Source organism: Zingiber officinale, chromosome 9B (genome assembly GCF_018446385.1).
Source record: "Zingiber officinale cultivar Zhangliang chromosome 9B, Zo_v1.1, whole genome shotgun sequence".
NCBI classification, from domain to species: Eukaryota; Viridiplantae; Streptophyta; class Magnoliopsida; order Zingiberales; family Zingiberaceae; genus Zingiber; species Zingiber officinale.
The window spans coordinates 49,606,710-49,678,798 of record NC_056003.1 but is presented as its reverse complement, the minus strand read 5'-3'; the positions used below and the strand labels follow the sequence as shown (position 1 = coordinate 49,678,798).

At 37.9% G+C, this 72,089-nt stretch overlaps 2 protein-coding genes across 4 annotated transcripts; one reads left to right on the top strand and one right to left on the bottom strand.

The window, feature by feature from the left end:
- The first annotated feature begins 47,610 nt into the window (after positions 1-47,610).
- Positions 47,611-58,645, top strand: LOC122025173 (peptidyl-prolyl cis-trans isomerase CYP95-like). Of its 2 annotated transcripts, XM_042583947.1 has the most exons (15): positions 47,686-47,737; positions 48,558-48,660; positions 48,797-48,851; positions 50,093-50,181; positions 50,313-50,368; positions 50,486-50,510; positions 52,206-52,244; positions 53,091-53,208; positions 53,792-53,943; positions 54,089-54,455; positions 54,566-54,666; positions 55,580-55,778; positions 55,856-56,611; positions 56,713-56,790; positions 58,069-58,645. In XM_042583947.1, the coding sequence occupies exons 8-15, from the start codon at positions 53,102-53,104 to the stop codon at positions 58,415-58,417; spliced, it is 2,109 nt and encodes a 702-aa protein (XP_042439881.1). In that variant the 5' UTR covers positions 47,686-47,737; positions 48,558-48,660; positions 48,797-48,851; positions 50,093-50,181; positions 50,313-50,368; positions 50,486-50,510; positions 52,206-52,244; positions 53,091-53,101; the 3' UTR covers positions 58,418-58,645. The 2 variants fall into 2 exon arrangements, with proteins under 2 accessions (XP_042439880.1, XP_042439881.1); XM_042583946.1 differs by lacking the exon at positions 50,313-50,368 and having other exon boundaries at positions 47,611-47,737.
- A 2,924-nt stretch (positions 58,646-61,569) lies between these two features.
- Positions 61,570-65,794, bottom strand: LOC122023696 (malate dehydrogenase, glyoxysomal-like). Of its 2 annotated transcripts, none has more exons than XM_042581964.1 (9): positions 65,445-65,794; positions 64,860-65,075; positions 64,132-64,446; positions 63,879-63,968; positions 63,681-63,764; positions 63,272-63,307; positions 63,085-63,174; positions 62,921-63,015; positions 61,570-61,770 (listed from the first exon to the last, which is right to left on the bottom strand). In XM_042581964.1, the coding sequence occupies exons 1-9, from the start codon at positions 65,514-65,516 to the stop codon at positions 61,698-61,700; spliced, it is 1,071 nt and encodes a 356-aa protein (XP_042437898.1). In that variant the 5' UTR covers positions 65,517-65,794; the 3' UTR covers positions 61,570-61,697. The 2 variants fall into 2 exon arrangements, with proteins under 2 accessions (XP_042437898.1, XP_042437899.1); XM_042581965.1 differs by having other exon boundaries at positions 64,860-65,069.
- Positions 65,795-72,089: the final 6,295 nt, after the last annotated feature.

Sequence of the window (72,089 nt, the reverse complement as noted above, 5' to 3'; positions counted from 1 at the left end):
AACCTAATGTTGTTTGGTTTAACCTAGATAATATAATAAAAATTTATTTATTTAAAAATTTTAATATATAACATAATTTAATATTTTACTATATTATTACCCTTCGTTACAAAATCAAATATATTATTTTTTTTAACTTTACGTTTTTTTCTCTTTTTAACATTACTTTACGTTTTTTTTAACATTACATTTTTTTTCTCCTTTTTTTATTTAACTTTACGTTTTTTCTATTTTTTTACTTTACGTTTTTTCTTTTTTTATGTATTACATTTTTTTTATTTTTAAAACCTTTTTACGTTTTTTAGTATTTTTTTACTTTTGTAATATATATATATCTTACAAATTTATTTTTTATTTAGTTTTTATAATTTAAAATGAAAATTTTGTTATACAAATTTTAGGAATATTTTTGTCCCAAAGTATAAATATCAAAGGATATTTTTAGTTGAAAATTTTCGTTAACCCTAAAATCAAGAAAAACTTCACTTTTTGGAGATTTTTCAATTTTGGATTGCATGTCCCTTTTACTGAAGTGTTAGACATGGATCATTACTCGAAAATCATTGATTACCTAAATCAAACAAGGTTTTTATTAATAACCTTGGATGAATAACCAAAATTATCAAGGATAACCCTCAACTAAACGCACCCTAAGAGTCAATTAAGAGTTGAATAACTTAGGACATATTGTATCATATTTATCAATAAAAGTCAATGTTATGATTATCATATTCTTCATATCTGTGTCAGATGGATAAGTATAATAATATCCTAGGACAGTAGGTTCTAGTCTACAACATACCAATTAGTTGAATTGATAGTGGGAAGTTATAGATATATATAGAACATTACTCTTAACTATTCCTAGTCAAGCATTAATATACAAGAGCAATATTAATGCATTGAGACTAGCATGTAGGTCAATTGATGACTTAATCTCACAAGTCATAGATATAAGATATTAAATTGGCACATGGGTACATATTAGAGAATATATACTGAATTGACCCGTCATGAGAATGTTTCATGGATTATTATATGAGTGTCATAAACATTCTCATAGTGAGTATTGGTATAAATAGTCTTTAAACCTGAAGTCACTACGGTTCTCTACATGAAGAGTTGTATACTTTGGTATTGACAAACGTCACCTGTAACAAGGCGGACCATAAAGTTGATCACTGGTATACAATAAGTTATGCAGAGGATATGAGTGATGTAGATGGGATATATCCCTTCCATATGATGAAAGTGATATCTGTGGGCTCCTTGATTAAGTAAGACTACTAAAATATATGATCATGCTCAAATAAGTCAATATGAGATTTTGAGCTCATTTCGTTAAGTAAGTCTCATTGGAGATCAAAAAATATAAAGATTGATAAGAGGATGACATGATCTATATCTCATCTATCAATCTAGATATCGAGGATAGATGAACCAAGTTATACAAGATAATAGACATAGAAATATTATGTTGGATCTCGACATTCTCGACAGTTGGGTAGCAATGATGCATTAATAGATGTCATTCATTGTATATATATCTTAAATGATTTTAGAGACATTGTCAATATTACGAGAACTTATTGGGTTACACACATAGAGAACATGTTGATTTGGAGATATGTTTATTTTAATTTGACTATAATACTATGGGCTTAAGATTAGTGGGTTAATCCAAATAAATCTGGATTAGACTCAAATCAATTCAGATTAGACTCATTAGATTAATGGATTAGATTCATTGACTTATTGGGTTAATGACTTATTAGATTAATGGTTAATCTAATATATTAACATCCAACCCACTAAAAGGTTTATTATCCATTAATAGAGAGAGAGCATTCATGAAAAGGGAGACCAAAAGATAAAAAAAAATCTTTGATATTCATTGGATGAATATAAAAGGATTTTGTAATGCATTTTCATGGATGACTTTTCTTTTTTTCTTCCTCTGGTCTTGGCCAAACACCACTTCTAATTTTGCTAGTACAACATAGTTGGTGCTTCTCTGAATACTGAGTTCATTTGACGAACAAGGGGCTTGTTCGTGTGGATACCGTAGATGTATAAATGTTCTGATCGTGCTGAGATCTACCAAAGTCAAGTTACTGCCGGGATTATTTTGTTCACACGATAAAGGTAACTATTCTATTTGATAGAGTAGAATAACGTGTATACAGTATTTGCATGGATCTTTGGAGGAATCATTTTTCTACTGCATATGTTATTATTTTTTGCAAAAAATTCCTACAGCTGGAACTTGTCATGACCGTGGTAGAGCCCGTGGCAGAATCTATGAAGGGGCTGGAACTCCGCAGTCATGGTGGCTAATAATTTGCTCGTGGTAGAATCTGTGAGGGGTCAAAGTTGTGTACAAGCTACCAAATGGTGGCCACGGCTGTGGCAAAGCTCATGGTAGACCTTGAGTTGCCTTAGATGCTTCATTGAGCTCCATTTTTGCTCCCTTTCGCATTCTATCAAAGAAAATATATGCAAGCAGTTCTTCAAACTAGAAAAGTATCAAAATAAAATATGAATAGATGAAAACATAAGATATATGCATATGAAATGGATTAAGATGTGTGTCAAACTATGACAAAAGCACGATATAGAATGTACACATCAAAATCCTTCAAACTAATCCTTTGCTTGTCCTCAAGCAAACATCAATATAAAAAATACATGTGAATGACATCTCCTAATTCCAACAAGTTCATCCAATCCTATCATGTAGTATTATTATTAAGCGAAGACATTTAATTAGTTTTACTAAGCCTGACAAGAAATTTTATGTGCAAAGTGCAAAGTTTGCTCCTAGAGTTTTCAAGTTCCGTCCTAAGTTAAGTCATCATTTTATTGTTTTTTCGTTTCTAGCGTTAGACACTTACCTTTCACACATGAGGTTTGTCCCCTCTTTCCAACATAAAGTCTCAAAGATATGCTCAGTATTGAGAAAAATTGGCAAATGTTTCCCAATAACTTAACTTGGTTTCAAAAGGGTATCCTATCCTTTCCAACTATGACAACTATTTTCTATCTCATTCTTGACATTCAAAATGTGTTATTGTTTTTCCATTTTCTCTTTTCTCTTTTTTTTTTTTTATTTAGAATTTTGAATTTTTTTTTCAAATAGATTGACACAAATCCGAGCATAATCCAGTAACTAAGATGTTGGGAGAATGTCACCTATGATTTCCAAGATAATAGTCCAATTAGATGAATTATGACTATATCATATTAAATCAACCCTTTGAATACAAATAATAAATGTAAGTGAAACAGTGAAACTAAACAATTAGGCATCTTGATGAATCATCATCAAATCAACTATGCTTCTATAATCCTACTATATGATAAGGAGAATATGAATTATCAAAAACAAGGAAATGCATCCTCATAGTACCATCAATAGTTAATCATTAAAATTTTTATTTAAAAGACATAGTTATGCATATATTCTTCAAATTGAAATCATGATATCAAAACATGATGGTATGCATCCTAACAAAAAACTATAAAAAAAACAAAAACAAGCAAGCACATCTAACAACTCTAATAAACGAAATAGACACTAACTGGTGAGATACTCCTCAAATAGAATGAATCAACGAGGTGGATGAGGAGGAAACTAATAAAGGGGAGGCATCTTGTACCTACCTGGAATTATAGAGCTGAGATATTGATGCCAATCATACATAAGGTCAGTCTGGGAAGCTATGATCTCTGTTATTCCATGATAATCTTCTTCCCTTCCCTATTGTTGCCTCTGTTCTTGCATAAATTGCCTTATCTCACTTTGAAATTGTCTCTGCTCTTGCCTAAAGGATACCTCTTCTTCTCTTCTTTTTTTTCTCGGTGTGAAAATATAACTTGGATTCATCATAGTGTATCTCCGCCCTTTAGAAGTGGCTTGTGAGGCCATCCAACCCATTTCCCCTATATCCCTCTCATTGCTCCATATTTTGCCTTAAAGCAACATGTTCTATATGAATACTATCAAGGCTAGAATGGGAATAAGAAAAATCATATGCCAAGGGTCCTGTTGGATACTCTGGATGAGTGAAAGAAGGTTCAGTTGATTCATTGTTTAGAGTGGGAGGTTCATCCCTAAATTCCAGTGGCTCTTCTTTAACTAAAGGAGATCTCTTCTTATCAGGATGGATTACTAGTGCATGGGGCATTTTAGAGGGAGATAATGTGGCTCTATAGATGGAGGGATTGGTGGAACTCGTTTTAACCTCTAGTTTTGGGGATTAGTGATAGTTGTGTATTCAACATTTGGTAATCTAAATAGTGCTTGATCCTTCATAAAAAGGCATATGAATTTCCACCTCGAATGATCATCTTGGAAGCTGAACACATACCTAAATCAACACTCAATTTCCCCTCTATCATTTCCAACCCACTCAAGTCATATTTGAGGTTTTCAACAATATGGGAGATCAACCCACCAACCATTATGGCCTCGGAAGAGGTTTTTCCGACTTTTAAGAGGTGCCTAGCCAAATGGGATCCAAAGTCGATATCCCTTTCATGTAACATCCACCAAAAGCATAGGAGTTCACTAAGTCTCAACAACCCCCTCACTATCTACTCTCCTAAAAATAGTGGTGGCCATCAATCAATGAAGATATCTAAATATGAGATTTTGAAGTCTAGAAGTCTTTGCTCTCGAAGGGTCATATTTATTAAGTCTAGTTAATTCACTCCACAAATCATTAGCATTAAAATCCTTAGAAATCCCCCCCCCCCTCTCAGCAAGAAATCCAAAATTATAGTTGAATTATTTTAGCAACCACCCTTACTCATCATTGAATAATCTAAAGGAGATCTTCCTTTCCTCAACCCACTTCAGTCAAAATATTGGCTTCGAAAGAACTTAAAAATTCTAGAGTTGTCCTAGCATAAGTGGAACAAAGAATAATCATAAATTCATCCCAACTTACTTCCTTATCCTCTTTATTCTTACTTTCAGTGTTGGATCTCAAAGATGGAGCTTTTTTCATTGATTTAATCACAGGAAAAGGGGATGTGGGAATCTAGGGCAAGAGGATTTTAAGTGGTTTTTTAGTGAGCATGGACAGAGATAACAGTGGAACGCCTAGGGTTTTGATTAGCACATATGTGGCGGTCGAAACGGGTTATATAGCGTTTGTCAGCCATGGGCGTGGTAGAGCCCGTGGTGAAAATTGTGAATTCAAATTTTGCTCTCGAATGTCGACCACAGGCACGGGCACGGGCTGCCCGTGGTAGGCTCTGTAACTTCATGTTTCCCTTTGTGGTTGATAAATGGCCTGCAAAATAAAATAATTTGATCAAAAGCTACAAAATTAAAAATCAATGAAAAGAAGATTCAAAAATCTAAATGACAAAAGTTTGAATTGTCTTCCAAGAAGCACTTATATACGGTCCTTAGCTTGACCCCTTTTATAAACTCAGGTCAGAGAATTGGCTTTGAGGTGATTCCTTTCCCCTCCTCTGAGTGATATAGATTGGCTAAGCTCCTCACTAGTCTTAGCTCTTGCCAGAATTACATACTTATCATGTTTTAACAAGCTTATATCTAGTTCTGTGTTTAGAGGTATTTCAAATGCTCCTCCTTATCAACATTTCCTTCCTTTCTGGAGTCATCTTCATGCACTTCATTTGATAATAATGGGAGATCAAACTCTAATTTCCTCTTCCCCACCATAAATGAGAGCTTGTAGTTTTTGACATCAATAATTACTCCAGCGATAGCCAAGAAAGGTCTCCCAAGTATGACTAGGATTCGAGGGTCTTCTTCCATTTCTAATATAACAAAATTGGTTGGTACCACGAAATCTCCAATCTTCATCAGGACATCCTCAAGGATACCCAAGGGATATCTATACGAGTGATTAACCGACTGTAAAGTCATCATTGTAAGTTTAAGGTCTCCCAGACCTAGCCTTTTACACGTAGAATAAGACATCAAACTTACACTAGAACCCAAATCACAAAAAGCTCTACTTATCTTTTTATCCCGGATAAAATACAGGATAGAGAAGCTTCCTGGATCTTTTAACTTAGGTAGGTGCTCATTTTGGATGATAGCACTACATTCCTAAATAAATGCCAAAATCACTCGACCTTCTGTCTTCTATTTGTGAGAAATGATTTCTTTCATGAATTTTGTAAATTGTGGCATTTGATGTAATGCATCGAGCAATGACACCTCAAGACAAATGGTCTTCATCATTTCAAAAAATTTGTCAAATTCTTAATCTTGCTTTGTCTTTGTAAGGTGTGGAGGGAATGGAATTGACCATTGATAGACTCACACTGGTGGAGTTAGCAAAGTTTCTTCTTTTTGTTCCTGTGACTTGTTATGCTCTTCCTCAACTTCTATAGAAATATAAGGTGCCTCATCTCCCTTTGAAAGGTCTTTTCTAACATCTTTTATGCTTCTAATTGAATCTTGTAATACCCTTCCGCTCCTTTAATTCACAGTATTAATATGTTCAACCAAATTTGTTTCCGGTTGTCCCAGGAATTTCTCTAGTGTTCTCATAGCCGAGCTTGCAACTTGAGCCATTTGAATCTCTAGCATCTTTGTTTGACTCGTAAGAGCATCAACCAAGGTCTTTAGCTCTTTAATCATGGTTTTGTGGTTTGAATGCTGTTGTTAGAAGTTCTCATTCACTTCTGTTTATTTTACAATAAATTGCTCTATAATCTTTTAAAGGTTATCCTTGGGTGGCTACTATTGTGACTCAGATTTTTGGCCATATCCCCCTTGATTCTAGGTTTGTCCTTGATTTGATCTATAAGAGAAATTAGGGTAATTCTACCATCCTGGATTATATGGGTTGGAATAGGGATTATTTGGTCTTGTTGTTGATTGCATCAACATGCTCCACTTGGCCCTCTTGTATGATTGTCATGACTGAGCAGTTTTCTTCGGTATATTCCATGACCCCATATATATTACAAGATACATTTACAGAATTCATTAGATTCATATTCATTGAATCTAATTGCTTGCCCATAACATCTAATCTTGTAACTATCAAATTCATGGAATTTACTGCATGAATCCCCAGAGTGTTCATAGGGACACTTCTCTCTGAATCCCACTAATGATGATTGAACGTCATGCTCTCAGTTATATCCTTAGCTTCATCTAACATTTTGTTTATAATAGGTCCACCAGCGGTTGAATCGAGTGATACTTTAGCAACATAGGAAATCCCGTTATAGAACATGTGAAGGATTAACCATCTCTCAAGTTCATGATGTGAGCATTATTGTAGAAGGCTTTTGTATCGGTCCCAGGACTCAAATAATGATTCTCCATCTTTTTGCATGAAATTTGTTACGAGGTGATGAATGTGAGAAGTCTTGCTTAACGGAAAATACTTACTCAGGAATCTTAATTCCATTTGATCTCAAGTTGTAATGCTATTGTCTGGAAGTCATGAAAGTCATATCTTGGCCTTATCCCTCAATGAGAATGGAAATAACATTAGTCTTATGGCATTTTCTGAAGCTCCGTTTTACTTTAGTGTTGCACGTATTTCAAGAAAATTATCTAAATGCATATTTGGATCTTCTAGAGGTGTCCACTAAACTAGCATTGTTGTACCATTCATATTGGAGTGGGATTAAGTTTGAAATTGTTCACCTCAATGACGAGTCTAATAATGCTTGATCTTAAACCCCTTAAACTTAGAGTACCATACTCTCCTAGAGGTTGGTTGTTACAATTTGTCATAAGAAAATTATGAGGTATCTGATCTTAATCTATTAACCATTGTTTCGTTAGTTTTCTATGAAAGGTGTGATCAATTTCAGGGTCAATGGTAATAATTCCTTTGTGTAAGTACCTCGTATTAGTTTTAATATAGTTAATTAAGTTAAGTCAGACTTTGCATATTTAATGTTTTGTGTCTGAGTGTGCAGGGACTTAGGAACGCAAGAAGTCAAGCGAAAAACATGGTGAATGAGAAGGATGACACGAGAATCGAGTTGACAAGCTTTGTGCATTTGAAGGACAAGAAGCTCGAAAGAGTACATCGATGGAGTGAAAAGGACACGCGTGGTGATTCCAATAGACGAGAAGCCGGAGAGGAAGACTGCTCGAGGAGAAGGCTTGGAGTTGGGTCCGGGTGAGCTCAATTCTGGAAGGCAGGAAGATTACTCATTTGACCGAAGAAGAAGTCGGACTAGTCAGCACGAAGCTAACTCGTTCGGGCGCCTGGACCAAGTCTAGGCACCTTCACAAGTTGTTGCTACGGATCGCCTTTAGGGCCATGTTAGTAGCACTCCGAGTGCTCAGACTTGGTCCAAGCACCTGGACTATGATAAAGTTTTATCACCACACCATTCTATAGCCTTTGCGAGTAGATAAGGTGCATAGCTAGGGGCGCTCAGAGGGGTCCAAGCACCCAGAGCAGGTCTAGGCGCCCGAAGTCGCCACATCAGCAAATGACTATATTTGATCAATGAGCTATAAATAGAGCTCTGATCCTCTTCATTTACAGCAACACTTGTATTCAAATTCTTGATTACTGTTTTCATTTTCTGAGCTATAAATCGTTGTACAAGGCTTCTCTATCTCCAAGAATTTTCTCGAAGAAGGAATTCTGATAGTGTGCATCATTTTTCTTGGGTTATCAACCTTTCCAGTTGCAAACCAAGTAAATATGATAGCCTCGTTTAATTCTTACTCAAATTTCTATTTCACTAGCAAGTGTTTATTAATTATAGTCGAAAGTTTTGAGACGAGTATTTTGTTATTTCAGATAATTCACTCTCCTCTTGCAGACCACTCGGGACCAACAAGTGGTATCAGAGAGAGGGAGCTTTAGAAGGACAAACTGCTGACTAAAGCAAAGAAGAAGATAGTCGGAGCTAGAATTCACCCGCCTAAGTTTAAGGGAAACTTCGCTCACTGGAAGAGAAAAATGGAGGTATTTTTAAAACTGACTTTGATATATTACTAATAATAAAGTATGATTTTGTGGAACCTCACGATAACAATGTGTGGGATCGAAATCGCTAGAGGGGGTGAATAGCACTCCTAGCTTTTTCATATTTTTGGAAATCGATCGCGTAAAGAGTAAGTGTAGCGGAAAGACAATGCTAACACAACCAAGTTTTACTTGGTTTGGAGCCTATGACAACTCTTACTTCAAGGCCGACACTCATTGATTGCTTTCGATGGACAATCACTAATCAATCGGAAAGATTACAAATGCAATATCAATTTAAGTATATGCGATTTGAAATGTAAAGAATACCGATGACTTAGAAGTGGGTCTTAAGCGTAGTTGTTGTCGGAGTAGCTTTTAGGCATCATAGAGACCTTTTCGGAGCAACGCGCAGAAGCGGTAGATGTTTGATATGATGTGCTTGAGATACTATTCGAAGTCTCCTTTTATGGCCCTATTTAGGCACTTGGACCCCCTCTGGACGCGCCCCTATAGGGCTGACGTGGTATGCTCTTGTCAAAACTCGATCCAACAAAACTCATCCATCTCCAAGCGCCCAGACCACCCCTGGGCACCTGGACTGTGACATAGGCCGACCAACCAGAGTGCGCCAGCTCACCACTTGAGGGTGCCTGGTCGATTCGATCCTGAGCGCCCGGATCACTTTTTTTCCATCCTTTGTTTTCCTATAAAAAAAGAGTTAGTCCAGGAAATAGTTTATAAAGTAGAATAATTTTGACAGCCTTCGGATTGTCCAGTCCTAACTTTGAGTTTCGCTGAAATTCTAGGTCGGACCGGCGTATACTGTTCCCTCTATGGGAAATGCATCCTACCTTACTCCTCTCAGGAGAATTTATCTTTTACTAGATCGGTCCTCCAGTCCATCTATACTTTTGCTCAGTATCTGAGACCTTAAGACTTTTCGCTAGACGTCCAAACCCTGACCCGTCCAATCTTCCGCTTGGTGTCCGTTACCCCCAGGACTTCCACCTAGTGTCCATGACTCTAGGATTTCACCCAATATCCTCGACCTGTCAAGACTTTGCCCAATCCCTCAGACCAGGACTTCGTTGTCTAACCACAGCTACGACTTTCCACCTACCTAGTATCTACTAGGACTTTCTTTGCCTAGCTTCAAGTAGGACTTTCTTTGCCTAGCCTCAACTAAGACTTTCACCTTGCCTAAGATCACTTATGACTTTCTTACACACTTAGTCAAACATGTTAGAATAATAAGAAACCTTAACTTTGAACCCTTTTTCATAATCAAAACTTAGGTTCGATCATCTGGTGCTTCTTGCACCAACACAATGGCGACATAAAAGAAGAAGACCATTGGACTAAGAAGGAACAAGTAGAGTTCGTGGCCAATTGAAAAGCTGAGTTCCACCTACTAAGTGTTCTGCCACCTTAAGAGGTCAACTGTGTCGGAAGCTAGACATCAGCGAAAGAACTCTGGAAGAAATTCCTAGAGCTTCATGAAATAACATCCGAAGCGAAGCTTGCACGATGGGACATTCTTCGAAGTTAGCTGATGAATCTCCATTTGGAAAAAGGTGAGACCGTGGCTGAACTACACTCAAAGATCAAGGAGTTGATCACCTAACTGATCAATCTCGGTGAAGTGGTAACCAGCTGGGACTCAATCCTCTATGCATTCAATGTCTTTCCCAGATCTCCATAGTGGACCTTGATCATAGACGCTTATTACATATCAAAAAATCTAGAGGTAAGTACGCTAAAAGATCTCTTTTCTATATTAGAATTACTTGAATCTAGATGTGCAGGTATAAGAAAAGAGTTAAGCCATAACATAGCACTATGAGCCAACAAGAAGGACGAACCTGAGTCAGACTCATCCCTTGACAAAAATCAACAAGCATATATGGTAAGAATTTTTTTTAAAAAAAAGTCTAATAAGTTTAAAGAGATGCAGACTAAGAAAAATCCAAGGAGCAAATGAAATGTTTGATGCTACAATTGCCAGAAAGAAGGACACATCAAGGATGACTGCCTAGAGCTTAAGAAGAAGAAAGACAAAGGGCCAAGGTGAACCAAGCACAAGAATCTCAAGGCTACCAAAATCCAAGATAAAAGCTTACACTGGACTAGCACTGATGGTGAGTCACAAAAAATATAGTAACTAAGAAGCAAACATCAATGATGGGAGAGCCACATCAAAAGACAGCAGTGATCAAGAGGGAGAATCAAGTTTCAGATATGATATGGTAAGTAAGGCATGTCTTCTACCTCCTGATTAATTATATTCAGACATCAAATGCATGTCTAAGCCTCTTTGTAAGCTTAAAAATAAAAAATAAACAATTGAAAAAGGAAAACCTAGAACTAAGAGTAATTTTAGCTAAAGCATGCCCACTAGAAGAATTTGACAAACTGGAAATTAAAAATGCTAAGTTAAAGGAAAAATTAGAACAATTGAAAAATGGTGATGCATGCTCATATGTTCAAACTTTTAGAAATTTTCAAGAACTAAATTAGTACTTTAGATTATAAAAGTATCACAAAAATACATTCCTAGAAAATATTTTTTTAATTTAGTAGGTAGGAACCTATATTGGGTTTCAAAATCATGTCTAGTTTAAACTTTTCATTAAATTTAATTGATTTGCTAGACTAGAATTGCTTTACTTAGAAAAAGATTTTTTGTACAAACTTCTATTAGAATTTTTTTTCCAAAATTTATACAGTGATAAGACAGTAAATCCTCTGTTAGAATAAAATTTTTTGAAATTTTCTGATTGTTAATGGATTTTTTACGAATTTTTGCCAAAAATATTAATTTTTAATATTAAAAATTTTTAAACATTCAATCTTTAAAATTTTATTTTTTTTATATAGAAATACTTTCTATTTTACGTAATAAAAAAATTTTAAATTTTTTGAATTCAAAATCTATTTTTAAATATTTTTTTAAATACATCTCTTTATATAAAATAATTTATTATTACATATATTAATTTTGTTTATTCATGAAAAATTTAAGACTATTTTGGATTATTGTGTTTAACAGTGACAAAACTTTCAGAATTTTTAAAACAATAAAATAATTTTAAAATAATTTTTATAAAAACTAGTGTTTAAATTCTAAATATTCATATTTTCAAAAAATAATTTCAACAAATTCTCCTAAAAATAATCACCATTTCAGTAACCCTTAGAAATTTTTTCCAATTTATTTTCAATGTTTACTCCTATTTTTAATATGATCAAAGGGGGAGAAATAAGATTAAGTCTAGGGGTATAATTTTTTTGTATCAATTATTTAATTATCTGTACTAAATTGCATATTCATTTAGTTTACTATTTTGGTTTAACTCTAACTTAAATTGGATTGATTTTGTCACGCTCTAGAGGAGTTCCTGCCTGACAAACGGATAGCATCTCCCCTGTAACAGTGATAAATGAAACCTGGACATATAGTCATATGGCTATACAATAATAATATCTACAGCCCATACGGTTGGAAGCAAACACGACCATGCACTATACAACCCACATAGCTAGAATTATACACAATCACATAGTATACAGCCCACACGGTTGGAAATAAATAAAATATAGCAGAAGACATAAAGGAAAACTCATAAATAAAAAATGGCAGACTGTCAGCCGGTTAAGCTTTACACAACAAATAATAAATGAATAAAAGTAGCCACAAGGCTAAACACCAAGCCCACGATAAAATTATTACAATGCCAAGTACATATTGTTGGTGTAGGGAGTACCAAATGATCGAACTTAAGTTTTGATTATGGCAAAGGGTTCAAATTTAAGGTTACTTGTTGTCTAACAAGTGTGACTGAGTTTGCAGAAAAGTCCTAGTAGATTCTAGGCAGGTGGAAAATCCTAAGGGGATTTAACCCTAGGTCTTGGGGATGGTAACCCTAGGTTACGGAAAACCCTAGGGGGAGGTAACCCTAGGTCCTAGAAGTGGTAACCCTAGATTATGGAAAACCCTAGGGGGAGACAACCCTATATCCTAAGGGGTGGTAACCCTAGGGCAATGAAGTCCTGGTCTGGAGGACTGGCAAAGTCTTGGCGGGTTGAGTACTTCGGGTGAAATCCTAGAGTCGGGGACTTTAGGTGAAAATCCTAGTGGTCGCGGACTAGGTGGAAGTTTGGATGGGGCATGGAGCAGACGTTCATCATAAAGGCCTGAAGTCTCAGACTCTGAGCAAAAGTCCAAAGGGTCTGGGGATCGGTCTGGCAAAAGGTAAACTCTCCAGAGAGGAGTAGGTGATGATGCGTTCCCCGTTGAGGGAACAGTAGGCGTTGGTTCTACCTAGGATTTCTGGGGAAATCTGAAAGTCAGAACCGGATAATTTGAAAACTATCAAAACTAATTTTACTTCACATGTTATCTGGCTATTTATCTAATTCTGTTTTACAGGAAACTAACATTTTGTAGGTTGAAGATTTAGCCTTGATCGGTCGACTGAACCCTTGGATCAGTCGACCGAACCTTCAAGCAAACAGATCAGATTTTTAGCGAGCAGATCGAGTTCAACCAAGGGATCGGTTGACCAAACCTTGAGTTTAGTGGACCGAATAGAGGATAGGGATCGACATGATTAGACCGGGTTGATCGGATCCAATAAGATAGCGAGGTCAGCGGGATCGGTCGATCGAACAGCAAGATTGATCGACCGAACGAGGACTTATCCAAGCAGCAAAACCTGGACTAGAAGTCGGGTTGATTCAGGTAGGATCGATTGACCGAATAATAAGATCGATTAATCGATCAATGTTGAGTCAAAGACTGATCCCGAGATTAGTGGATCTGGATCAGGTCTAGCTTGGCTATTTAAGGAGGGCTCGATCAGTTGCATCGATAACAATTCCAAGATTAATAGAGAACAACTTAAGCTCCTACACGCACTCCAAAAACGTCTGGACACTACTCCAACGACGATCAAGCCAGAAGATAAATTTCTCCAAGTCATCGATAACCTGTTCCTTTTATACAATACTTGTATGCTACATCTTGTAATCTGTACTTGTAATCTTTTGATATTTTAGTGATTGCCCATTGAAAGTGATCAACGATCGCGGGCCTTGGAGTAGGAGTCATTACAGGCTCAGAACCAAGTAAAAGAAACTGTGTTAACGTTGCTCTTGTTTTCTTTCTTTATTCCACTGCGTTATTCTATTTTTTTCCGAAACGAGTGAAAAAGTTATGAGTGTCATTCACCCCCCCTCTAGCACATATCTGTTGGAACCATAAGGTTGTTTTGGTGTGATCAACAAGTTAAGTTAGGTCTTGTCGTGTTTTTAATCTTGTGTCTAAGTGTGCAGGAGCTTAGGAGCATAGGGAGTCGAGCAAAAGACGCAGCTAGCGAGAAGGATGACACGGTGTGTCTGAGGTATGAGGTGTTGCGAAAGAGTACGCGGGCGGACGAGAAGGAGGCGCGCGACATTTCCAAGGGACGAAAAGTCAGAGCGAAAGGTTGCTCGAGAAGGCCAAAATTGGGTTCGGGTGAGCCTTATTTCGGTTGGCTGAAATCACCCAAGTGAGCGGAGCCGGAGTGGAAGACCCGGACCGAGGCGACAGCACCAGAGCAGTGGGCCCAGACCAAAAGTCAACTTGGTTGACTTTAGTGGTCCAGGCTCTCGGATCCATTTCGAGCGCCCCGGACCGTCCGAGCGCCCGAAGTTGACTTGTAACCAAGATCACGTCAAACGCGATCCGTTGTGAAGGGGATAAAAGTTTATCCCCTCCCAGGCACCCCGACCAAGGTTATAAATACAGCCTTGGTCCAGAAGCTTCAAATCAAGTCAAGAATTCTGTATTCCAACACTTGTGCACTTCCTTGTTAGTTTAGCTTCTATTTTTTGCGCTTTCACTGCTGTAAGAGGCTTCTCCGCCTGAAGGAGATACTAGTACTACACTTTCCTTGGATTAACAACCTCCTCGGTTGTAACCAAGTAAAAACCCTTTGCCTCTTCTTTTATTTTCTGTTTAGTTAATTTATTTATGCAAGTGTTCTGTTGAAAGTTCGAGAAGGGTTACTTTTTTGTTTTGACAGGGCTATTCAACCCCCATTCTAGCTGGTCGTTGTGATCCAACAGCATCGATCTACAATTAGAATCAGAGTAAGACCACTCTGAATTGTTGAAACCACCAATCGAGTAGAGGGTTCTTTTTTGAAAAAGAAAATTGTGTGTCATTTTTGTTTTTAAAATATTCTTACATCTTTCATTTCTTCCCTCCATTTTTTTTTTAAAAATTCACTTTCATTTTTTCATTATTAGTCTAAATTTGTGAAATATTACATTTAACAAAATTTTATCATAATAATTTTTATTATTATTTTAATATTTTCCTCGAAACTCGTGCAATACTACTCGAGTAACTTCTTTATCTCCTGTACTACTAATCCAAGACTAAATCTTTGAAAAAGTTTCATTATTTTTATGTGTGCAAGATTTACTTCTTAAATGGCCCACCAAGAAGGGTATAGCACTGCACGTCCTCCACTATTCTCAGGCGAAGACTTCGGCTACTAGAAGAGTCGAATGGAGTACCACCTCAAGATGCAAGTCAAGATGTAGATGATCATCCAAACATGCCTCGTGCTCCCACTCGACGACACTAGAAAACCAATATCATGCGAGAACTGGAACATAAATCTGATGAAAAAGATCTGAGGCTGACGCCAAAGCAATATGCACTCTACAATGCAGACTAGCCAAAGAAGAGCTGAACCTAGTCAACCCATTTACAAGCGCCAAGGACTTATAGGAGAAGCTAATCGAACTATGTGAAGGGACTTCCGACACCAAGGTAAGTAAGAGTGATTTGATATTAAATAAATTATATAATATAAAAATACAGGAAGGTGAATCGACAAGCCAGCTCCATGCTCATATCCAAGACCTACTCAACGGTCTCCATGCAATAGGTCAGAAGGTGGAAAATCACGATATGATAAGTATGCCCTTAACGTGTTTCCAAGGAATACTTTGTGGGCATCCATGGTAGATGCTTACAAAGTTTCTAAGGATTTGTCTCAGATTAGATTAGATGAATTATTTTCATAATTTGAATTGTATGGACAAACTAATGCACTGCTAATCGAGAAAGATATTGCTTTGATCGCAGGTACAAACAAAATGAGGGAATCAAAATCCAAGCGCCGGATAGAAACTGAGTTCGAAGATGAATGAGACTTAGAAGAAGATGAAATCACCACTGAACTAGTCAAATTAGTTCAGAAAGCACTTAGGAGGAAGAAGGTAACTCAATCAAACACGAAGGTCAAGTCTGGAGTTACCTGCTATGGCTGTAACTAGAAGGGACACTACAAGTCAGAGTGTCCAAATCAGAAGTAAAGAAGAAGGAAGGCTTTAAAAGTAACGTGGTCCAAATTCTCGGAAGATTCCGATAGAGAACATGAGCAAGCAAGCTTCCTTTCCCTACCGGTATAAGCTTACGTTGCCAAAATTGAGTCCGAGTCCAGAACTAGAGCTGAATCAGAAACCATATCTATTTCTGAAGGGCCAAATAATTTTGTAAGCTCTCTGATTGCTGGTACTCAAGTCAATGATTTACAAAATCTAATTTCATATTTAATAAAAAAAAGTTAGCCAAATCCAATATCCTGGTCAAGTCACTCCAAAAGGAGATTGAATCCCTTAAGGAGGAGACTAACCCAAGTCCTTTGACTGAGCCAGTTTAAAGTAGAAATTCAACCCAAGTCCAACAACTTGAGAAAGAAAAATTCAATTTGAAAACTCAAGTCAAAGGACTTAAGGACACGTTGGAACGGTTCACCTTGGGTTCCAATAATCTTGATTTGATTCTTGGAAAACAAAGAGTCGTATACAATTGATCCAGATTTGGGTATAAGGCTAAAACTAAATTTAGATCTTACTTGTCTCTTATAAATCGATCAAATAGAAACTTAGTCCAAGCATGGGTCCCCAAGTCTAATATGATTAATCAAGTTGGACTTGATCAATATTGGATCCCCAAGGAACAAATCCACTACGTTGATAGACCATATTGAGGCTATGATCCAGGGGGAGCCAATAGAAAGACTATTTTTATCATTAGATAGACTTGTTTGATGCCTGCTTTATTACTTTTATTATACATGCTTAGACTATGGTAGATAAGCACTTAGGCTTAATTCACACTTGACTAGTTAGACTTAGGATTCTCAAAAGTAAACTAAATATTTAATTTCTTTAAAAGGTTTTGTCTAGAAGTGGTTGATGATCCAATACCCAAGAAGACCTAGTGTCTCGCCATAGCCTAGAAGCCAATTATTGAAATGAATATTTAATTGACTAACTGTTAAATCTTAGTCTAACTCAAATGTAAATCAATTCTTAGATTTGTATCTAAATTAAAGATTAAATTAATCATCTTACAAAACTCAAAAGGTTCCTGATTGACAATCTAGAAAGGGTGAGATGGATTTAGCCTTAATTTGAGAATTAGTCTAACCTAATTCAAACCAATCAAATTCAAAATTAATTTTAAATCTTAATTAATTTCAAAACTTTAATTAATTTCAATTAATTTTAAAACTTAATTAATCTTCAAACTTAACTATTCATCAAGTTTGATTATTCAAACTTAAATATTTTAAAGTTTAAAATTAAATATTTTTGAAATCCAAACTTAAATATTTTAAAATTTAAAATTAAATATTTTTGAAATCCCAACTTAAATATTTTAAAGTTCAAAATTAAATATTTTTTCAAACTTAAATATCTTTCAAAATCTAAAACTTAAAATATTTTTCAAAATTCAATCTTAAAATCAAATCAAAATTCAAAAGGTAAACTTAAACATTTTCAATTCTCAAACTTAAATCAACATCAAAATTAACCAAACTCAATCTCACATAAACTCATAAACTTAACATGTTTGATAACTTAGAAAGGGTAAGATAAAAAATCAAGAAAATAAAATTTTAAATATGCTCCTTTTTTATGCTTGGACTCTAGGATACCCAAACTTAAATCATTTTGGGAAGGGGAGAAAAGGAAGTTAAGTTAATTGATTTTTAAAAGTCAAAGTATTTTAAGTTTTTTTTATTTTTGAAAATCAACTCTAAATATTTCTATCTGAAAAAATAAATTTTTAAAAAAAGTATTTTTAACTAAGTTTAAATCTTTTCTAAAAACTAAGTACTTAAATAGATTTGTTTAAAATTTCTTCAAAAGTTAAGTACTTGTTAAAGTTTTTTTTTTTTTGCTAAAGTTTTTTATTAAAGTAAAAAGAAAAGATATTTCTCAAAATCTTTAAGTATCCTTTAAAAGTTTTTTTAAAGATTTAAAAAGAAGTTAAATTTTTGGTTTAACTATTTTTAAAAAGTAATCTTAAATATTTGTTGAAAAAGTAAACTTAAATATTTTAAAAAAAAAGTAAGTTTCAATATTTTTTATATCGAGTAAAATAAAAAAAAGATACTTTTTACTGAGTTTGTTTTAAAAACTAACTACTTAACTAAGTTTTTTAAATTTTTTTAAGAAATTAAGTACTTAACCAAGATTTTATAGATTTTTTTAAGCACTTTATAAAGGGTTTTTTAAATCTAAAAAGTTAGCTAAGTTTTTTAAGGATAAAGCTAAGAAAGTGATGATTTCAGGGGAGCTTAAAGTTAAACAGATTAAAAGTTACCATTTTTAAGTATTATCTTTACAAGTTAAACTATTTTCTCTCTACTTGTATTCTTTTTTATTTATATCAAAGGGGGAGAGAAAGGTTAAAGTTAAGTTAAACATAATTTCTTGTAATAAAGGAGAGCATAAGGGGGTAGTTTTGTTTAAACTATGTCAAATTGTTTCTACTTATACTCATGCTTAAACTCCTTATAGTTTATTAGTTATTGTTGTGTTTTACTTAACTTTGAACTAGGTTGCCATAATAAAAAAGGAGGAGATTGTTGGTACATGGAGCATTAGACGATTGAACCTAAGTTTTGATTATGGAAAAGGGTTCAAAGTTAAGGTTACTTGTTGTCTAACAAGTGTGATTGAGCTGGTAGGAAAGTCCTAAGTGTTCTTAGGTAAAAGTCCTCGTGGATTCTAGGCAGGTGGAAAATCCTAGGAGAAGGTAACTCTAGGTCCTAGGGGGTGGTAACCCTAGGTTATGGAAAATCCTAGGGGGAGGTAAACCTAGGTTCTAGGGGTGGTAACCCTAGGTTATGAAAAACCCTAAGGGGAGATAAACCTAGGTCCTAGGGGGTGATAACCCTAGGTTATGAAAAACCCTAGGGGAGGCAACCCTAGGTCCTAGGGGATGGTAACCCTAGGTCAACGAAGTCTTGGTCCGAGGGACTGGGCGAAGTCTTGGCAGGTCGAGTACTTTGGGCGAAATTCTAGAGTTGGGGACTTTAAGTGAAAATCCTAGTAGTCGCGGATCAGGTGGAAGTCTGGACAGGTCATGAAGTGAACGTTCAACATGAAGACCTGAAGTCTTGGATGCTGAGTAAAAGTCCTGACAGTCTGGAGGACTGGTTTGGCAAAAGGTAAACTCTCTTGAGGAAAGTAGGTGAGGATATGTTCCCTGTTGAGGGAATAGTAGGCATCGATTCGACCTAGGATTTTGAGGAAATCCGAAAGTCAGAACTAGACAGTCCGAAGACTATAAAAACTGATTTTACTTCACATGTTATCTACATATTTATCTAACTCTGTTTTGCAGAAAACTAACATTTTGTAAGTTGAAGATTCGGCCTTGATCGATCGACTAAACCCTTGGATCGGTCAATCGAACCTTCAAGCAAACAAATCAGATTTTCAGCGAGTAGATCGAGTTTGACCAAGGGATCAGTGGACCGAATCTTGGGTTCAATCAACCGAACCAATGATAGGGATTGGCGTGATCGGACCAGGTTGATCGGATTAAATAAGCCAACGAGGTCAGCGGGATCGGTCGACCGAACGACGAGATCGGTCGGTCGAACGAGGACTTATCCGAGCAGCAGAACCTGGACTAGAAGCCAGGCCGATTCAGGTAGGATCAGTTTACCGAACAGTAGGATTAGTCAACCAATCAGCGTCAAGTCAAAGACTGATCCAAAAATCAGTGGATCTAGATCAGGTGTAGCTTGGCTATTTAAGGAGGGCTCGATCAGTTGCTTCAATAACAATTCCAAGATCAATAGAGAACAACTTGAGCTCCTACGTGCACTCTAAAAGCGTCTAGACGCTATTCTGACGATGATTAAGCCAGAAGATCAATTTCTCTAAGTTGTCGGTAACTAGTTCCTTTTATACAATACTTGTATACTATATCTTGTAATCTGTACTTGTAATCTTCCAATATTTTAGTGATTACCCATCGAAAGCGATCAACGATTGTAGACCTTGGAGTAAGAGTTATCATAGGCTCCGAACTAAGTAAAAGAAATTGTGTTAGCGTTGCTTTTGTTTTCTTTCTTTATTCCGCAGCGTTATTCTGTTTGTTTTCTGAAACAAGTGAAAAAACCATGAGTGTTATTTACTCCCCCCCCCCCCCCCCCAGTACGTATCGATCCTACACATATAATCCAAAGAAATGCAGAAAAAAAGCATAAAGCAAAGTAAAGACTATTCTCTGATATGACATGAGATTGACAGACAAGATACTCCAAACGACTCTACAATTATCTACCTACTACCTAAGGAAAAAGTCAATATATAAATGGGGTGGTGAGTGCGGGTGACTCAGCGAGTAATAGACAAAATAGTGTATGGTCTATATAAAACATGAAGATCAAAGATACAATCTCAGTAGGGAAATAAAAACATGATCATATATGACATAATCAATGCACATAGCCATAACTGACATAATGACTGTAGATAAGCATAACTGATATAATAAATGTGCATACCCAATCTGGATCTAACACGCACGATATAGTGATTAATAAAATTCACTAAGGATTAGCAGCAAATCTACTCGTAATACCTGAGCAATATAACCAACAGCATATATATATATATATATATATATATATATATATATATATATATATATATATATATATATATATATATATATATATATATATATATATATATATATATATGATAAATGAATATGTATGAAGTATGACAACCATATGCAACAATCATATCTCAAATATGTGCAATAATCATAAGTAAATACAGATATATCTCTGAAAGATACACTGCATATCATATGAAAATGCACGTGCATGCAACATGACCACTCTCGCCCACCCCTCAATACACCACGACTCCTATGTAACCAAGAGGTCAAGACAATGACAACTATACTACCCTCCAGATACCACTATAGAGTGGCTGATGCAGATAGTTCATTAAGTAACTATCTCACTACATAGTATCGGGGTCCCTAACTACCCACAACACCGAATATCACTACCCCTGAGTGACCAGGTGGCACGATAGGACAAGCTACCACTCTCGCTCAATAGTTGAATGAACAGCTAAAAATGACTAACGACTCTCTCACACCACAGGGGAGACAATGGTCATCACCATGCAATGCAATGATGAACTTAATGTAAATAATCATGATACCGACACAGTCATTATCAATGCAACAACCCAATCAACATAGGTACCTCCAGTACATGATCCATCAAATACCTATATCTATAGGTATGAGTAGATCTAACAGGTGTCCACTAAATAACAAATATAGTAAACAACAACACCTATAGTACACACCAAACATGTATACACCCTACAACATAGGTATAATTATTATAATACCTCCAATATCACACTAGACACATATGATCACCAACATAGGTATTATCGACATGATTCCTATGATAGTACACCCCAGACACATGTGCACACACAACATGCAAATGGACGGTCAACTTGGTGACTCCTATAATACATACCAAACATATGTATACTCAACAACATATGCATAATTAGTATGTTAACACAGTCAATAAGATATCTCCTACCATACATACACTACATATGTATACACAACTGAGAATATCCCAAGTTAAGACTGTATATGAAATAACTAAATTATCTCTAAGGTTAAGCAGATAAGTATCAAGCAGGATAACAAACGAATAGATTTAAAGTAAAGCAACCTAATCCATCAATCTGTAAGTACCATGTGATGATTTTGATGTGATCAACCAAGTCAAGTTAGGTGTTGTTGTTATTTTGATGCTTTGTGTCTAAGGGTACAGAAACTCAGGAGCACAGGAAGTCGAGCGAAAGACGCAGCTAGCAAGAAGGATGACATGGAAGAGAGCCGACGGGCTTTGTGCATCCGAGGGATGACGTGCCATGGAAGAGTATGCTGGCGGATGAGAAGGAGGCACACGACGTTTCCGAGAGACGAGAAGCCGGAGCGGAAGACCACTTGACCAAGTATGACAACGCGGCCACACTTCATCAGTACACGGATGGGGTGAAATGCAGAGTCTTCCTTACTACTCTGTTTGGATCAGCGCAATGATGGTTCAAACGGTTGCCGAACAGTTCTATATACAGCTTCAAGAATTTCCTAGCGACATTTCTACACCACTTTGCTAGTAGTCGCCGCCACCAGAAGACTAGTGTAAATCTATTCTCGCTAAAAAAAGGGCCCTGAGACCCTGAGGGCCTATATCCAGTGCTTTAATCAGGTGGTGATGGATATTCCAGCAGTCTCCTCAGGCGTACTGGTGAATGCCTTCACTTAAGGGCTCACTGAGGGAGATTTCTTCCGATCACTTATTCAGCGACCGCCTAAGGACTTTGGGCACCTCTAAAAGAAGGCCAATGAGTACATTAATGTAGAAGAAGACTAAGTGGCAAGGAAGAAAGAGACAGCAGTCGATCCCGCAGCAACATCCGAGTGGTGTCACTCAAGCAGTCATCAACCTCCAAAAGGGCCCCGGGCGGGAGCCCCTTCACACCAGGATCCTTAGCCACATGTCGTACAGCAGGTGGTGGTCGCTCGTCCAGGAGGCAAGAGGTGGGCGCTGATGTTGCACCTTCCACCGGTCAACGATGCATAACACCAGAGATTGCTATGACCTGGCAGATGGCAGGTCGGTTCCACACGGATACCACAGACAATAGCTACTTCTCGATCGACGTCACCGAAGCAGATCTGCAGAACGAAGGAATTCGGGGAGGGTGACCGGATCACGTCATCACCAACCACAAAGGGACAGAATCCCTGCCCGAGCTTCCTCTGAGCGAACCAGACCATTCGCAAGGGAATAAGAGAATCGAAGTAATGCCACTCGGGGGGAGATAGGAATGATCGTTGGTGGGCCGACAGGCGGAGATTCTAACCGAGCAAGGAAGTTGCATGCACGACGGCCCGAGGTCCACACTGTGGGCTGCTACAAGAAAAAAGCTGAGGGACCCAAGATTAGCTTCGGCCCTAAGGATTTAGAGGGTGTGGAGGTCCCCCACGGCGATGCATTTATCATCCGAGCAGTAATCTCTAATTAAACAGTCCATCGTACTTTTATCGATACAAGGAGCTCGGTAAATATCATATACCGGAAGGCATTCGATCAATTACAAATTAACCAGAGTGAACTGCTATCAATGATGACTCTGTTGGTTGCTACTAGGAATATCGTACCAGTTCCCCTGTACAAAAATTTTGTACAAGTCCTGAACCATTCCTAACAACCTATTGTGTTCTTTAGAAATTAAATTTGGAATCGCAAACGGAACTTAACATTATTGATTCCAAATTCAACTTATCTGTTCTTAGTGGTTTAGACTTGGATCGCAAACGATGCTTAACATTATTGATCCAAATCCACCCATATTATAAATTCAATTAAATATTAATTTTAGAGATCGGCTTCCAGGTTAAACATTACGAGGCACTAGGCCTTCTTGGGTATGGGAGCATCCACCACTTCCTAGACAAAGCCTTTCAACGAAATTTAATATTTAATTTCCTTATAGAAACCCTAGGTTTAACCAAACAGAACAATTGAATCACAAGTTCGAAAAACAAAAGAAACACAAAATCAAAAACATAAATTTGATTACCTAGATTCATTAGCCTCTTATGTTTGGTATTTCAAGATCTAAATAAAAGGATGAACTAGTTATGATGCGAAAACTAATAACTAGTTATACCTTTTATAGCTTATAGACCTCACGATCATCTGTCGTATTCCTCTTCTTATCTCGGACGTCGTGTGGGCGGCGATCTACCGAAACGAGAATCCACCCAAGCTTCCTTCTTCTCCAAGCAAGTTTCGGCCACCACAAGAACTCCAAGAGAAGATGAGGTTCGGCCACCACCACCAAGCTCCAAGGGATGCTAGAAACAAAGCCTCCTTTCTCTCCTTCTTCTCCAAGCAAGATTCGGCCACCACAAGAACTCCATGAGAAGATGAGGTTCGACCACCACCACCAAGCTCCAAGGGATGCTAGAAACAAAGCCTCCTTTCTCTCCTTCTTCTCCAAGCAAGATCCGGCCACCACAAGAACTCCAAGAGAAGATGAGGTTCGGCCACAAGAAGAAGAGAAGGGAAGGAAGAGGGCTAGCCACACCAAGGAAGAAAAGAGAGAGGAATAGATGATAGGTTATTATTCTTATAAGGTGAGACACCTCTACCATCTCTTTTATATTCCTTGGTCTTGGCAAATAAGGAAAGTTTAATAAAAACTTCCTTATTTTCCTTGCCATTGAAAAGGAAAATTTAACTAATTAAAAATCCTTTTCTCTATTAATGTGGCCAGCCATATCTAATCTTCCAAGGAAGGAAAGTTTTAGACACAAAATTAAAACTTTCTAATTTATTTTCAGAAATTTTTAAATAAAAATTTCTCTTTTAAAAATTCCCTTCATGGTTAGTCATAAAAGGAAATTTTTATAAATTAAAATCTCTCTATTAAAACATGTGGATGATTTACAAAAAAAAAAATTTTCTCAAAAATTAAAATCTTCCTTTCAATCTACAAATAAGGAAAGATATCAAATCTTTTCTTAATCTTTTGTAGAAACTATAAAAGGAAAGATTTAAATTTTAAAACTCTCTTTTAAATCATGAGGATGGTTACAAAAAAGGAAAGTTTTATCAAAAATTAAAATCTTCCTTTTAACTACAAATAAGGAAAGATATCAAACCTTTCTCTTAATCTTTTGTAGAAAACTATAAAAGGAAAGATTTAAATTTTAAACTCTCTTTTAAAACCATGGTTTCCACATAAGAAAAGATTTTAAAAATAAAATCCTTTTAATTTATTTTGGCCGGCCACACCAAGCTTGGGTTCAAGGTAGGGTCGGCCACCTCTTTAAACCATCTCACCTTGGTTTGGCCGGCCCTAGCTTGGGCTCCAAGCTAGGCTTGGTCAGCCACCTTAAGGTGGGTAAGAAAGTGGGTATAGGTGGATATAACACTTTATAAATAAGAGGCTACGACAAGGACCAAGAGGAGGAATTGGTTTTGGTCTCCCGATAAACTTGAGCTTCCTGTGTTCGCCCCGAACACCCAACTCAAGTTCATCAATAATATCTCATTCCACTAAAGAGTTATTATTGAACTACCGCACCAATCCCATATTACTATATGGGCTCCTTCTTATCATGAGTGTGTTAATCTCCCTGTGTTTAAGATATTGAATGTACACTAATTAAATGAGTTACTGACAACTCACTTTAATTAATATCTAGCTCCAAGAGTAGTACCACTCAACCTTATCGTCATGTCGGACTAATTCCACCTGTAAGGTTTACATGACAATCCTTATGAGCTCCTCTTAGGGACATTATCAACCTAGATTACTAGGACACAGTTTCATTCTATAATCAACAACACACCATATAAATAATATCATTTCCCAACTTATCGAGCCTATTGATTTATCGAACTAAATCGTATCCTTTGATAAATTAAACAAATGAATATTGAGTATATGTGTTTGTTATTATATCATGATTAAGATCACACACTTCCATAATAACAAAGGTCTTGTTCTTTTATGCAGTCAGTATAAAAAGAACTTACATTAAATGGTCCTGCTCAATACACTCAGAGTGTACTAGTATAATTTTATAGTTAAGATAAACTAATATCAAATTACACTACGACTATTCTAATGGTTTGTTCCTTTCCATCTTAGTCGTCAACTACTGTTTATAATTTATAAGGAATTGACAACATGATCTTCTGTATGTGACACAACACACCATGTTATCTACAATATAAATTAATTGAATAACTACACTTAGCATATAAATGTAGACATTTGACCAATGTGATTCTTTATTTCAAAATAAATGTTTACAAAAAGCTAGGCTTTTAGTATACACTCTAACAGACTCCGCTCTATGGCTTCACGGGCAACGAAGTGTTGCCGATCGGCCAGAACAAGTTAGCCATCTCACTCATAGAAGAGCCCCTGAAGCGGACAAGGATCACAAATTTCAGAGTGGTAGATGTGTCCTCGACCTACAATGTCATTTTGGGTCGACTGGTACTCAATGAGTTCTGAGCGGTGGTGTCCGCCGTCTACCAAAAGATCAAATTTCCGGTGAATGGTAAGGTAGGGGAAGTCAAAGGAGATCAGTTAGTCGCTCGGCATTGTTACGTCGAGATGGTCAGAACAGAAGCATGAGCCGCTCGGAAGACCCCACGCTTGGAGGTGAATGTCATCGCCGAAACCCCCCCCCCCCCCCACTAGTGTATGAAGACAAAGAAGAAGTTCAGATCCACCCTGACCGCTCGGAAGCAACCACCTTCATTACTGTCGATCTGAAGACTGAGAAAAAGGTGAAACTGGTATCTTGCCTCAGATAGAACCATGATGTGTTTGCTTGGTCGACACACGAGCTTCCCAGTATCTCATCGAGTGTGGCCTAGCATGAACTACACGTCCGATCGGATGCTTGGCCTGTTGAACAAAAGAAAAGGGACTTCATCACGGAGTAGAACTTGGTCATTCGAGCGAGATAGAGAAATTGTTGGAGGTCGACCACATACGAGAGGTACAATTTCTGAGCTAGCTTTCTAATATTGTACTGGTCTCCAAGCCGGACAACAAATGGAGGGTCTGCATAGACTTTCATGACCTGAATAAAGCATGCCTGAAGGATTTCTATCCACTGCCCTGGATAGACTAGATGGTGGACTCTACAACTGGCTGCGAGCTGATCTACATGCTCGATGCATATCAAGGTTATCACCAAGTGTCGCTCACCCGAGAAGATCAAGAAAAAGTCAGCTTTATCATGGCCGACGGAACATTCTACTACAATATTATGCCATTTGGACTAAAGAACGTCGGTGCCACCTACCAGAGGCTCATGAATAAGGTATTTCGACAGCAGATCGGCCAAAATATAGAGGTATATGTCGACAATATACTAATAAAATCTCCAAGAGCGATTGATCTTTGCGTAGACATCAAGGAGACCTATCAAACTCTGAGGGCTTATGGAATAAGGCTGAACCTAAACAAATGCATGTTCGGTGCCAAGGGAGGCCGATTTCTGGGATACATTGTCACCAAGTGGGGGATCGAGGTGAATCCAAACAAGGTCAAAGCTCTGCAAGATATGCCACCGCCGCACAACTTGAAGGAAATCCAACGGCTGATCGAACATATTACCGCTCTATCAAGATTTATATCCAAATCATCTGATCGGAGCTTACCATTCTTCAAGGTGTTGTGTCGGGCAACAAAATTCCAGTGGGATGCCGAGTGCAACCGGGCATTTGAAGAACTCAAAGACAATCTCAACTCCTTGCCTATACTAGCTAAGCCGAGCGCAGAAGAGCCGCTCTAGATTTTTTTATCGTCCACCGAAAATGCGGTCAGCTCGGCATTAGTTAAGAAGAATGGGCAAGAGCAATAGCCCGTGCATTTTTTAAGCCATATATTAAAAGACGATAAATCCTGCTACACTGGTCTGGAAAAATTAACTTACACGTTGGTACTAGCCGCTTGGAGACTTTGCCCTTATTTCCTCTCCCATCCAATTGTGGTGATGACCAATAGTACCTTGGGAAGAGTCCTCCTCAACTTAGAAGCATCCGATCGGCTGATCAAGTGGACCACTGAACTAAGTGAGTTCGACATCCAATACCAACCCCGAACAGCAATAAAAGCTCAGGCCTTGGCTGATTCCATCACTGAAGTCCAGAGCGACGAGCTAGAGGCAGCATGTAGAATATATAATGATGGCTCTTCCACCTGGCAAGACAGCGGGATCGACATTCTGCTCATTTCTCCAAGAGAAGATCAGATGCAACTGTCTGTTCGGTTAGATTATCGCGCCACCAACAACGAAGTCGAGTATGAAGCCTTGATAGCTGGCTTGCAAGCAGCGCAGCATGTCGGAACCACAAGAGTCCTCATCCACTCGGACTCATAGTTGGCCGCCCAACAGTTGTCAGGAACGTTCGAGATTAACAATCCTCGACTCAAGTTATATGTAGAAGCCTTTGAGAGATTGAAGATAAATTTTCAAGAAGTCACTGTACAGAAGATCCCCCAATTAAACAATCAAGCAGCAGATGAACTAGCTAAATTACCTAGTTCATTATCACCGGTCGTGATAAGTCAGCCGATTGAACAGGTTTCCTTGGTAGCGTATATTGACCGAATGGAGGGAGTTGTCTTTCCGAGCGACTGGAGAACCTCGTTAATCGAATTTCTCTGATCGGGAGGTATGTCGACCAAAGCAACATGTCTATTAAAGAAGAGGGGTGGGTGGCTCACCTTGGTCGGAGATCAGTTGTATAAAAGAGTCTTCTCTAGGCCCTTGCTCAAGTGTGTGGGACCAGAGGACGCAGCATACATCTGCAAGAAGTTCACCAAGGCTCCCGCGGAAGCCATTCGGGCAGTCGATCACTAGCTCGGAAGATTCTCCTGGCCAGGTACTTCTGGCCAACTCTCCAAAAGGATGCTGCTCGGATGACAACCACCTGCCTGCCCTGTAAAAAGTATCATAATCTTTCACACCAACCGATCGAAGAGATGAAGTCATCCACGGTAGCTTGCCCGTTCAACCAATGGGGTATGGACATAGTGGGTCTGTTTCCCATGGCAACAGGTCAGCGAAGGTTTTTGCTCGTTGCTGTGGACTATTTTTCAAAATGGGTGGAGGCTGAGCCCTTGGCCAAGATAAGTGAGCAAATGATCATCAAGTTCATCTGGCAGAAAATCCTCTGTCGATTCAGCATCCCTCGTTGGCTCGTCTCGAATAATGGGAGGCAGTTCACAAGTCAAAAGCTCAGGAAATGGTGCGAAGGCTATGACATCCAACAATCCTTCACCTCAGTCGCCTCCACCAGAGCAACGACCAAGCGAAGGTTGTAAACCGGGAGATCCTCAGAGGTTTACGAACTCGGCTCGGCCACGCAGGGGGTAGCTGGGTCAATCAACTCTCAAGTGTCTTGTGGGCACTCTGCACGATTCCAAAGGAGGCGACCAGCGTAACACCATTCCAGCTGGTGTATGGAGGAGAGAGAAGCTGTGATTCCTATAGAGATAGGAGTGGAATCCGACCGGGTGTGACTCTGCGACAAGGAAAACAGCGAGAGAAGATTAATGGAGCTCGACCTAGTGGATGAGGCGTGGGATAAAGCAGACATTTGGTTAATGGCCTATTGACAGCGGATGAGGCAGAATTACAATAGGAGAGTGACCCCGAGGTTCTTCCAAGTCGGTGATCTGGTGTGGAAGAAAATCAAGCTGGTTTGTGACATCACCAAGCTTGAAGCACCATGGACGGGACCATACAAGGTCGTGCAGAAACTCCGCTCGGGAGCATACTACTTGGAGGATGAAAATAGAAAATGGCTCAATCAGCTATGGAGCGCGATTCATCTCCAATCCTATTGACCCGGATGAGAGGTGTGCAAGCAAACATAAATGTATTTTTTACATATATGTGCCAGTTGCAGGACATATGAGAAATAAAAAAACAAAGTTCTCCGGACGATTTAGCCGATCGACAAAGATAAAAAAAATGAGCAATGACTATAAACCCCTGCCTATGTCAGTGGTTGAGCGGCGACCTTAAACCCTTGTCATCTTCAACGGTCGAGTGACGACCTTAAACCCTTATCGTCTTCAACAGTCGAGCGTCAACCTTAAACCCTTGTTGTCTTCAATGGTCGAGCGGCGACCTTAAACCCTTGTCTTCATCAACGGTCGAGCGGCGACCTTAAAACCTTATCGCCATCAATGGTTGAACGACGACCTTAAACCCTTGCTGTCATCAATGGTCAAGTGGTGACCTTAAACCCTTGTCGTTATCAACGGTCGAGCGCTAACCTTAAACCCTTGTCTTTATCAACGGTCGAGCGGCGACCTTAAAACCTTGTTGTCATCAGCGATTTAGTGGCAACCTTAAACCCTTGTGTTCATCAACGGTCGAGTGACGACTTTAAAACCTTGTTGTCATCAATGGTCAAGCGACGACCTTAAACCCTTATCGACATCAGCAGTCGAGCGGCGACCTTAAACCCTTGTCATTATTAGTGGTCGAGCGGCGATCTTAAACCCTTATCTACGTCAATGGTCGAGCGGTGACCTTAAACTCCAGTCTTCATCAACGATCAAGTGGCGACCTTAAACCCCTATCTACGTCAACGGTCGAGTGACGACCTTAAACCCTAGTCGTCATCAACGATCGAGCGGTGACCTTAAACCCCTATCTACGTCAATGGTCGAGTAGTAACCTTAAACCCTCGTCTATGAAAAGTCTTTTAACCCTATCTACATCAATGGTCGAGTGGCGACCTTAAACCCTCATCTACACGAAGTCTTTTAATCTTGAAAATAGAATAGCCAAGTAGATAAATCGTTACTAATCGGATCGGAAGAAACACAAGATCGAGTGAAATTAAAATGCGAAAAAAATAAAGACTAGCCGGACGGACAAGCATCCATCGACACTTTACAAGAGACAAAACATGATCAAGTGGCTCACTCTAGATAATCTAATACATCGTTAGGCAGTGACACAGTCAACTGGTCCTGATTGATGACCTTGCTTGATAGACCCGCAGGGAGATAATTGTCTTCCTAGAATTGGCCGAACTTTCCTTCGATCGCCAGGTCAAACAGACGAAGAGCTTGATCAATGACCTTGTCGTTAAAAGCATTCGAGAGAATGTAGGCTTGTTTCATAAGATCAAACCTACTCGACTCAACTCCTTGATAAGTCTCTAGGACCGCCCGGGAGGCCGCTAGTTCTTCCTTCAATTTGGTCAACTCCTCATCCTTGACGTCGAGCTGGGCCTTTGTTGCAGTTTGCTTGGTCAGTCGTCCATCTCGCTTGGCCTGCAATGTGGTTTTAGCCTCTTTTAGGTTTTCGGCCAACACCTTGAACTCCTTGTTTGTAATCGCCAAGTCCTCGATGGCCCGGAGCTTCCTAGTGTTAGCCAAACTCAACTTCGTCTCATAAGAGCTAACCTGTTTCTCTAGTCGAGCCAGTTGGGTATCCTGCTCAAAGTTTTTCTTTTTCTCAGCCTTTAGCCTCTCGGAGCTTGTACCTAGATTGACTCTTAATTGAGCCAGTTCGACATTCAATTGTTCCAACTGCACCTAGGAAGCCGCTGCCTGGCCGCTCGGAACGCACAGCTTTTTAACTTCCTCCTCCAAAAAGGTGAGCCGCTGGCACATGGCTAGGCTCTTTACCTAGTACTGCAAGAAAGTGAAGGCATTTATTAAGAGTCGAGCGGTGATAATAATAAATACAAAGTACTTACTCCAGTAGACATCTGGGTATGACTATCAGCGAGCGCCCCCAAGGGCATGACCGCCGCACGGGCACGAGCGTCAGCCCAGATTTGTGCAATTGGCCCCTGGATGATTATTTGATGCTCTGGAGCTCGGGACTCAACGCTTGCAGTGTCACGCCACTCATCTGTGGGCAGGTGGATGACTACAGTTATGTGGCGTTGGCCACTCAGAACAATTGGGATTGAGGTTGCCCTACCAGTTTACTGGGATGTTTGTGTCGGCCAGATGAAAGATTTCTGAATCTTCGGTGGTATAAAGGACACGGGCGGTGTAGCGATTGTCCCTTGGAGCAACCCGGATAAGGATGGCGTGCGATCGGACGAAGGCGACATATGTGTAGCGGTCATCGCTTGCTCGGGCACTGGTGTGGAGGTTGCACCCTAATCGGATGTAGGACACGGACTGGTCCTGGACGGAGTCTATGAAGTTGACGCAGTAGAGCGGGAAGTCATCTCCGCTCGGCGTTTCTTTCATCTTATTAATGGCTCCCCAAAAGAAGCCGATTCTGAGCCCTCAACTATGACAATTACCGGAGGACGCTCGGGTGGAGGACTCACTACAACCGTTGACTCACCACCAATCGTATGGTTGGCCACTCCGCTTCCTTGGGCAGCGGCCTCCACGTTCTCCCTGAGCGGGTCTTCTTGTGAGCCGATCGGCGGCAGACCACGGCTCTCCAACTCGGCTACGGTCACCACGTTGATCTCAGCGTCCACGAGCTTGGCTTTGCCAGCCAGACGAGCACGCAACATGACTTCGGCTGTGAAAGAAAGGAAGAAATCAGTTAGATTCAAAAATTAAGCCAAGAAAGAGCGTACCTAGGCTGCACGGGAGCCTTGTACGGATCAGGCTCAGACCGAACACTTATAGGACACCCTCCAACAACAACTTGTGTATATGATATTTCTGACTGACCAAACAGGAAGCTGCGTGAAGGTAGTCCGAGCAGTTCTTGTATTTCTTGAGCTCTCGAGGATTCGGTGCCTCTATTTGCCATCTGGTCGGGAAATCCGATCGCTTGGGAAAGCGAACAAAAAAGTAATATTTCTTCCAATGTTTATTGGAGGATGACATCTTATCAAAGAAAACAAGGCCCACTCAGGCTTGGAAGAGAAAAGTCTTTGTCTCGGACAACTTGGGATAGTAGAAATAATGGAAGAGCCGAGGAGTAAGGGGAATGTCGTGTAGACAGAATAGAACAACGACCCCGCACAACAGTCGAAAGGAGTTCAACACCAATTAATGTAAGGAAATATGAAAATATTTACAAACTACCAAGAAAAAATAGTGGATTGGGAACCGCAAACCGACGGTAAATTGGTCCCAGAAGAAACAAATGAAGCTCGGAGGTGGTTCATTTGGACGATCAAAAGTTGAAGGAAGGCCAATTTGGTTGCCAGAGGGAATTTCAAAAACATCTCTTAAACTCTCAGCATCGCCTCCACCAAACCTGGACTCAATGGATGCATACCAGAGTCCAGGGACGGAGGCGGTAAGCTGGGAAGAGCTTGCCATCAAAGCAGTGGCGGGAAATCAAGGAGTTCGATTGAAAGAAATAACAAATATCATAAACACTGGATAGATTCGATAGAGGGGCGGTGAAGGCTTACTAGGAAGGTTGCTAGGATCGTCGGAGAAAACACAAGGGGCGGTGGCGCTGATGCTCCTTCGCGAAGATGAAACTGCAATGAAGAAGAAAATGCCAAGTGCGAAAAACGGAAAAACAAGCGCACTTATAAGCCCTGCGACCGATCGACCTCGATCGTCTGATCTAGCTTCATGAAAACCTAGATGAAGATCTGATCATTGATTTTGAAATGATGCACGTCTCGAGATAGACAAATATTCACCTGTCACATCAACTGTGCGGTGGAAGTAGTCAACACGTGACGTTCAGTCATCGGACACATTAAATGAGCTTAATTGCAAAAGGTATGGTCTCGTGCTCGACCATAATCATCAAGGATTTACACGGTCTTCAAGATATTTGGATGACATTATCCTCCTCCACGCTCTCTTGAGGAAAAGAATTTTTTCAAGTGTTCGTACTTATCCTCCCGATCGGCGTAAGGAACGAGCCACAGGATTGAACCCTGCATCGGCATAGTGAAGTCGAGCGATGTCGGCTATTGGTCTATCCATGATTGTAGATCGAGCATAGTCCGATCAGACAATGGAGAGTTCGGGCCGAGCGGACCTCAAATTCACTAAAAACACATTGTCCCGTCAGTCGGACTTGCAGCCTCCTTCGACTAGACTTAAAGGAGAGGCTTGTGATATGGCGATAAGAAGAGCCTACCTGGCATAAGTCAATTTCCATGTTAAAGGAAAGCCAAAGAGGTCAACGCGTAAGGATAAGCAAGGTACAATCAGTGTGGGTGCCTCGGCTAATCGGAGGGATTACTGTTCGGTCAGCCAGACGATCGGCAACCGATACTCTAATTAATCGACCTGCCTAATAGGCCAGGAGCCCACGCTTAACAGGCTTGTAATACAGGCCAATCAGGGAGTCTGATCAGCTCTGGGTGTCAGCTCTGGGTACGACGCAAGGAATAATACTACGCAGGAGGAAAAGATAATTAATAAGGGGAAGAAAAAGTAAAGGGGAATACGACATCTGTTAATAAATGTGTAGAAGACAAGACAAAGATACCTTCAGTTTGTCATTAAACCATACCATTAAATAAGAAAAGACGAAAGGTCTTCCAGAAAGGTATAAAAAGGGTCTACAGGTATGAGGAAGGAGGAGGAAGATATTTCTGAGTTCTATGATTCTCTACTTTCTTACTCTCTTCTCCTATCCTAACTTGAGCGTCGGAGGGCCAACGCCAGGGACCCCTTCCCTGGTCTTAGTTTTGTTTTACAGGATCATTGAAGTCTTCTTCCTGTCAGTGGCCACCCCATTCCCGATTTTCCAGCTTCCTTCATTCAGACAGGATCAGGCAGCTTACTATACTTAACTGCAAGTAGACCTGACGTATTATTTGCAGTAAATATGTGTACTCGTTATCAAACATACTCAAATGAGTCTCATCTATCTTATGTTAAAAGAATAATTAACCCGTACTCGTTGAGTACTTTCGTTGGGCAATCACTAATAATTCGAAAGAATGTTTACAAAAATTGACGTACAGGAATTAATTAGTAAAACAGAATAATACCGACAAGAAAAGAAACTAAAGGAATGGCGCGTTGTCGGAGATTCGCAGCGTCGCAGGAGCACAAGTGAGCAAATCATTTGTTCTGAGTTTTGTTTGAAGCTCCACCCCCGACCCTTCTTTTATATGATGCTCGGGGCACCCGCAGTCCTTCGGGACACCTTGGTGTGACGTAGTAGGTCCAACCAGCGAGCTCCACGTGTCGACGTCGTGTTAGGGGATAAAACTTGCCTCAGGGCGCCCGGATCCCCTCCGGGCGCCCGGACCACCTTTCTCCAGAAAACTCCTTCTCCTGCAAGACAAGGTTAGTCCGAGGAAAATATATAATGTATATCCTGTAAAATAAAGTATTAGCACAGTTTATAATTTTAACATAAAGAGTATGACTTAGATTCCGTCTCTCTGAGATCGGAATCTAGTCAAGATCTTGACTTAGAGTTCCGAGATGGTTCTAAGTCGGATCAGCGCCTAAGTTCCCTTCCCGGGATGCGTCCTCACAGTCACTCCCCTCCAGTGACTTACCTCCACTTACCTGCCAGACGTCCGGTTAGCCCTTCGACCCGTTTGGACTTCGTGCCAGCTATCCGGTCAGCTCGTCGACCTAGCTGGACTTCGTGCCAAACGTCTGGTCAGCCCGTCGACCCATTTGGACTTCGTGCCAGCTATCCGATCGGCCCGTCGACCTAGCTGGGCTTCATGCCAGACATCCGTCAGTCCGTCAACTTGTTTGGACTTCTCCTGCACACTCGGTCAGAGTGTTAGATCAACAACAAACCTAACTTAACTTAATTTATCATTCATCAAAACATGCGTTAGACCGTTAGTGCTAACCGTACCAATAGGTTCGACACTTGTACAAAAATTTTGTATAGTGGAACCGGTACGATCTTCCTAGGACCAACCAACACATTCTTTCCCACATATTCCTCGGGATTACTCTCCATCCTACTATCCAAGTCAAATACTTCATTTTCCTAATTGTTAAACATTTATAGTGCTAAATTATTCCTAAATGCAGTCCACTTATTAGTTGGGGCAATTGTACGTAGGTACTCCGTTTCAGTCCCGCGATCACTATCATCATCTTCACTTTGTCCATCTTCATCAGGAATACACTCCTGAGGATTATGGCTCATGAATTTATGGATCAAGTTATGAAGTAAACAATAGGCAATGATAATACGAACTTAGGTTTGCATTGGAAAAAATAAAGGGGAAGCTAAAATTTTCCAACGGCTCTTCAATAATCCAAAACACCTCTCAATAACATTCCTACTTCTAGAGTGCTTCATGTTAAAATATTCTTCGACTGTCTCGGGATGACGACCTTTCCATCAGGGACGGATCTAGAAATTCAAGATGGACTAGGCTGAGCCTGAGTTATTGAATCCGCCAAGTATATCATAGAAAAGGTTTGAGTTAATTTCACGTGAGCATATTATCATCTTATTGTATAAGAAAATTGAATTATCGAACATGAAGTGGGAGTGTTATATTTAAAATCTAAATCCATCGATAGACACTGAAATAAAAATTATATTGATTTAAACTAGAGTTGATTTAGATATGATTTAGTTAAATTATAATCAGACTAAATACATGGATTGATTAAAAATGACTTAGGTTATTTTTTTGATACTTTTTTTCGCCTTTTGCTCTCCACGTACATAGCAGCCACAACCATCCTCACCGCCTCACAATGTTGACTTCTTCTCTTCTTTTTCTTCCCTTCTTTTCTTCCTTCTCTTTTCTTTTCTCTGGTTTTCCCAAGTGTAGCCTTTGCTCTGTTCTTCTTCGATGACCACAGCAATCTTGCTATTTCTTTTTCTTCTTCCAGCCATCCTTTCCCTCTCCAACTCTCCTCTTCTCAACCATAGCAACCCTAGCTACTTTATCATCCTTCATCTCGAATAGCAGTCGTTGTTGCCCTTTCTCAACAACAAAAGCATCAACTTATTGCCCTCTTTTAACCATAGCAGCAGCCATCTTCCAGTAGGGTGGCCAACAACTCAAGAGCAAGTTTCTTCCAAGTTTCCTTCAAGCCTTAAGCAACATGTTTCACTTGCCATTTTGTTTAACAAGAGTAACAACAATAGTGTTCTTCTCTTCTTCCATTTAGTTTCTTTTTTTTTCTCCCAATCCACAATAGCTGACTCTAATTCTCTTCCTTTATTTTTTTGGATGAGCATAGTGTTAGATTATATATTTATTTGTTTATAACTTTTAAGGTAATTTGGACTTTTTTCCTTTTTTTTTTATAGAGTTTAGGTTTTCTTAACTTAACTATATAATACCTTATACTCTATATTTCTAAGTATTAATTTTAGATTTAATAACATGGTTAGTTTTTTCCTTCTCTTAATTTCTACATGGTATCAAAGTGGCTCTGTTGGTGCAGGTTGCACCAAAATTAAACCTAAGTTTTGATATTGTCAAAGGTTCAAGTTAAGTCTTGTTGTGATCTAACAAGTTGACTAAGTGTGCAGGTTGTTTACTCAACCGAAAAAGACCTAGTTGGAGGCTAGGCAGAAAAATTCTTAGAAGATCATGGAACCCAGGTGAAAAGATCAAGTGGATCGAGAGGACTTGACACTTGGTAGTGAGATCGAGAGGTCTGAAGGACCAAAGATCGAGAGAAAGTCCTGGCGAGCCGATCAAGGCTAAGTGAAAAGTCTAAACAGATTTGGAGGATCAAAGTTTGGCAGGTAGGTTGAGGTAAACAACTGGAGGAGCGATAGTGAGGTCGTGTTCCTGAAAGAAATAACCTAAGGTTGCTGATCTAACTGAAGAAACCGAAAAGGTTTTCAAGTTGAGATCAAGACAGTTAATCTATCTATTATTATTACTCATGCATTTTATATATTGTTGTGTTAATCTCTGTTTTACAGGAATGTATTGTTTAACTCTGTTTTGCAGGTTCAGCCTGATCAGTTGATCGAATAGGAGGATCGGTCGACCGAACAAGGCTAATTCAGAACAGACACCAGTTCAGATCAAAGCAAAGTGAAATTCGAGCAAATCTCAATTGGTCGACCTAACCAAAGGATCGGTCGATCGAACCCTGACAATGTAGCACAGATCAGTTCGGTCAGAAGTAAAGAAGGAAACTAAGCTGATCGGTCGACCGAACCAGCAGATCGGTTGACCGAACGATCACCTCATCAATACAGCATTAAGTGTGAATCTCGGCGAACTGGGAAATTCTCTATTTGGTCGACCAAACACTTTAATGTCATTAAATGTTGAAGATTAAATTAGCATAAGAGCTCAGTGAAGATGGAAGGGAGCTGATTCGGTCGACCAAACATAGGGATCGGTCGATCGAACGTCGACGACTCTTTAAAAGTGAGCTCGAGGCCCGTGGTTGGGTAACGAAATATGGTGGGTTCGAAGTTCATCTCAGTGCTAGCTGCTACTGTTCATACTACTGCTCTACAACTCATCTTCACGCAAGCAACTACTTCGTTCAAGCGCTGACCGAGCATCGTCTTCCATATAAGTGTCAATATATTTTTATTTTAAGAAGCTTGCATTGTACTTAAACTCACATAAGATAGTAGGTTGTTACTATCTTATATTCTTGCATATTGTACGTGCTGCTTCTTTTCGAAGTTTTTAGAAAGAATAATTTTAGTGGATTGCCCAACGGTGCAATCAAGGATCGCGGGCCTTGGAGTAGAAGTCGACCTAGGCTCCGAACCAAGTAACCGAACATGTTCTTTATTTTCCGCTGTATGACTTTGATTTAAATGATTAAAAGAAAAATTTTAAAAGCGCAATATTCCCCCCCCCCCCCCCTCTATCGCACTCTTTCAATCCTACAGGTTCTCCTTCTCTGACCTAATTTTTTCTACAGCCCCCTGTTATTGCTTCCTGTTACCACTGTCATCTCCTACTGTTGCTATTGATTTTAGTGCCGACATCTATTTTTTTTCTTGCTACTGTTGATTTTGGTGTCAACATTTATTTTCTGTCGATTTCGATGTCGACATCTTGCCCTACCAAGTTTGACGCCGACGTTATTTTCTACCGATTTCGACGCCAGCACTATTTTCTGTCGATTTTGGCATCGATATCTTGTGTTGCCAATTTTGGCGCTGGCACTCTTTTCTTCTGATTTTGATACCGAAGCCCTATGTTGCCGATCTTGGCACTGACGTCCTTTTCTACTGATTTTGACACTGACATCATGTGCTACTGATTTCTACATTTGACATCCTTTTCTGCCTCAGATTCTTTGTGTGACCATGGGTCGTCCTGACATCAGTTTTTTACAGATCATACAAATGTGTATTCTTATAGTTTGGTTATTCTGAGAATTATTCGTTCTGTCATCATGCTTGGTCATGCAGATGCTTCATGAAAATCTGATTCATATATGTTTGAGCAGTTTCAACAGTTTCTTGCTTCGCAACCCTCTGCCATGCCAGCTTCCTCTCATATAGGTTTGTCATCGTCTAGTATTTCAGGTATATCTTCATCCTTATGGATTTTGGACTCTGGTGTCTCTCATCTTATATCATCCAATTTGTCATCTTTTGTTTCTTTTTCTCCCAATTCATCTATATCTATTATGACTACTGATGACACTCCTATGTCATTAGTTGGTTCAATTGTTACATCTTCTTTATCTCTTACCAATGTTTATTATATTCTGAGTCTTACTTTAAATCTTATTTTTGTTAGTCAATTATGTGAGTCTGGATACCTAGTCTCTTTTTCTTCATCCAATTGTTATGTTCAAGACCTGCAATCTCAGAGGTTGATTGGGACCGGTCATAGGCAAGGAGGACTCTATGTTTTAGATCAACTTAAAGTACTAGAAGTTGTAGTTTCAAGTGTGGATTTATCATCTTTTCATTTGAGTCATTCATTTTTTTTTATTTATGGTACTCTCGTTTAGGTCATGTTTCAGTATCTCATTTGTAGTTTTTAACTTCTATAGGAGTATTAGGATCTTTAAAAAGTTCTGATATTTCTGATTGTAGTGGTTATAAACTAGCCAAATTTTTTACCTTACTATTTTCTAAAAGTCTCTTTTTTTTCTGCTCTATTTGATCTTATCCATTCTGATGTGTGGGGACCCTCTCCTATTCCTACAAAAAGGGGTTCAAGGTATTATGTTTCATTTATTGATGATTGCACTCGTTACTCTTGGGTTTATCTTATAAAACATAGGTCTGATTATTTTACCATTTTCAACAACTTTAGAGCTCTTGTGAAAACTCAATATTCTAGTGTCATAAAGTATTTTCATTGTGATTTGGAGGGGCGAATACATTTCGAATCATTTTTCACAGTTACTTGCTTCTGATGGTACTATTCATCAAAACTCGTGTACAGATACTCCTGAACAGAATGGTATAGTTGGACGAAAACATAACATCTTGTTGAAATAGCCTGTTTATTTTTATTGTCTATCAGTGTTTCTAGTACCTTTGGGGGGGGGGGGGGAATCAATCCTTACCCCTACTCACGTGATTAATAGAATTCCAACCTCACACAATGCAAGCTTGTCACATTTTGAAAAATTGTATGAGCATGCTCCTCTCTACTCCTTTTTGCGTGTTTTTGGTTGTACTTGCTTCATCCTTCGTCCACATGTCGAGCGTAATAAATTAGCCTCTCGGTCTACTCTTTGTGTCTTTATAGGTTGTGGTGTTAATAAAAAAGGATATCGTTGCTTTGATCCCGTTAGTCAAAAATTGTATGTCTCTCGTCATGTTGTGTTTCTTGAACATATTCCATTCTTTTCTTTTCCTACTAGTTCGTATAATATGACAAAGTGAGATATACTTTACATTGATTCTTTTAATACTGACACTAAGGAAGCTTCACCCACAACTCCTACTGGTAGCTCAACTGAATCTAGTACTTTGGTTCCCGAGATATCCGCTCCACATGCTCCTCCTTCTGCCACTACCTAATCATCTCCTGAGGTTGCGGATGATCCTTCTCTCCACCGTCATGAATCCACTTGTGTTTGTAAGTCTACTAAACTACCAGATTTTGCTTACTCCTGTTATTCTCATTCTTTTGCTTCATTTGTTACATCTATTCATTGTCTTTCTGAGCCCGTATCTTATAGAGAAGTTCTTTGTAATCCACTTTGGTAGAGTGTTATGGCTGAGGAACTAACTGCTTTGCATCAGAGTCATACATGGGATTTGGTTCCATTGCCACCAGGAAAATATACTATTGGTTCTCGTTGGGTATATAAGATCAAAACTAAATCTGATGGATCTATCAAACGATACAAAGCTCGTCTTGTTGCTAAAGGTTATTCTCAAGAGTATAACATGGATTATAAGCAAACATTTGCTCCTGTTGCAAAAATGACGACTGTTCATACTCTGATTGTTGTTGCTTCTGTTTGTCGATGGAGAATATCTCAGATGGATGTCAAGAATGCATTCTAAATGGTGATCTTCATGAAGAAGTTTATATGACACCTCCTCTTGGTATTTCACACCAGCCTGGTGAAGTTTGCAAGCTTCGTAAAACGCTTTATGGTCTCAAACAAGCACCTCATGTTTGATTTGAGAAGTTTTCTACAGTGATGACTTCATTTGATTTTCATCATAGTAATCATGATCCAGTATTATTTGTTAGATGTACGAGTGCAGGTTGTATTCTTTTATTATTATATGTTGATGACATGATTATTACTGGTGATGATTCTGATGGAATTATTTCCTTGAAGTCTGAGTTGGCTCATTGTTTTGCTATGAAAGACTTGGGTATACTACGCTACTTTCTGGACATTGAGGTTGCTTATTCCCCAAAATGTTATCTTTTATCTCAGTCAAAGTATATATCTGATCTGTTTGAGCGTGCTCGTCTTACTGATAATAGAGTTGTTGATACTCCTATTGAGACTAATGCTCGATATTCTCCATCTAATGGCTCACCTTTGTCGGATCCTAGTTTATACAGAACTATTGTTGGAAGCTTGGTTCATCTTACCGTGACTCATCCAGATATTACGTATGTTGTTCATGTGGTTAGTCAATTTGTCGCTGCACCAACTACAGTTCATTGGGCTGCTGTTCTTCGTATTCTCAGGTATCTTCAGAGCACTCAATTTCAAAACCTTTTATTTCCTTCTACTTCATCTCTTGAGCTATGTGCATACTCTGATGCGGATTGGGTGGTGATCCTACGGATCGTAAATCTATCACTGGCTTCTGCATTTTTCTTGGTGATTCCCCCATTTCTTGGAAGAGTAAAAAACAAGATTTTATTTCTAAATCTTCCACAGAAGCTGAGTATCGTGCCATGGCCTCAACTACTTGTGAGATAGTTTGGTTGCGTTGGTTTCTTGCGGATATGAGTGTCTCTCTTCATCAACCTACTATGTTATATTGTGATAATTAGAGTGTTATTTAAATTACACACAATTCAATTTTTCATGACAGGATGAAACATATTGAAATTGATTGTCACATTACTCGTCACCATCTTCAGATTGGCACCATCACATTGCCTTTTATTCTTTTAAAGCTATAGATTGTTGATATGTTTACCAAGGCACATTTCGATTCACGTTTTCATTTCTTATCTGACAAGCTCTTAATGCTTCTAGCTGTAGCATCGTGAGTTTGAAGGGGATGTTAGATTATATATTTATTTGTTTATACCTTTAGGGCAATTTGGAATTTTCTTTTTTTTATAGAGTTCAGAGTTTCTTAACTTAACTATATAAAATCTTATACTCTGTATTTCTAAGTATTAATTTTAGATTCAATAATATGGTTAATTTTTTTTCTTCTTTTAATTTCTACACATAGCAGTAAGATCTAGTGATCCCCCGTCACTGAACATTGTCAAAGCCTACCAACTCTTCACTGTTGGTTGCTTGCCATCGTAAGCTAAAGAAGTAACACTAACCTCCTTTTCTTTTTTTGTTTCTAAATAGTTGCATTTACTTATGTGCGAGAATCAATCGATTACTTTTCTTTCCCTTGATGTTGTACTTAGGCAGGGCTGGGTTATAGCCCAGGACAGCTCCTGGATGGTTCCGTCTCTGCTTCCCATTCATTCAGGTGATACTTACGCCCTCGATAAGGTGTCAGAAATCCATCTAAGTTGCAATATCTAGCATCGACCAAATAATAATAGCCTAAACCAAGGACACTAGTTAAATTAATAAATGCAAGTATTCTAGATATTTGAAACTCTATCATAATTCCAACTTCAAATAAAAAGTATTTGTTATTTACCTTAAAAGACTTTAAGACTAGATGATCTACTGATGACATCATGAAGTACCCGACCATTATGGGTAGAACCTTCCTACCCAGGTAACACATATGAATTGCATTTGTGGGCAACACACTCCCAACACATTTGTTGCAATCCCCTTTTCTTGTGCGATAACATTATTTTTCTTCTTTAGGCGGTGTCACTTGGATAAAAGTACTGTCTAAAGCACCTAAACAACCCTATAATTATTTTTAATTATAATAATTAGAGATAATTATTAGAATTAAACTGAAGAATCATAGGCAATTAAAAAATGTAGACTCTTTGATATTAGTATGGGTGAGTAGCGTAAAAGTTCGATTAAACTGAATTAACCGATCAAATTTAAAATTTTAGTTTGGTTATTATTTTTTTTCTAAATCGATTTTTTCGAGTAATTTAGTTCAATTTTGATTTTAAAATTTTTAATTCAATTAAACCAAATAAATTGAAATTTAATACCACCGCAGTGTTAATTTTCAAAAACCAACACAACTATGGTGCTAGACTCTCTGAATTGATTTGGTAAAAAATTAAATTAGTTAATTTTTATCGATTTAGTTTGTTAGAAAGTTTGGCCAGGTCAATTAGTTTGAAAAAAAAATCTATTTATCCGATTTTAATTCAATCGGTTCCATTTTGAACCAATTACTCAGCCATATTAGTTAGGATTAAAATGTCTTTTTTTTTTAAATTGACATCGGATATCCAATTTACATTGACTAATCCAACTATTTATTAAGAAAAATTTGTAGGATCGAAAAGCGCTAGAGGGGGTGAATAGCACTCGTGGTTAATTCGTTCGTTTGGTAAATACGCAACGGAATATAGAAGTAAACTAAAAGTAATCGCTAACACTTTTGATTACTTGGTTCGGATCATGTGTCGACTCCTACTCCAAGGTTCGCGATCGTTGATCACTTTTGATGGGCAATCACTATAAGCTCGAGAATCTTTACAAGATTAATTACAAGTACTGAACTTAAAAAGATTATACCAATAATAAAAGATTATGGAAGTAGTCGTCAATTGTCGGAACAGCAGTTGAGCGTCATTGAGTCATTTCGGCGTAGAGCGCAGTTCCGAAGATTGCTTGTAGAATTCTTATTCTGGCTTCTGCTCGAACTAGCCATATATAAGCTATTGAGGGTGCCTCCCATCCCCATGCGAGGCGCCTCCAACCAAGACTTTTATCCCGAATCCACAGCGTCGATAAACTCCGCAGCGCCCGCTGCTTATCCACCCGAAGGTGCCTCCAAGTTCCATGGAGGGCGTCTCCATCCAGCGTCTAAGGCGCCTCCAGCAGCCTTGGAGGGCGCCTTCTACCTTGCTGCGCGGAGTCTTCGACTAATGCACTCGAGGCGCCTCCAAGCTCCATGGAGGACGCCTCGGGTACTGTTCATCCGAGGCTTCTCTTGTGCAACTCTCTTCCTGTAAGACATATTAGCCCACAAACAAAGTATACCCTGCAAAACAAAGTTAGCACAATAAAATAAGATAAATACAAGTATTTGACAGTCACCGGACTGCCCGATTCTGACTTCGGATTTCCTCCAGAAATCCTAGATCGAACTAGCGCCTACTGTTCCCTCACTGGGGAATGCGTCCTCACCTACTCCACTCAGGAGAGTTTACCTATTGCCAAATCGGTCCTCCAGTCCGACTGGACTTTTGCTCAGCGCCCGAAGCTTTCGGTCTTCTTGCTGGACGTTCGCTCCATGACTCATCCAGACTTCCACCCGGTTCGCGACAACAGGATTTCAACCTAGAGTCCCCGACTTTAGGATTTTGCCCAAAGCGCTCGACCCGACAAGACTTTCCGCCTAGGGTTACCACCCTCTAGGACCTAGGGTTACCTCCCCCTAAGGTTTTCCACCTGCCTAACCGTAGTTAGGACTTTTGCCTAAAAACACTTAGGACTTTCCTGAAATCTCATTCAAACTCGTCAGACCACAAATAACCTTAACTTTGAACCCTTTGACATAATCAAAACACAGGTTCGATCGTCTGATGCTTCCCACACCAACAAAATTCATCAGAACTGAAATTTAATCATTAGATGTCTAAAAAAAACTTAAGAAGACATCTAATACCATTATACCATTGCAAATAAAAATGTCTTACTCTTAGATAGAATGATCATATCTCAAGATAAGATAAGAGGTCTAAATTTCAAAATCCTTCAAACCTTCAACACCGTTGGACTCTTTTAGAAATTAAAAAAAAACTTTAGAGTTCAAGTGAAAAAGGAGAAAAGGCAAAGGCAAAATTGTTTGAGTTCTATATTTAATTTATATGAAGTCATTTCAATGGAAAATCATTTAGATAAATAAAAATATTATTTTATCATACTAAATTCGCTTAAATAATTGATATCATCTATTAAAATAGATTTTTTTAGGAAAAAAAAAAGAATTTTTACCTAACCATGTAGATAATTTGAAATTATCAAATCATGTAGGATAATTTTAAAATTATCAAATCATATATCCATTTCTCATTTTACCCTTATCATCGACTGATTTTTTGAATCAGTTGAATCAATTTTACTCTATGGCAAACATCAAAATTTTGAGCAAATCAGTCCACTAATTTTAAAAATTAGTCGAGTGATTTACTTTTTATTTTCAAAGTCAATTTTAGGTAAAATTAGTTGATAGGCGAAACGATCTCGGATTTACATAAAACTAGTAGCACTATGTTTTTGGCTATCTCTCCTGAATATATCAATGCTCTTAAACATCAATTTGATGTTTGGTACATCAGTCTATTTTATCCAAAATCAGCTAATATACCAAATGACCTCAGATTGATATGAAATCAATTCCTATGTATTCATATTCAAAAAATCATTGCTCTAATTTTATCCATACCCTCAAACATCAATTTGACTCAATATATTGAGAGCAATAATTTTTTAAACATAAATATATTTAAAAAAATTAATTCATGTTCAAAAAATCATTGCTCTCAATATATTAAGTCAAATTGACGTTTAAGGGCATGGAAATTATCAAGAGAGTTAGACGAATACATAGGAACTGATTTTATGTTAATCTGAGGTCATTTGGTTCATCAACCGATACTAGTTGATGGACTAAATGACCTTGGACTGCTAATGAATCAAATGACTTCGGATTGACATAAAATTATTTATCTACCTCTCCTGATCATTTCTATACTCTCAAAAGTCAATTTAACTTAATATCTTGAGAGCAATGATTTTTTAATATAAAAAAATTTAATTTATGTTTTAAAAAATATTGCTCTTAATACATTGGGTTAAATTGATGTTTGAGGGCATGAATATAATCAGGAGAACTAGCTGAACACATAGGATCTAGTTTCATATCAATCTAAAGTCATTTTGTCCATCAGTCAGATTTTTTTAACATAAATTAAATTTTTTAAATATATTCATGTTCAAAAAATCATTGCTTTCAATATATTAAGTTAAATTAACATTTGAAGACATGTATATAATTAAGAGTATAAATGAACCAAGCCGCTCATGAGCTATTCGAAGCTCAATTCGATAAAAGCACGTTTGAGCTCGTTTAATGAGGTTCGTTAAGATAAACAAACCAAGCTCAAGCTTCACAATACTTGACTCGTTAGCTTGTGAATATGTTTATTAATAAGCTCATGCAAACTTTTAAATGAAAAAAATAATAATTTTAATATTAAATTTATAGATTTTACACTCCACTTATGAAAAATATAGATAAATATATTAAATTTATTTATTAGAATAAAATTATAATTTTAATAAGAATATTATAATTTTACTAAGAATATTATAATTTTCTCTAAATATATAATTTAGCTTTTAATGAATATTTAAATTTATAATTTATATTTATTAAGCTCGTTTATGTTCGATAAAAACTCGAATAAGATCGTGAGCCATGAATATATTCGTTAAATAAAGCTTAAGCTCGACTCGATTATAAATGAGCTAAACTCAAATATTTAAGAGTTTGGCTCGGCTAGGCTCGATTACACCCCTATATATAATCAGAAGAGGTAGATGAAATCCCCTCGGGATGATCTAGTGTCTAGCACATGATGTGGTGTCACCATGAGGTCTGGAGTTCGAATATCGGCAAAATCGAGATAAATACCTCCCTTATATGCTAGTCACTATTCTAAAGGCTAGTAGTCGTCCGTGATTTACTTCCTCCGTATTGGCATTGGAATGAGACAATTTTGGACATGGATATAATCAGAAGAGATAGTCAAATATATAAAAATTAATTTCATGACAATCCAAAATTCATCAACTAATTTTATCTAAAATTAACTTTGAAAAAAAAAATAGTCAACTAATTCGAACAAAATTTTGATATTTTTACACAGTTTGATATCGATCTATAAAGTTAATCATAAGAATAAAATAGAAAATGGATACCTAATTTGATAATTTTATGATTTGGTAATTTCAAAGTTCGGTAAAAAGTAAAAAAAAAATATTAATTTTTTAAAAAGATATTAAAATTTAATGCTCGCGGAAATAATACCCTAGGAGCATCGTGAAATATGGAAAATTATGGAGGGTGTAAAATTAAATTTCTCTTTTAAGATCTCGCGAAGCTTTCCATTAGGTTGACACTCGCCGCTCTGAAATCTGCGGCGGCTGATCTCAGCCTCCCCCTCCGCCCTACGAAGGTAACAAATTTAGGGCTTTATGCTGTCGAATCGATTTGTTTCTATCTTGGACTTTAGAATATCCATCAATTTTTGTTGAGTGCGTCTTCGTATTTTTCTCTTGCGCACCATCTCCGTGTCTTCTGACTTTAAAATTTGTGTTCTTGTCATGTTCTTGTCTATTCTTCTCTTAAAATTTGTGTTTTTTTGGTTTGGGCTAAGCTTTTGTGCAATTATGTTAGGGTTTAGGGTTTCTATACTCGTCCAGCTGTCTAAGGGCTTACATTTGACTTATTGTGTGTCATGGTTTTTGCCTGTGTAATCAGTTGTTTGCTTTTTGCATGCTTTGCTCGTTGTTTGGAGGATCAATCTGCTGGGTTGTCTGTCTTCTTTTTATGTATTTTTGTTTTCCACCTCATCCTTGTTTAGAACAGACGCATATAATTTGTGCCGAGATCGTAGTGGCTTAGCATAAACGAAATCATTGTCCTTTCGTTGGTCAATTTATTAGGGAGTGTAACGTTGGATTTTCCCTTACTGTGGATATGCAATGATTTGAGCCAAGATTGTTGCAGCTAACTATAAGCGAAATAGTTGTTCTTCCATATGCTATTTACTGGTAACTGTAAGGTTGGTGCTTGCTGTGGATATGCAACATCAAATGAACTATTCAGACTGCGTCTTTTTTTTTTCTTCTTTTCTATGATCTCTCTTTCTCATAATGCCCATTTATTTTATTTTGCATGTTTGATTTTTTTATGTACCTCTCATGAGTTTTTAGAGGACACTCTTTGGTGTAGGGAATTCCATTTTGTGTTAAATTGCCTTCTAAATGATGCAGATAGAGGTGAAGGCAAGCAAGAAAAATGGGAAAAAAGAACAACCCTATTGTTTTCCTAGACGTAGAGATCAATGCGGAAGCAACTCGTAGAATGGTGTTTGTGGTATTGGATTTATTGTGCCGCTATTAGTCTAAAATATTTTGTTTGAGCTTCTGATTCCTCACTTAGTTTAATTAGTTAGCTTTCTTCATATCAATTCATATGTTGTTAGAGGGTTGACAAGTTACTTTTTTGGCAGCTTTTTGCTGACATTGCTCCTAAGACAGCTGAAAACTTTCGAGCACTCTGCACAGGTAACTAAGTTTACCAAGGATACTAATTTTCACCATGTCAGTATTAGTACTTGTTTTTATCCACTCATGTGACCTGTTTGTTTACACTTATGTGGAGGATAGAGACTGAAAATTTTTCGGTCTTGAAGTTTGTACTCTGAGAAATCTGAGGTTAATGATCTATGGACATGAACACGAACATGAATGCACCTATATGGCTATGTAGATGTTTCTTGGTTTCAGCTTGGACCTTTTTTTTTTTGGCCAAATGCACACTCCTATCCGGTATCAAACCATGCATGGAAATAGTAGAGACCGTATAATTTGCCTTTGAAATTTATGTCAAGGCAGCAAAAATCTTGTTAGTGCTGAGTAAATCTAGCCAAAAGTTGATAGCATATATGATTTGTTAAATTTTGGAGGTTCCTTGTCAGCTTTCCTAACTTGAAGTCTACTAATGCAAAACACAATGCCTTTTTTCCCTGCCTTTCTAATCACTGGAATATGTAAGTGCCCATTCGCATGAGCAGCCATGTGTGCTGGTTCTAGACAAGTGTCACTCAAGATGGCTTTGATTCCAAGTTGTGGGACTCCTGTGATAATGCAACTGATCACTGAAATATACATTGTGCTATTTAAGATATTCTGGTGAAGTTCTGCTCACTCCTAATTCGTGTGCTCGACAAGCTTTTTGCTTCATTTATTTTTTCTTGTTACTGTTTTTAATTGCATAGATGACTGCCCCTCTAAATGAAATCAAGAAAGCAGTTTGGCACACCCCTTGTATAACTGTGACATCGTTCTTTCTTTTGTGTTATCTGTTGACTACTTGGATAAGCTAGTTGATGACTTGTTTCCTTATAAGCTGGAAATACATCCTCTCTCTTTTCATTCCTTCTGTATAATGCAGTAAGATGAATCTGTACTTTCATGGGAGTTTGATTTTTTTTTTCTTTCAAATTTTAAAGTGTAATCATGGGTAGGGGCTAGTGGAAGAATTAATTGCCGACTTTTTTACTGCTAATATTTTTCTTCATTTCACTTTGCCTTTGTGGAGTCATTAATGTGATTACTTGCTGAACGATTGTTAGATAATCTCTCATTTGATGCAACTTTTTTTTCCTGGTTCTAAATCTTTTTAGCTGGTGCTGCATTACATGAATTATTAGATAAAAAAGGTCCTCTTTCTGAACCATTGTTACATAATATCTCAGTTTGTTCAACTCCTCCTTCATTAATTGCTTAATGACTTTTTCTTACAGGTGAAATGGGAAATGGGCCTAATACTGGGAAGCCTTTGCATTACAAGGGTTCAATTTTTCATCGCATCATTAGGGGCTTTATGGCACAAGTATGTTCTTATTTCTCTGTGGGATTTACACAGTTGTCTTTTATTATTGCTGATGCTGGTTGCCTTCAGTTCTCTTGTTGCTTCAAGTTAGATGTGATAGCCTTTTTTCTTGTCGTTTTTGCTTGTTTAAGCTGTAGGATACAGGGCAGATGGTCACGACTGCTTTTCTTGTCATATTTTTTATGAGGTTGTATATTGTTGTGTCTTATCACTGAAATATATTTTTCATCCAACTCTGTTCAGCCGATCTTTTGTGATTTGTTATAAGTCAAAGTGGTGATTGACGTGATAATTAATTTGGCAGGGTGGTGACTTTTCAAGACGTGATGGTATGCTTTCTACAGTTTTTTTAAAATTCTTTATTTTGATTGTCACTGTAGTGTTGATTCTAGGATAGAATCTCTCTATAGAGCATGTGCAATTTCTTATTGTCATTGTTGCATATTTCGACATTTTATTTGTCTAAGAATCTGGACGTTCCTTCTATACTTATATATCTTAAGATTAGATTGACCTGTTAGTCTGCTTCATATGTGATGGAAAACTGCAACTTTTTGGAATTAATCCGTTTAATAAAATCTGTTTTTGTTAACTATTTTTGCATGTTTGTCAGTTTATCTATATGGTTTAAAGCATGCTCATGAGTGCATGTGCCATTTTCTTTTCTTCTACTTGTAATTAGACACCTTTTGCTTGGCTCTCAGTTTTAGTCTTTATCATTACTTTCTCTTTGGTAGTTACCATTCAGATGCTCTATTATTATTAGTATAAGATTAAAATTGGGTTGTTGGAATTCATAAAGAAAAAGGAAAAAGGCTGAATGTCTAGAAGTCAGTAGAGTGGTTCTCCAGCATGTCCTTCATGTTTTCCTAGGATCACATTCTTTGGCATTTAGGGAAGCACGTGATTGTATAAGAAGGTTTCTACTAATTTTTTCTTCTAATTTTCTCAAGTTTTTGGTATCATTCTTTCTCTTTAATTTGTACCCACAGTTTGTTTTCCGGTTGCACATCACTTATTTACGTGCTGTGTTCGTTTTTATTACCAAGTGGAAACACTTCCTGTATTTAAGCAATTATAATAGTTCAACTTTAGGCTTGGGAAATAGAGGAAAGAATGGAAGAGTTACATATTGTACATGGATCCTAAAACATTCATACACATCCTTTTGTTATTCTCCCTGTCCTTCCCTTCCCCTCCCTAGTTATCTATCCAAGTAAATCTAGCCTTAACATTTAGGGCTATGGTGGTCAGTGTAGCAAGGTTGGGATATTACCTGAGATTGGCGGGAGGTTCTACCTATGAATTTTAGGTTTAGTGCATAGGAAATTAGATAAGTAAAGATAACTAAGAAATAATGCTGAAATGGGCAGCAATAACTATAGTGTTAAGGAAACAAGAAATGCAGAGAAATTAACTAGCTATTAAATTAGAATAGTGATTTTCAAGAAGAGGATGAACAAAATTGTTGTGAGCTTTGTTGTTGTTGTGGAATCTGGACTATGAAGTCCATGCGCTAGTTGAATCTTGTGGCGCATCAAATGAAATCCAATAAAAAAAGTAATTTTTTTGTCTTCTATTTTTTCTTTTTGTTTGTTTGTTATTGTTGTTAATTGTAAAGTTGTTGCTATGTGACATTGTGGTCACGAGTTCGAGTTGTAGAAATAGTCTTTTGCAATATAGGATAAGGTTGCATACAATATACAATAGACTCAATGTAATCCTACCTTTCCCTGGAGCCTTACATTGGCAGAGCTTCGTGTACTGGGCTGCCCCTTGTTATTGTTGCTAACATTAATAAACTTTTTTTAGGACTAAAGTGAAATTTCCAAATTTTACTTGGAGATTTGATTTTTGGTGTCAACCTGCAAGCAATTGTTTTTTTTCCTTGCACATTTGTTCTCTTGCTCATTGCATTCAATACCTACATAAACTAAATTGTTGAGGTTGGTTTGAAATCATGTTTTACCATGTTGACTTTGTGAATCTAATGCATTGACCACTAACACATCCATTGTTTTCAGGAACTGGCGGTGAGAGCATATATGGTGGCAAATTTGCAGGTGACATATGTGCTTGGGCATGCTTATTTTGTCTCTGGCTACATATGTTTTTGAGAACTGTTTATTCCATTATCAATATTGTTTTCATGTCCCATCTACTTCGTTAAAAAGCAGAAAGTTTTTCTCCATCACTGCTCTTATGTTTATTCCTCAAACATATAATTGCATGTTTGTTTATGCTTATTCACTTATCATCCTGGGCAACTTTTTCCAAAATCATCATTATTCGCACAAATCCTTAGAGATGCTCTGATCCCAAAGAATTACAAATTGGTTCTGGATTATCAGCTTGGTGTTCAAGGATTGTCGCCTTGTTGAGCGTTTGTAACTGTGTTTGATCTGATGTGCATTGCATAGTTAGCTAATTATATAATGAAAATCTCAATACAATCTGCAACTCTTATTGAAATTTGGTTGTGATTTTCTTGTTACTGAATAATTATTGCCTACCTTAATGGTAACACTTTCTTTTTCTACATATTGCCATTACTCTTTCAAAAAAATATCTAATAATCAATCTGAATCTCATGCTTGTTAAATTATTAAAATTATTAGTTGCTAGTTTACGTATATCATGCTTGATTGGCTCATTGTTCTTGGATTTTTAAATTTGTAACTACCTCTTTTAGCTTTAAAAAGCATGGATGATTTTTATACTCGATAAAATATTGAATATCAATTCTATGTCAAATTATGTGGTTCCACATATACATTTCTGGCTCAAACTCCTTGTTTAATCCAAATAAATTCTTTTATAATACATAGAAGTTCCTGATTCTCTGTGCAGACATGAGCATTTAAATTTGTCATTATGGTCTTCATAGAATTTTCTTGATGCTTTCCCAGATGAAAATTTTATGCTAAAGCATGATAGTCCTGGTCTTCTGTCGATGGCAAATGCTGGAAGGGGCACTAATGGCTCTCAGTTTTTTATTACATTCAAGGCGGCTCATCATCTTGATGGGTTAGTTTTAAGTTATTTGTTAATTTTGTCTCTCTTTTAACTGTACGATATTTGAGTGGCACTCTCATGATATTTTAACATGTCTTTTATCTATTCTAGTAGTCAGCCATGTTAGCCTGCACTTTTGCAGCTTCAGTTCCAACTAAAGCTTTTAATGTGTGGAACATGAGAACCTCATCCGCTAATCACCTTTTAGATTTCAGATCATGTTGGTTATTAGTTGTTCTAAACTGCATAACCATCATGAGCAAAATCGTAAGAATGTTGCAGATAGCATCCTATTTTGCTATGCTTGAGAATTTTTTTTTCTTTTATTTTTTGTTTGTGTATGTGTGGCCCTCGGGGCGGTGCGGTGCGGTGGTTAAGGCATTGGGTGTTGTCACATGAGGTATTGGGGTCGAAACTCGGCGTGTTCGAGCATGCCTTCCCCCATGCCTTGGCCACTTGCACTAATGGCTAGTAGCCACCCGTGATTTATCTCTTCCGTGTTGGCCTAGGGACGGGTTGACGGGGGTGCTGGGACGAGCTAATCGCCTTTTGCCACATGTGTTCCTTTTCTTATTCTTTGGCAAAACATTCTCAGGAAGCATGTTGTTTTTGGAAAGCTCATTTCTGGTCATGAGACCTTGAGGAACATGGAGAATGTTGATGTTGATGGTGATAGACCTGTTGTTCCTGTGAAGATTGTCAACTGCGGAGAGCTTAAGGAGAATGTGACAGTAATGCACGAAAATGGTACTCATTTTGTTGTTCAACTGTCGATCTTGTTAACCTGCTTCAATATTTTTAGCTAATATCTTTGTTGTTGTTCAACTATCGTTCTTGTTGGGCAGCTCTTTTTTGTTCCACAATTTGATTAACTGTATGCTCTTATGGTCAGACAAGAAGAAAAATACCAAATCAAAACAATTTAAGGATGCCTCTTCAGACCAGAATCACGAAGAATTGGAGCAAGGACAACACAAAAAGTCTTCTAAAGGGAAAAGGAAGAGAAAGCGAAAAAGATATTATTCAACTGAATCTGATAGCTTATCAGAGACAGACACTGAATCCTCAGACACCGATAGTGATTCTGATTCTTACACATCGTCTGTGTCCAATATCAGCAGCTCAAGTAATGATGCACGATACAGAAGGAAGAAACATTCTAGAGTAGGCAAGCACAAGCGTGGGAAAAGAAAAAGGGATAGAAAGCAGGAAAAACGACGCAGAAGGCATGAGAGGAAACAAAGACGCAAGCACAAAAGGTGGGTTATCTTGCGCACACTGATCCTTACACATGTTTTGCAAAATAATTTTAAATTATTTTGTTTCTTTTAATTTTAAAAGTAATCAATATATTCTTATTATTTTCAAGGAAATTGGAGAATGAATCTGAAACAGGGAGTGGAAAAAGTGATGACCATGGAGATCATAAGGGTCATGTGGTCAAGCCCAAGATCTCTTCACATGTGTCTGGTTAGTCTAGTTTCTTTAATCTCAGAACTTTTGGGTACTTAAGTATATCTTGTTGCTGATTAAGACAGCATCAAAAAAGGAGAAAAAGAAACAAAGGAACTTATTAATTAAGAAAAAGATATGAACAAGGGCATGTGATGCGTTTCTTGGTTGTGTATGAAAGATTGTTGAATAGTCTAATTTTATATGGACAGAAGATCCAACAGTGCAGAAATTCTTAGGGTACAGTTAGACCATCCTTCTGTCTCACTGTTCTGGCCTTCATTTAGCATACTGTTTGGTAGTTCTTTTCTTTTGGCGTTGTGCATAGGTGCAAAGAACCTATTTCTACTGGAAGGTCAATCCCTAGAGTACCATAAACTTGTATACAAACTTTATTCTTGCTCAAAAAGTCAACCCTGACAACCTAAGTTCGTATTCTACTTCTATCATCGTCCTCAGCATTGTGAGAAAAGATGATTTGCTCAGGTAAAGGAGCTGGCTGGCTTCAACCTTTTTATCTTCTTTTGCAAAGGAACTGTGACTGGCTTAGGCCTCTTTTATCTTCTCTTGCAATACTCGAGATAACACTACAATTTGCCAAAGCCTTAGATGAAGGTTGATGAACCACAGTTACAGCTACAAGTAGAGTCTTGGAGTTTTTTTTGTATACATTATTTTAAACTTGCATATAGTTCAATGGAAGAATGGAGGGATAAGATCCATTGAGCCAATTAACACGAGGGGAAGATCAAAGAAAAAGTCTAGTAAACACACTCAAAGAGATTTAAGAGATCAATATCATTTGACACAGAGTCCATAATTCCCAATAGTTGGGACTGATATGGCTTGATGATGATAATGAAGATGATGTTCTATCTTGAACTTCACTTTTCAAATAGTATTATTTTCCTTGCTTTCTGTTTGATGTCAGATGGTAAGCAATCACCCTTGCTTGTCAAGAGAGACACCACTGCCAATGACGAAGGAGTTATACCAGAGAAACCTCATAGAGAAATGACCAAGTTCCAAAAAGAAAATGGAGAGCTCCAGAGCAATGGTATTGCTGAATCGAAGTCTGACAACGATATGGATCAGCTCGCGGGTTCAGAAGATCTTTCAAAGAAAGCTAGGTCTCTAATTTAATATTGAACAAACTTTTATATAGTTTCCTTTGTACTGAACTGGTATTCTATTGGTCCTTGGGCAGAAGGGCAACCACGAGCCCAAATCGGTCGAGGTCCAAGAGTATGAGTATAAGTCCAAGAAGCCCTAGTCAAAGCCAAAGTCTGAGCCCCAGAAGATCAGTGAGCCGGAGCCCTCCCAGGAGAGATCTTAGTGGAAGTCCTATCCGTATAACCCAAAGAAGCACAAGTAGAAGCTCACCTCAGAAAAGCATAAGCAGAAGTCCATCTATACAAAAAATTGATGGAAGTCGAACTATCAACAAAATTCCAGCTGACCAGTGCAGAAGCAGAAGCAGAAGCAGAAGCAGAAGTGCAAGTAGAAGCCCAGTAAGGTCCACACAGCAGATAAATCCAAGTGGGAACCTAGGAAGGTCTCCTATTCGAATAAGCTTGAACAGAAGTCGGACACAGGAAAAACAAAGCAGCACCAGTCGAAAATCAGGAAAGTTGCTGCAGCACAGAAGCAGTAGCAGGAGCCCAGTGAAGGCTAGGAGAAGTGTAGGCCGCAGCCCTGCACGGTCTATCAGTAGAAGTCGAAGCCCTGTACAGACCCAGACACGAAGAAGCAGCAGGAGCCAAGGGAGTCCTGTTCGCTCACCAGTATCCAATCGTCGTAGGAGCTTGTCGAGAAGTGTTTCCCCTGAGGGTTCTCCTAAACGGGTTAGAAGGGGCAGAGGTTTCAGTCAGCAATACTCTTTTGCTAGGAGATACAGAACTCCATCTCCTGATCGTTCTCCAATTAGATTACATCGCTTTGGTGGAAGAAATGACCGTGATAGGTAGTGTGATATCATGCCAATTAATTCTCTGTTAATTTTAGGCTCATTGTTCCCTTTGATGGTTACTTGTTTGCCATTTTCAAACCTATTTATCTTTTCAGGTTTTCAAGCTACAGAAGCTACCACAACCGATCTCCTCCTAGACGTTATAGGAGCCCTAGAGGAAGAACTCCTACAAGGTATCGTCACTTTTTAAATATTAGCATGCTATAGATTCTACATTTTAAAAAGAAATGATCCAGTGCAATATGCTAACAAATTCTTGGATATGATTCATTTGTTTCTCAAGTATCAAATATCAGTTGGGGAAATTGGTTAGGTTTGGGCCAAGGTGGGTTCACTTTGGCCAGGTTGAAGGTGGAGGCTGATGTAGTCTGCCAAATGTGGGTATTGGTCAAATAAGGTAGACTCAGCACAGCTGAGCAGAATGAGGTTTGAGCTTGGGTTGTTTTGGTGAACAATGGAGTGATGGTAGTTGAGCTAGTTGGGCTGAGGTGAAGAAAAATAGGGTGAGGCTATTGGTGAACTTAAGTGGACAGAGGCAATAAGTCACTGCTTGAGTTTTTATACTAAATAATTAAAAAGGTTTCACATGGCCTAAGCTTCCATACGGGATAGGGGATCCTTGTGGTAGGCTGGACTAAAAGGAAGCCTAGAGAGGGCAGCCTTTAGAAGCAAAAGGTTGGGAGAGGACGATCTTCTTCCCGTTTGAATAGTACAAAAAGAGGGATTAGCATTCTGTAGAGTAAGCCTGAGAAACATAGTTATAATGAATTCATTTCTCAGACCACAACAGTTAATTTCTGTAGCTCCCATCCTGTCCTCTCTTTTCCTTAGTCCCAAACAATTACTTATAAGAATTGGGCACCTCTTTCTTTGAGTATCTTGCCCTTTCCATCTCTTTCTTGAACCTAGAACTCCTTGTCCCTCAGGCCCGGCTGTGCCAGGGAAAATAATAGAAAGTGTATGGATTTTTTCATGCATATTCCACTTGGCTGGGAATATAGCTCCAGTTGGTAGAGTTCCGCTCTTGCAATTGGGTCGTTGCGAGTATGGGTTGGATGTCTAATCGTTTAGGTGGTAATGATAGTATTTTATGCCTGAACCGGTGGCTCATTTTTTCTAAGAAATGGGGAAGAGGATCGAAACATGCCATCGAAATACTACTAAGATAAAAAGATGGGCTGTCAGAGGTAGGATGGGTGTGTCTAGCTTCTCCATCTCCTTGGGGTTTTTGATTCTTGACCTTTTAGATAACACGTTTGTGGAAGGTCAATTGGAAGTGTTAGAGCATTCACACCAGCTTTCTTATCCAAAATACATAATTTAGGGTAAAAAGTTATTTTATTAAATTTGAATATCCACTTTTCTTCATGCTGAGTTTCTTTTTATCGTAATCTTCTACTGCTCTTTTTCTGTTGATTTTGAATTTAGTGGCTCCTGTATCATGTACTCAGGTACAGAAGTCGGAGGAGTCGTTCTCGAAGCGTATCCCGCAGCCCTGTCGGCTACCGTGGTCGAAAAAGAGGTGGTCATAGCATTAGCCCAGCTCGCAGCCGTTCACCACCCCGAGACAGCATTCGCCCTGGGAAACAGAAATCAGTCTCACGAAGCAGAAGCCCATCTGGATCAAGGTCCAGGTCCAAATCCAAATCCAAATCAGAGTCGCGGTCTCGCTCTTCTCCGGAGACTCCCTCCCCAAAGCCTGTCGGCAAAGACCAGTCAAGCTCACCTCCCAGCAGTTCTGATGGCAAAAGGTTGGTTTCATACGGTGATGCCTCCCCTGACTCCGACCCCCCGAAATAGAACAAAAATCGAGATTCATTCAAGTTCTTAAACTCAAAGACCATCCCTTACGTGGTTCAAGAGCAGCACTTATTGCTCAGTTGTTTACTTCTAATTTTATTGTGTTCCCATGCTTTAGGACCTGGATTTTGGATAAGTTTCGTGTATGTTTACCCTCAACTTCTGTAATATGTAGAAATGCTCACTGTACCCTCATTTTTATGGTTCTACATTTCTAGTATGTTGCTATTCTCTAGTCTTACATTAGTCGTAGATGAATTGGAGAGGATATATTATCAAAAGATGATGGCTCTCATCCGGGCTCTTTTTAGAATTGTCCCATGCGATTTGGAAGGAGGAGTTATGGGAGTTTTGCCTAGTATAGTGACCTGTGATGTTTTTCGTATACGATGAAAATTAATTTCATGATCTATTGCAATAATAATATATGCAAGGACCTGTTGTGTAAATGCAAGGTTTAGTAGAGAGAAAAATAGAAGGTATGCAAGTTAAATTTAATAATATTAGATATAATAGAAAAATTAATGCATGGTTTAGTAGAGAGAAAAATAGAAGGTATGCAATTTAAATTTAATAATATTATAGATATAATAAAAAAAAATTATTAAGGTAGAGATGATGAGTTACTTGTAATTGAGAGTTTTAGTATTTATGAGACATACGAAGGACGGTCCAATGTAAGTAGTGTTGTCTCAAGATTTATTAAGATCTTAGGTAAATTTTTTTAGGCCTTTAATAATTAAAAAAATAAAAAAAAAATTCATCTTTTTCATTCAGATTTAGACCGTCAACAATGATTTATTTATTTTTAAATTAAACTTTAAAATTGTAAAATAGATTTTTATATAAATTTTAGTTTTTTTTAAGATTTAAAATTATTAATTAAATTTTTATATTAAAATTTTGATAATGTTTTTTTAATTTATAAAATTATTAAATTATTTAATCTTTATTGAAATATTGTTGAATCAAAATAAAACTTTATTAATTTTAATTTTTGTAAAGAAATCTACTCAAGCTATACTATTGTCAGTAGTATTTTATAAACTAACCGTGATTTAAAAAAAAATAAATTTTTTTATAAGATTATATTAGATTTATTATTTCTTTTAAACCTATTAATTTTAAAAATTAATCTAAATCATCAAAATATATATATATATATATACCATGAATTAAAATGCTTTCAAGCTTTAAACAATTTTTTTTTAAAAAAAATCATCAAACAACATAAGTAATTAATTTTAAAAGATTTTTCAAATGAAAGTTTTGTTTTATTAGTTTTATTCTATTAAATTATTTATTTCTTTTAATTATACGTTTTTTTTTTAATGAATTTTTAATTTTATATTCATTTCATTTGTAATATTTGATTATCAATTGAAATGGGCATCAAACTGGCTAAGATAAGCATATGAATGACCAATTAGATTGGATTTATTAAAATAACTAAAAATTGTTAAAAAATTACTTCAAATATACCCTTAGAAAGAATTATGAATGCTCTCTTTAAGGTAGCAAAGATAATAACATTCTTTCTAAATATCTCTTAGCATTGAACCTCGCTTTTATAGGAAGGAAGGTAAATTATAAAATTAGTTTATAGCATATAGTAAAATTGACTAAGAGGTAGGAGGATTTTTTTTTTCTGAGAGCATGTGCTCATAAAAATTGATCCCTTATCTCATTATAATAAGTTTGCCATCTTCTAACAAATTGGACATTAGAATTGTGTTATCAATTTAAATTTTGGAATGAATATGATTGTAATTGATAATGTTTATTTTGAATCAATTACTAATAAGAATCAAATAAATTTTCAATTTTATCCTTATTAGTTAATGCATTAAAAAATATTAAAAAAATAATTTCTCTAATTTTGTAAATAACATAAATGTAATCTTAAAATTATTGATAAAGGCATTTTAGTTTTTTTTTTTCATTTTAATTTATGTATGCATTCCACATCTATCTTAATTAATTTATTATTTTTTCTTTTTTGGTTTTTACCATTACCATAATATTATAATTGAAATAAATTTACTTTCTCATTTTTAACAATTACCATGACATTATAATTAAAATAAATATTAATTTTTTCCTTTTTAACCATCATCATAAAGTTAAGATTCCTAAAAAAATTTTGATTGCTACAAATAAAATTAATCAACGGGATATGAGAATAAATTATTATTCATTCCCATATTTATATTTCTATTTTTATAATTCAAACATTAACAATAATAATTATTTATTTTCATTTCTATTTCCCACCCTTATTCTCCAAAATCAAACGCACCCTAAATCAGATACTAAAATTGACCATATGATACATATATATAATTTACAACCTTAACACTACTAAGATTAACAATTTATAAAAGAGCATTAAAATAACATAATTAAAGTCTATACTTCATGAAAACTAATTTTTTTATATATATTTTAAAAGACTAGCATTTTACTATACGGTGAAAAAATTTCTAATTCAGCTTCTTATCAAGGAAGAAAAATGAATGAGGAAGAATAATTACCGATAAGGATTATTGACGAGAGAGGAAAAATGTATTATTAGTACAGAATCATTGATAAAGAAAGAAAAAGACGTGAAATATTGACGAGAGAGAAAAAAAGTTATAAGATCAGGTCTTATAACAAATAATTAAAAATAATATTTATAAAAAAATCTACCACAAGTAAAATAAAAATAATTTAATATTAAAACAGAACATTTTCTTAAAAAAATTGAATAAAAATAAATTTAAATGGTTAAAAATTATAGTTCCAAATTATGACACCGACTTTCTTCTATTACAAATTACTAAAATGTTAAAAAAAAATCTGGAAAACGACACCCTATATCTTATCTCAAGAAATTTATATATAGAGAATGTAGTATTTTTTTATTTTTTGGAAAAATATAGAAGCATTGTGAATTATCTATTTAATTCCGCATGTAGTATTGTCACCACATTAAATATTATGATTAAAAATAATAGGTCTAATATGTTAGGTCTAATACCCAATAAAATTAGAACCCTAAGGGCGTATGACCTGTGCGGGCCTCATAAAAAATTCCCGCCAATATAGGGTACGGATGAAGGGTCTATAAATAACACATAAAATAATCTCATACGTCTCATCTATCAAAATGTAAACAATATCAAAAATATAGAATTATATTTTAAGAGCATTCTCTTAACAATTGCAACGTATACAGAAGATGGATTGTGTAGATGTATTAGCATGTTCACAACCATTCAAGTACTTTCTCGAGCTTTCATTTCCTTATGAAAGAAACTCCCTTGTCAATGCTTCCTGCCAACTCATTTTTCGCCTTCTCCAAGCCAACCCTACATAAACATCGACAAATCAGGCATCGCGTGCTAACCCATTAGAATAGCTATCAACAAAGATAATCTGTTCCAATTAGCAAATGGAAGTGAAATCATTCATTGTGTTCAAGAAGTTTCTCTCCTAACAATTCATGGCAATCTCATAAAAGTAATAGTTCTTTGGACAAATACATTCACCTGGAAAAATCTTCATTTGTTGACAATAGAAATGTTTTCTGAATATGTAGTGACATTTTCTATTTATCATGTTTAGTTTGTAAACTACTTCCAGTCCATGAGACTAAGCTACTCACAAAGAAACTAGGAAGCGTTTGAAGGTAATGAAACATGGACTTTCTATGACAAATAATGCAAACAAGTACCCCATTTGTTCGAAACTCAAAAGTGTAAAAGAAGTGTGGGAACAAGAATTTCACACCTCTTAACAAAGCGGATCATAGTTCTTTGGTAAGACTGATCGTGAATCGATTGGTTCATATCTGTTATGGTCAAAATCACAACAGAGAGGTAATCTGCTAGATTTTCAAAACTAGCAGACTTTGGTTTCAATGGACTGACTAGAGAAAACTCGGGGTGATAGGAGTTCAATTGAGGTGAACAGAGTTGAAGTCTGATTCGTTGTTCAACCAAAGCATGGGTGGCAGATCGTGTTGGATACAACTCGCCTAAGCTCCAAGGCAGGGTTTCAATTGTCTAACCTGGGGTTTTAACTATCCAAAGTTGAGTCAGAGCTCTTGATTGTTTTTGTAGCTAGTGAACCTCTGTCTCTCTCTCTCTCTCTCACTCCCTTTCCAAGTAGCGTTGGCTCCCTTTTATAGACCTCAAAGTTTGTGTTCGGCCAATCGGAGGATCCCACAGAGCGGAGAGTTTTGCATCAAAAGATCTTGCTCCTTATAAGACACATGTCAGTCCCCCTCTAGCTAAACTGTTGCACACAGATCAGGCACAATTCACGTGGCTATTTTCTTCAACATATATGTATCACATATCCAACAACGGGCAATACTAATGGGTAAATTTATATATATCAGTAGCCTAGAATGAGTTTCTTGGCGTACTTGCTAGATTTGAATCTCCAAAATATTGTTTAATCACCAAAGTAGCAAGATGAATCATAGATGAACAAAATCAAAAGAATCTCGCTAACCTTTCGTATTCACTAAGTGGTCCAATAGGGAAGATTTCTTCAGCTCCTCCTCTACCTAATCGTACCTTTGTTGCAAAGAAGGGAAGTTCTGTCACCTGCAGCATTTTTTTTTCACTCATAAAAGGGTCAAAAACAATAATAAATTAGACACAATGCAATTCTACCTGTGAGGCAACAAATGTGCATTCCACAATTCCAGCATCGCCTCTCAATCCCCTCAGGCAGGCATCTGCAAATTTAGCAGCTGCATATGCCTGCATTTTGGAGTATGTTCTCCTCGTGTTAAGCTCTAAAGGTACTCGCAAGAAGTAATGTGAACAAGAAGGATAAATAACAAAAATGTAGACTAACCATGGAAAGTGTCGCGGAACCAGCTCCAGCTTTGGCCTGGCAATGATGCAGGATGTTTACAGCTTTGATATTGTCAAAAATATATTTATTTACCATGATAATAGAATCTCATCATTTTGGCGGTTGATTTATAAACTCTTGAAATGTAAGGATAATACATCCTAAAACTTAAGGACAAGAGGGAAACTCTGGTTAAGGAAGTTTGGCTAACGACATGCTAACTAATGTCAAACTTTTTAGCGGCTACTTAATCTTGCAGTGATTACTCCCAAAGTAACTTCATCACTTGAATCAATATAGGCATTTAACAACACCATTTAAATAAAACAACCAAAGGGAACCATAAAAAAGAAAGTTCAAGGAACCAATATAGAAAGATCTTCCAGAAGTAAAGTTAATTCTTTTTTACCTCGACAACTTCAGTTCCACCATTCTGAATTCGATTAGTGAGATAGTTAATCTCTTCTGAGGTGAAAGAAGATGCAGGTTTAACCTAAATAAACCAGTAGCATATTATTTGCGACAGAATGAGGCTATCCAAAAAATTGTAATGGTTTCCAAAAGATTCAGTGAACCAAAAGAGCAGGTTTAATAGAGACTATCCAACCTGTGACAGAAGAGGTAATATAGTAACTCCTGAGTGACCACCAATGACAGGTACATCGACCTCCCTTGGATCAATCCCCAAGACTTCAGCCTATAAGTTAACCATGCATATGAAAACTCTATATCAAAAGATAGAAGATTGGGGAAAAGATATGGTTTTTGAAAAAAAAAAAAAAAAAGGATTGTATGGTTGTTATTTGAAAATTAATAGAACACTATAATCAAATACTGCAGCGGACAATATAAGATCATACCACGAAAGTATTAGCTCTGACTACATCAAGAGTTGTCACTCCCAGCAGTCGCTTTGGATCATATGTCCCAGCTTTCTTGAAAACTTCTGCTGCGATAGGAACAGTAGAATTCACTGGATTGCTGATCAAGTTCACAATTGCCTTGGGACAGCATTTAGCCACCCCTTCGCAAAGTGTTCTAACAATTCCAGCATTGATTTTGAAGAGATCATCCCTCGTCATTCCAGGCTTTCTGGGGATACCAGCAGGAATGATGACAATATCCATTCCAGTAAGTGCATTCTCCAATTGAGGTGCACCTAAGAAGCCACGCACCTGCATCAACAGTAAAAGCTCAAGAGTCACTTTACTCGTATCTACATTATAACAGCAATCCATAGAATTAAGATGTTGTCGAGCTAGTTCACAAAGTTTACATAACGTAGATTCTTTCTGCGGTGAAATAGTACGATCAACATATTTCTCACTTCATCTATGCTGATAATTTTCTATAAGACTAATGTAAAAATTTATCATTTGTTCAAATTCTTTTACTTCATATGGTCAATGGGTCTCTTTCCTATTAAAATCCTTACCGATCATTCACAAGCAGAGTTTCTACATGAGAATGGCGAACAGAGAGCATCATTGAATTTCTGTAAGAATCTGATTTTGTAGCAAACTAACAAAGACATTATCTCCAAAGAAAACCATTTTGATGGCCAAGAAAAGAAAGAGAAGAAACTTACCACAGCACCAGTATCCATGTGACTAACATCAGCTGTGACACCAGGCGAATTCACAACATCGTAGAGGTGGAGAACAGAAACCAGAGGATTCATCTTCATGAGCAAGGAAAGGGGCTGTCCAATTCCTCCAGCAGCACCTAAAATTGCTACTTTGAATCCTGGCGCTCCTCCTTTTGCCCGGCAATTCTCCCGTCTCAATGGCGGAACTCCCTGCATCTTTTACCAAAGCAAACACCACTGAGTAGGGTTTAGAAAACTCTACTGAATTCCATGATCGAACTAATACACGTTACGATCACACACAGTAAATCCATCATGAAGGTCAATTAGGTCATGATTGCGCAGCTGAAAGCTATAATCGAAGATAATAGAAAGAGATCGAGTCAAATCAGATTCCAATCATGACAATACCTAAGCAGAGAGTTGATGCTACTTCATTTTTGACGAATTAAGCACAAAGATCACATTTTTTTGACATCAATCGTTCAGATTTTCCTCTCTATGCAAGATAATCTTAAATTAAGTTGAATTTTTAAACCCACATGATCGATTAAGCGAGTACCAACGACATCGATAGGAGAGAACCTGGAGGCTGGGCGGATGGAGGTGCGCGGAGAGCGTGGCCATTCTTCGAGTCGCCTCATCGTTTTGCTGCATCCTACCTCCTGCGGGGATCCTCCAAAAGGCAAAAGGAGACGTGTAGGGGGTGGTAAAGCGGATCGCTTTAGGTCGAAACCTGTGGCCGACTTAGCGGGATTGAATTGGATAAGGAGAACGGGGAACAGAAGATGGCGATGCGCGTGGTTAATAGCGCGGAAGCGTACGTTTGTGGAGATCGTCGAACGCCCTAAATCCTCATCCTCCTGCTGTGGACGCGATTTTTCTCGGATGCTTCTATCGCTGCGTCGCCTTTTTCTTTTGTTGTTGTTATATTTCAGATCTGCAGACCAGGCGTTCGATGGTACGCGTAGAGAAGAAGGATGAGCTCAAGCTCGAGTTCGACTTGGACTCAACCTCACCATTTGGACCTTACACTTCGAGCTCGAGCGATATATATATATATATATATATATATATATATATATATATATATAGATTTGATATGTTGAACGACGCTTTGTGTGTGACCGTGAGCGATGTGCAGACGTGACTCTGTCAGCTCGGTTTCCTTACAAATAAAGTATTCCTTTTATTCTCTCTCCTCTTCGGACCTCTGGTCATAATTTCAGCGGTGGAAATTATCGAAATTAAAATCTCCCTCCCCGCTCTCTCTCTCCCCCTCACTCTTGTCGTCTCCATTGTCCGCCGTCCGGCCGACCTCGCAAGCCGCCGGAAAAGGTTAATACTAAAATCTCTCCCTCGCCGCTCTCTCCCTCTCTTCCTCTCTCTCTCTCTCTCTCTCTCTCTCTCTCTCTCTCTCTCCCTCCGTCTCCGTCGTCCATCGCCCGTCGTCCGTCGGACCTCACAGCAGCGGCGGCAAAGATTCATCGCCGTCTTCAACCTCACAACTGCTGTGATAGCTAGTCCACCTCTCTCCATTTCCAATGGTAATTCGTTTCATTTTAATTTGTTATTCCATACCATTATAGCCTACATATATTAGAAGGAATTATTCCTATAACATGCAGGGACGACGTCGGCTACAAACGCGTGCAGGGACGATTTCCTGGTGGGTTGCAGGTTAGCTGCTACATGTTGAAGTAGCCACTTGGTAAGTCATTTTTTTGGTAACTACATTTTCTAGCAGATATTACCCCTGCAAATAGTTAATTTCATGTATATCAAGTTCGTAAAAAAAGTTATTTGAAATTATTTTGTAAAGATGTAGTGCCTTTGCTTCGCTTCTAAACGTTGCAGCAACTACTTTGCAGCAAACCATCCTTGTAGCTGCTACAACTTGTAGCAGCTAACTTGGAATGATGGTCGTAGAAGGTAGGAAGAATTTATGCTACGACATGCAATGCCGATGCCTGCTACAACTACCTGCAGCCACTTGGACATTCCTTTGCTGCTACAAGTTGTAGCAACTACATGGTCAGATGGAGAGTTAGCTGGTACAACGTGTATCAGGTACCTGTCGACTGTTAACTGCTACATCTTGTAGCAACTAACTCTCCATGTAGCTACTACAACTTGTAGGAGCTAAAGTGGTAAGTCATTTTTTTAGTAGCCATATTTTCTAGCAGAATTAACCCGAAAATATTTTTGTTATTGTACATCAGCTTTCTAAAAAATGATTTAAAATGATTTCCGCTGCTGCAGCGCTTTCACTTTGCTTTGCTGCTATACGTTGAAGTTGCTACTTTGACTAATACCTGCTACACTTAGTAGCAGCTAACTCTGCAGGTAGTTGCCACAACTTGTGGCAGCTAACTCGGTAAGTCATTTTTTTAGTAGGCATATTTTTATTACTGTATATAAACTTGCTAAAAAAATGATTTAAAAAATTTCCGGTGTTGCAGCGCCTTCGCTTTGCTTTGCTGCTACATGTTGAAGCAGCTACTTCGACTAATACCTGCTAAAATTTATGGCAGGTAAGTCATTTTTTTAGTTAGCTATATTATTGTAGCTGTATATCAACTTGCTAAAAAAATGATTAAAAATTATTTCCGCTACTTGCAGCGCCTTCGCTATGCTTTGCTACTACACGTTGAAGCAGCTACTTCGACTAATAAGTAATAATTGCTACACGTTGTAGCAGCTGACTCTCCAGGTAGCTACCACACCTTGTAGCAGCTAACTCTGCAGGTAGTTGCCACAACTTGTGGCCGCTAACTCGGTAAGTCATTTTTTTTGTAGTCATATTTTTGTAGCTGTATATCAACTTCCTAAAAAAATTGATATAAAAAAATTTCAAGTGTTGCAACGCCTTCACTTTGCTTTGCTGCTACACATTGAAGCAGCTATTTTGACTAATAACTGCTACACCTTGTAGCAGCAAACTTTCAAGGTAGCTACCACAACATGTGACAGCTAACTCGGTAAGTCATTTTTTCAGTAGCCATATTTTTATAGTTGCATATCAACTTGCTAAAAAAATAATTTAAAATTATTTCCGCTGCTGCAGCGGCTTCGCCTTGCTTTGCTGTTACACATTGAAGCAGCTACTTCGACTAAGAACTGCTACACCTTGTAGCAGCTAACTTTCCAAGTAGCTTCCACAATATGTGGCAGCTAATTCGGTAAGTCATTTTTTTCAGTAGCCATATTTTTGTAACTGTATATCAACTTGCTCAAAAAATAATTTAAAATTATTTGCGCTGCTGCAGCGGCTTCGCCTTGCTTTGCAGCTACACGCTGAAGGAGCTACTTCGACTAATAACTGCTACACCTAGTAGCAGTAAACTCTTCAAGTAGCTGCCATAACTTGTCGCAGCTAATTCGGTAAGTCATTTTTTTTAGTAGTCATATTTTTGTAACTGTATATCAACTTGCTAAAAAAATGATTTAAAAAAATTTTCGGTGTTGCGGCGCCTTCGCTTTGCTTTGCTTTGCTACTACACGTTGAAGCAGCTACTTCGACTAATAACTGCTACATATTGTAGCAGCTAACTCTCCAGGTAATTGCCACAACTTTTGCCAGCTAACTCGGTAAGTAATTTTTTTAATAGCCATATTTTTGTAGGTGTATTTGAACTTGCTAAAAAAATGATTTAAAATTATTTACGCTGCTGCAGCGGCTTCGCTTTGCTTTGATGCTACACGTTGAAGTAGCTACTTCGACTAATAACTGCTACACCTTGTAGCAACTAACTTTCAAGGTAGCTACCACAACATGTGACAGCTAACTCGGTAAGTCATTTTTTTCAGTAGCCATATTTTTGTAGCTGGATATCAACTTGCTAAAAAAATAATTTAAAATTATTTCCGCTGCTGCAACGGCATCGCCTTGCTTTGCTACTATACGTTGAAGGAGCTACTTCGACTAATAACTGCTACACCTAGTAGCAGCAAACTCTCCAGGTAGCTGCCACAACTTGTGGCAGCTAACTCGGTAATTAAATGAGGTTTCTTACATTTCGTTGTAGAAACAATTGTAGCACGTTGAAGCAGCTAGTCGTCAGAAGCTGCTACACATTGTAGCAGCTAGCATTCCAAATAATGTTTTCTACCCAAATACCTTTTTTCAATTATTGTGCTAATATATATACTATGCAATTACATTTTTACCCTTATAGGCCAAAGTTTTAACCCCTACACTCCCCGTGTGATAAATATTTCGAAGGAATTTCTTTGATAGTACATCGGTGCCCCATGGAGTGTTCATCAGTCAACCTCACCGCGACGACTTGTTTCTCATTCAAAGCTTCACCTCCATCGTGAGTATTGTCTTAGGGTTTATCATTCAAAGCTCCGCCTACTTTGATAGTTTGAATTTTTAGGGGTTTGATCCGTCTCCTAACTGCTACAATGGGGTTTAATGTTTTTAGGTCACTAATCAATGAGAGTTTACTTTGATGGAACGAAGAGGTTAAAAAAAATTGTTTATCTTTGCTGTCGCAGCTCCTGTCGTTGAACTGCTACAAAATGATAGAACGTCGTTAAACCCTACAGTGTCGATTGGCTTCTCACTATTGTAGCAGCTACTTGATACTAACTGCCACAACGTGTAAAGTAATCATGTTTAGCAACAACAAGTCACAATGACCTACATAGGAGAAATTATAGACATTGTAATGTATTAGATTATGGTTTAAAAATAAGAGTGTCAGGTATCATAGTATGGGTGAAAATCAATTGCATTTCAGGGAATGCATATGAGTATCATTAAGATATTATGTATTTTTTGGTATACAGAACTAAATGGCAGCGAGCCAAAGAACTGCTGCTTCCCGTGCATATCGTAAGAAAATGCACTAGAAAAGTAACTACCCTCACGTCAAGGCGTTTATATCATCACTCCATAGAACTGACGGGCAGATGGAGATGATCAATGGAAGCCCATTTGCTTGGGCAGTAGTCATGCCTGAAATTGTAAATATTCAAAGCCTAATCCAAAATATGTTTGACAATTGGGATGTGCAAGCCAGATACTTCATCTTTCATAATAAGGAGATTAGCTTCACTGGGAAAGATGTTTCATTGATTCTGGGACTCCCAGACTAAGACGCTGAAGTTAATTTGCAACAGCATACAATCACCACCCCACTATTTCTTCAGCACTTCCATAATGTGGAGTGTACACAAAAGGAGCTAGAGAACAAGATGGTCACCGTCAGCAAACAACCTCCAACTGCTGAATCTGATAATCTCTTTTGCCAATTGTTAATATTGTATTTATTTGTTACTATTTTATTTACTACTACTAGCAGCATATCTAGATTACCAGTACAATCACTAATAGATTGCGTAGATGATTTTACCAATTTAGGTAGGTATAATTGGTGTAAGGTTGTATATGATTATATCATCCCACAGTTGGGTGCCATTGGTCCGATGCTTTCACAGAGGCCAAAACCTGATGGTCTTGCGGGAAATCCAGCTCCCATGCTCAGAGGGTTTGCGCATCTCCTTGCTGTAAGTCCCTAAATATAATTATAGTATCATAAGATTTATGCAGAGAGTATCATATTTAAACAATTTTTATTGTATTGCAAGTCTGGATATGTGAACATATCAGAATAATGGATCCTTACAGACAGCATCTCCTTCCAAGAATATGCAGATGGAAGTGGTTAGGCTCCCGGGTGGAGACAATATAATTCTGTATACCTGATACATGAAACTGTTATTTTTATACCATAATTAGATACATTATAATGTCTATTCTTTGTCTTAGGTAATACAACGTGATTGGTATATTATACAACATAGGAACTGATCACGTTGTAGCAGTTAGGGTCAAGTAGCTGCTACAATAATGAGAAGTCAATCGTGGTATAGGGTTTAACCACAACGTATCAATCAATAGGGTTTACCTAGACTGTAGCAGTTCAACTACACAAGCTGCGTCAAAAAAGAAAAACATGTCTTTTAAACCCTTGATTCGCTCAAAGTAAAACCCTCAATCATTAACGAACTAAAGACATTAAACCCAATTATAGCAGCTAATGATGGTTCAAAACCCTAAAGATTCAACCTATCAATGGAGGCGAAGCTTTGGATGAGAAACCCTACCACAGTACTTACGATGAAGGCGTAGCTTTAGATGAGAAATAAATCATCGCGGTGAGGTTGATTGAGGAAGACTCCGTGGGCCACCGATCAATTATCAATGAAATTCCTTCGAAATATTTGTCACAAGGCAACTATAGGGGTTAAAACTTTGTCAGGTGAGGGTAAAATTGTAATTGGACACTATATATATTTGCACAATATTTGCAAAAAGGGTAATTGGTAAGAAAGGTTATTTGGACTGTTAGCTGCTACAACGTGTAGCAGCTTCTGACGACTAGCTGCTTCACTGTGCCGCATTCGTTTCGACAACGAAATGTAAGAAACCTCATTTACTTGATCTATCTAAAATGTTGGGACCGAAATGTAGCTATAGGGGGGGGGGGTGAATAGCTCAGTGCGATCTCGTGCTCGTCGTTGCTTGTTTCTTGTGATGAAATGCAGCGGAAAATACAAAGAAACAACACTCAACGCTAACACTAGGGATTTACTTGGTATCGACCTCAAGAAGAGGTGACTAATCCAAGGATCCACACACTCATGCACCCTCCACTATGAAAACACTCCTTTTCGGTAACTACCGAAGGCAGAGAAGTCCTACAAGCTCACAGTACAAGAAGAAAGGGAAGGGAAATACAATACAAGCAAAAACTTACAAGATATGCACAAGAAACCCTAACCCTAGCTTCTTCCTCGCCTCTTGACTTGGACGTGCACCAGCACAAGCCTCCAAGAACCTTCAAGATCTGACGTGAGAGCTGTGGAGAAGTGGCTGGAGTCGCTGTGAAGATCGGAGCCGAACAGTGCAAGCGTTGGCGGAGAAAGAGCTCGACAACAGCTTTAATCGACGCCAACGGTCGAATCCCAATCGATTGGATTGCTCCCAATTGATTGGGGATGCTTTGGATCGATCGCCCGATCGATCCAGAGCGCCTATGTGCTCTTAGGAATCGCCTGGATTGATCGGTTGATCGATCCAGGGCTTATCGCACAAAATCGCAGCTCCCAATCGATCAGCCGATCGATTGGAGGCTCCCAATCGATCGACCGATCGATTGGGAGGCTTTCTGTGCGATCGGCGATTCTTCCCAATCGATCCACTGATCGATTGGGAGG

Bases quoted from the DNA above. Each gene is read 5' to 3' on its own strand.
- LOC122025173 (XM_042583946.1), top strand. From the start codon at position 48,583: ATGGGAAAAAAGAACAACCCTATTGTTTTCCTAGACGTAGAGATCAAT. The intron at 48,661-48,796 runs GTATTGGATTTA...CTTTTTTGGCAG, and splicing joins CTCGTAGAATGGTGTTTGTG to CTTTTTGCTGACATTGCTCC. The intron at 54,456-54,565 runs GTGGGTTATCTT...ATTATTTTCAAG, and splicing joins CAAAGACGCAAGCACAAAAG to GAAATTGGAGAATGAATCTG.
- LOC122023696 (XM_042581964.1), bottom strand. From the start codon at position 65,516: ATGCAGCAAAACGATGAGGCGACTCGAAGAATGGCCACGCTCTCCGCG. The intron at 64,447-64,859 runs GTAAGTTTCTTC...CTGTTGATGCAG, and splicing joins ACATGGATACTGGTGCTGTG to GTGCGTGGCTTCTTAGGTGC. The intron at 63,016-63,084 runs GTAGAATTGCAT...AAAATGCTGCAG, and splicing joins GCACATTTGTTGCCTCACAG to GTGACAGAACTTCCCTTCTT.